At 34.2% G+C, this 72,089-nt stretch overlaps 5 protein-coding genes across 8 annotated transcripts; 3 read left to right on the top strand and 2 right to left on the bottom strand.

The window, feature by feature from the left end:
• Window positions 1-2,673: 2,673 nt before the first annotated feature.
• On the top strand, window positions 2,674-4,100 carry LOC147558225 (uncharacterized). The gene has a single exon (XM_086664598.1). The coding sequence runs from the start codon at window positions 2,717-2,719 to the stop codon at window positions 3,734-3,736; it is 1,020 nt and encodes a 339-aa protein (XP_086520724.1). The 5' UTR covers window positions 2,674-2,716; the 3' UTR covers window positions 3,737-4,100.
• Window positions 4,101-28,367: 24,267 nt separating this feature from the next.
• Window positions 28,368-29,947, top strand: LOC147558226 (uncharacterized). 2 transcript variants are annotated; one of them, XM_086659785.1, is made up of 3 exons: window positions 28,368-28,673; window positions 28,815-28,944; window positions 29,087-29,947. In XM_086659785.1, exons 1-3 carry the CDS (start codon window positions 28,538-28,540, stop codon window positions 29,757-29,759), a joined length of 939 nt encoding a protein of 312 aa, XP_086515911.1. In that variant the 5' UTR covers window positions 28,368-28,537; the 3' UTR covers window positions 29,760-29,947. The 2 variants fall into 2 exon arrangements, with proteins under 2 accessions (XP_086515911.1, XP_086515912.1); XM_086659786.1 differs by having other exon boundaries at window positions 28,430-28,640.
• SVR1 (pseudouridine synthase family protein) lies at window positions 28,955-36,142 on the bottom strand. Of its 3 annotated transcripts, XR_015234311.1 has the most exons (12): window positions 35,482-35,943; window positions 34,079-35,395; window positions 33,833-33,912; window positions 33,595-33,695; window positions 33,386-33,458; window positions 33,151-33,244; window positions 33,010-33,058; window positions 32,690-32,840; window positions 31,805-31,861; window positions 31,652-31,707; window positions 31,246-31,442; window positions 28,955-29,214 (listed from the first exon to the last, which is right to left on the bottom strand). XR_015234311.1 is itself a non-coding variant. In XM_086659784.1 (10 exons), the coding sequence occupies exons 1-10, from the start codon at window positions 34,578-34,580 to the stop codon at window positions 31,382-31,384; spliced, it is 1,224 nt and encodes a 407-aa protein (XP_086515910.1). In that variant the 5' UTR covers window positions 34,581-36,136; the 3' UTR covers window positions 31,075-31,381. The 3 variants fall into 3 exon arrangements, 1 of the variants encoding a protein (XP_086515910.1); XR_015234310.1 differs by having other exon boundaries at window positions 34,079-36,142; XM_086659784.1 differs by lacking the exon at window positions 28,955-29,214 and having other exon boundaries at window positions 31,075-31,442; window positions 34,079-36,136.
• A 3,826-nt stretch (window positions 36,143-39,968) lies between these two features.
• On the top strand, window positions 39,969-42,770 carry LOC147558228 (uncharacterized). Its single transcript, XM_086659787.1, has 5 exons — window positions 39,969-40,100; window positions 40,224-40,389; window positions 40,504-40,805; window positions 41,610-41,697; window positions 41,826-42,770. The coding sequence occupies exons 1-5, from the start codon at window positions 40,092-40,094 to the stop codon at window positions 42,518-42,520; spliced, it is 1,260 nt and encodes a 419-aa protein (XP_086515913.1). The 5' UTR covers window positions 39,969-40,091; the 3' UTR covers window positions 42,521-42,770.
• Window positions 42,771-49,133: 6,363 nt separating this feature from the next.
• LOC147558229 (uncharacterized) lies at window positions 49,134-51,132 on the bottom strand. Its single transcript, XM_086664599.1, has 2 exons — window positions 49,682-51,132; window positions 49,134-49,382 (listed from the first exon to the last, which is right to left on the bottom strand). The coding sequence occupies exons 1-2, from the start codon at window positions 50,742-50,744 to the stop codon at window positions 49,348-49,350; spliced, it is 1,098 nt and encodes a 365-aa protein (XP_086520725.1). The 5' UTR covers window positions 50,745-51,132; the 3' UTR covers window positions 49,134-49,347.
• Window positions 51,133-72,089: the final 20,957 nt, after the last annotated feature.

Below are 72,089 nucleotides of genomic sequence, written 5' to 3' on the forward strand. Positions count from 1 at the left end.
CGGTTTTTTTGCCATCTCTAAAAGCAATATTACTTCTTTTTTTGTTGCAATACGTTTTGTAGTGTCCCTAGGATTTGCTAGGATTTTTCAAACCCAATTTTTTTTTTTTTTTGTAAAAATCCGTACTTTTTCAAAATATTCTTTTTTTTAATTGTTTTTTTTTTGACAAAAAACCATTTATAGAGAACTCCTTTTTCCCAAAACCCATGTTTCTCAACAAACTGTTTTTTCTAAAATTATTTTTTGGAAAAATGGTTTTCGAAGAAAACGATATTCGAAAACAAATAATTCTTGGATTTTTTTAAAATACATTTTTTAGAAAAAAAAGAAACACCTTTTCTGAAGATGGGTTTAAAAAAATTCAAATAATTACAAATCCTATGATCATATCAATTACCAAACAAAAATAATCATTTAGACTGAAGAATCCTATGGTCTCGTGAACCATAGTCCATGATTTCCGTCTTTCAAACTCACCATAAGTGTTAACTGACTTATTGTTTAGGACGCTCAAAGAACCGTTAAATAAAGAAGAATGTATTTACACGTGGAAAGTCACGTAAAGTCAGATAGTTTTGAATTAAAGCTCATACTTTTTATATAAGCTTAAGCTCATAAAATCAGGCCTTTTAATTTTTCAAGATTGCAATGTCTCCAAATAGATGTATCTAGGCCCCACTTTAGGAGTGAGAGAAAAGTCCGAAAGCCCAATATCCAACATGATGCCCGAGCTTGCAAGACTTAGCCACACCTGCACCTGAAGACGGGCAGAAATAACCCTTTGCCCAACGGCCCCAACCCCACAGTCTTCATCGATGGGTGCCTTTAGGTACTTAGCCCGTTCGGATGCCCATTATATTCCACCACAGAGCTGAATATATAAATACCACCCTTAACCACACATTATGATCATGAATCGTGGGATAGAGGATATCGGTAAAATTTAGGGTTAATAACTCTAACCCCACCGATCTATATGCTCCCATTCCCTTCTCTACTTTCTCCATTACATTTTTCAGGAGTGTTTGACATGTTAGAGATATCTCCTTTCTCTCTCATTGTATGGTTCGATTTCTCCTTTTTCTATGTCCACTTGAATAATTTGTAATATATACAAGGGGAATTCAGCGATGCCCCCTCACCTTTAATGTCTAATTAGCAGTACCCTCTTCTTTTATTGGATTAAAATTCCTTTTTTACACTTAGAAGTAGAAAAAATATCCTTATTCTTCTTGTTTTATCTGTCTTTTTTCTTCGATCTCTTTACCTCTTCGATGTTATGCTTGACGACGTACCTTCATTTCTCATACCTATTTCTTTTCTCTCTTATCCATCTTTTTCTAATTTACCAACAACATTTATCGAAAATTTTAAAACTAATAAACCACAACAATTCGAAATAAAAATCCTAAATTTTAAGGAAAAAAAATCAACTTCTCATTTTTTCTTTGTTTTACGTTAAAATTAATGTTTCCAAGTGTAACCAATTTGATAGTGACTTATTGATATCTGTTGTTCTTTCTATTAATTACAACTCGTATACATTTAAAATATACAAATGGAAATTGAAATTATGAATTGAACGAAAAATTAAAACTTTAGAATGAAATTACTAATTGAACTTGCAAATTAGATAGAAAACTTCATAGAAAGACCGAAATTAGAGTGTTATGTCAATCGTGAACTTACAAATTATATAGAAAAATTCATAGGAAAACCGAAGTTAAAGTGTTATGTCGGCCGTAATGATATGAGAGGGAACAAAAATATAATGTTTTCGTACTTTTAAATGCAAAAGAAGAGACTTCACTAATATCCAATTAAAAAAGGGGTAATTGTGACATTAGTGGTGAGGGGGTATTGTGGAATTCCCCTATATACAATGAACATGAACAAATGAAGAAAGAGAATATGAAAAGAAAGACTAAATAGAGTATAAGAAACTGCAAGTTTATTTGATACAAAGAAACTTTAGAGAATGACCTGAAGTTAGTGATTAGAAATATTAGTTTAATTTAATAGGTAGATGTTTAACTTAAAACAAAATTTGGATGAATTTTCAAAAAAAAGAGTTATTTAAAATTTGTTTTTAAAAATTTAGATAAATAACTAGAAGCCCTATTGATTGGTACCTAGTTTACCCGGCTTCTTAAATGGGCGAGGGTGAGATTTGAGCATCAGTCATGCATCTGAGCCCACCGGTACGGGCAGTACCTAATAGCCATACAGTGAAGTTGCGCGCAACCCGTACTACTCCATGAGCCATGTCCATGGGTGCTCGTACCCGCTTGATTTCTAGCTCACTTCCACCTCCATTTGAATTGATTTCAAGTGATTGCAAATGAGATAGAGATCTTTAATGATTCATAACATAAATGTAAATACTAACTGAAAGTGCATCTAAGCTAACAGTCATAGTGTTTTCTTTTAAAAGATTCATTACTTTTTGCACTGTAAAATTGGCAGCTCTTTGTCAATTACCAAATGCACATTAAACATTATATTCTATTGACTAATTCCCAAACATGTCACCACGTCTACTACCCAGGATTTTACTAAGACGTGCCAAGTATGGTATCTCCATTATCTTCCTCCCCATTCAAAGAATCTAAGTATAAACAAATGTGATGTGTTTTTCTATAAATAGGGGTTTAGAAATCACTTAATACTCATAATAAACCACAACCAACCAATTCTTTTCATCTCACTGTCCAAAATGGCACGGCTTATGCATTGTCTGGTTCGTGCCTTGGCTATCTGCTTGGTAGCTACAGTTGTCTTGGCCGACAACCCTTACACTTACTCCGAAACTCCAAAGAAACCGGTTCTAGATGTAGAAGCGACCCTCCACACAGACGCTTACAGTTCACCACCACCACCTCCTGCGTACCATTACACTTCACCTCCACCACCACCAAAGTACACTCCCTCTGGTCAAGAACACAAACCTCTACCCGCACCGGCAAAGTCACATCATTATGCTAGTTATGACTACAAGTCTCCTCCACCACCACCAGCATACTACTACAAGTCGCCACCACCTCCTTCACCTGTTGTTGCTCCCAAATATGTATACAACTCTCCACCACCCCCAACATACTACTACAAATCTCCACCTCCACCAACATACTATTACAAATCCCCACCACCACCTTCGCCTGTTATTGCTCCCAAATATGTATACAATTCTCCACCACCACCAACATACTACTACAAATCGCCACCACCTCCTTCACCTGTTGTTGCTCCCAAATATGTATACAACTCTCCACCACCTGCATACTACTACAAATCGCCACCACCTCCTTCACCTGTTGTTGCTCCCAAATATGTATACAACTCTCCACCACCACCTGCATACTACTACAAATCGCCACCACCTCCTTCACCTGTTGTCGCTCCCAAATACGTATACAATTCTCCGCCACCACCAACATACTACTACAAATCTCCACCTCCACCAGCATACTACTACAAATCTCCACCACCTCCTTCACCTGTTGTTGCTCCAAAATACGTATACAATTCTCCACCACCACCAACATACTACTCTCCACCTCCACCAACATACTACTACAAATCCCCACCTCCACCTTCACCGATTGTTGCTCCGAAATATGAATACAACTCTCCGCCACCACCCTCACCATACTACTACAATTCTCCACCACCTCCTTCACCAGCAGTTGCTCCTAAATATGTATACAACTCTCCACCACCACCAGCATACTACTAGAAATTACTGCCGGTGGCTCATAGTAGCTCCCAAATATGAATATCATTCTCCATCACAGCCCTACTATTATTATTTATCACCCCCTCCTAAGTCCTAACTAGTCCAATAACTACAATTTATCCGCCACGTTACAATTGCTCTACCAGAGGGTGTTTTTACCTAAAAGTGTCCGTTGTTCCCAGAGGCTACAAGATTTCTCCTTTCTTGATTCCCATTCCAGTGCTACTAAGCTTATAAAGTATGATGTGTCTGTTTGTTCTAATGAAAAATTGCATATTGCTTTCCTTCCTAATGGGAGTAATTAATTTTTCATTTTATGTCATGAGTATGTTCCAATTTTTCTCAATAAACATTTTTTCAATTATTGCAATTGTCCTTACTGGTTCCTTTGATTTGTTTTTCATATTATTATATCTGTTAAGATAGACTTGTTTCCTTCAATAACAACCCTAACTTATTATTCATGAACATCTTTGTTACGTAATAAATCCTCAGAAACAACTGATAATCATGCCACCCCTATGTGACTTACTTCAGGATGTAATATAAATATAAGTTTCAAAAGATCGGTATCAGTATATGTAGTGGTCCGTTAATAGCAACTATATATGTATCTTCAATGACACTATTTTTTTTTTTGAATACATCGATACAATGTGATAAGCACGATAAATTTAGGTCACACGAAATTAAATGGCCTAAAGCCTACGGAAACTACGTTATTTATAATCAAGTTCAATATTCCTAAATTTGCGCTTCCATGTGATCGAAGGCCTCCACATTGCGAAATATATGCACTAACCAACTCGGCTACCAGTTGTTGGCTTGGCGTCCTATATGTAGTTGTGTGTCTTTTGTTTTTCATTATTATGTATGTCAATATAAACTGCTCTAATTAAATAACAAGCCCAACTTTTTTTTTTCTATTGTTGCAAGAACAAGCCCAACTTGTAAGAGAATAAAGATGATGCTGGTAATTGAAGGGTAAGAAAATAAGTCATCTCAAATATGTGGTGCCTGCAGAAAATCTAAGAGAGGTGCCTATAGAGTTCGTAACAGAGTTTTTTTTTTGAAAGTTGATTCCATTACTCTTATTAAAGCTAATGAATAGCTCGGAATCTCGGATCATCTATAAACGTTTGATTGATAAAATTGAATAAAATGAACTTTTTTTCGCTTGAGTCCAGTTTCTAACATGGTATCAGAGCGAAGGCGATACTAGTTTCTTTTGTATCTTCATCTTCTTTCTCTTTCTATTAACTGTGATTTTCTTCCTGTCAATGGCGTCGTCCTCTCAATCTTCTTCATCTAGAGGAAGATACTGAAAGTTGATAGTTTTGTCAAATCCTGTATGAAATCAACTTTCACTAGATCAGTATCTTCGGACCTATTGGGCTTAACCATATCAATATAGAAATACGGAAATTTCTTGAGATAATCTATGTCGAAGAATATGAAGCAAAGATTTCGTATCCTAGTGAACAAATTTAGAGCATAAAAAGAGGTGATTCTTAGGTGACTAACTATCTTCAAAGAATTAAGGTATTAGCTAGTTATTTGATTGTTGTTAATAAGAAAATATCTTATAAAGTGTTAAATCCAATTGTTTTAAAACGATTAGGAAAATATTATCTTCCTTTCGTTATTACAATTCATAACAGACAACCAAAGATTTCCTTCACTTTATTGAAAATCAAAATCATTCATCATGAGCAACAACTGAATGCTCAAAGTTTAGATAGTGATGGAAGAGAAATTCGGTATTTTGGAACTTGGGTTCCATCTGTTTGTGGATTTAAGTTGTTGTTGTTCGTTATGGTTGCTAAGATTAGTAGAAATAAAAACAGGGTAATGTTGGTGATATCTTTGTTATTTTTGTTGCCATTGACTTTCCAAGATCGAACCATTATAACAAGGCAGAAGTTTGAAGTTCAAAAGTTCTTTAATCGTTTAAGGAAAACCTTCTTTCAAGAGCATCAACATTTCATTTACCTTTATTATCTCCTTAACCCTTTTCTGCTTGTTTTTCTTGTTTTCTTCAGTAATTTTAAAAAGGGTTATTTCTCGAAAGACCCCTTACTTTGTGACCAGCTTCCCACAAAACCCCCTACTTTATCAAAAATACTCAGAAGGTTCCCTTTTTTCTGTTACCGTTAAATGTATGTTACTTTCTCTCCTCCATCTCATCACCTCTCTCTGCCATGTCATCTATCATGATGTGGTAGTGTTGAAGATGGTTGAATAGGAGATGGTAGGTGTGTTGGTATTGGAGATGGTTGAATAGGGGAAGATGAAGGCTGTGTTTGAGTTGGTAAAGAATGCAGTATAGGTGGAGAATGTAAGGAAGGGCAAGGTAGAGAAGCGGGAGAGATGGCTGAATGAGGAAAATGTGATTCATTAAACATAACATCTCTTGATATATACACTCGACCAATAGAGATATCTAAACATTTATACCCTTTATGATCAAATGCATAACCAAGGATAGCAGGAACATCCAAAGACTTTGAGAAAATCATAATCGGGAGACTCACGGTAAAGCAATTGGATGGGATTTTGAAAGTTTATAGACTTAGTAGATAGTCTAATTATAAGAAAATTGGCAGTGTATAAGGACTCCAACCAGTAATTTCGAGGGAGATGTGATTGAATTAAGAGGGTTCTGGCCACTTCAAGCAGATGTTTGTGCTTTGATTCAGCCACCCCATTTTGCTCAGGGGTGTGTGGGCAAGACATTTGATGTGTGATGCCTGCAATTTGGAGCATCTCTCTAAATGAGGAATGAAGGAATTCTCCACCTCCATCAATCCTCAAAGTCTTAATTTTACAGAATCTAGGTTTCATAGAAGCATTATTAGGAAACATAAAAGATTTGAGTCTCTGAAGTGACTGGAATGAAGGATGCCCAAGTCTTCAATGCCACAGATACACATCTATACTCTGAGCAGAAAGGACATGAGTAGTGGGAGGAAATGAGATAGGATATAGACCAACTTTAGTTGGCCCTTGGAAAAGAATCTTGGTCGAGTGAAGGTCCTTCACATAATATCCAAAATGATCAAAGGTTAAGGAGCAGTTATTATCAGTGGTAAATTCACGAACAGAAAGTAAGTTTTGAGATGCTTGAGGAACTCTAAGGACATTCTGTAATATAAATTTTCTATTATTCTTAATAAAAGATGTATGACCAGAGTGAGTTGATGAGACATGAAAATGTCCCATCTGAATCTCTTAACTCGGGTTATTTAGTCCATTTCGAGCAGTTACTCTGATGAATTACTTGTTTTTTTTCTTTCTCTGGTGTCTTTACAGGGTTCAGTGTGAAAAACAACCGAAATCGGGAGAAATTGATGTTAGGGGCATTTTGGTCATTTGGTGACAAGGGTAGCATGGTAATTTGGGATAATGCTTATGCTCGGATGAGAAGACTAGTCCAAGACGAACTCGTGGGTGAAAACAGAAGTCAAATCGGAGTCCCGATTGGAGGATTATAACTGGTCAAAGTTTTGGTCAAATGTTGTTGACTAGTGGGATCATTTCGGGACGTCTTCTTGCACGCGGGATATAGCAGGCTCACGTGGCGTCTTCTGAACTACGTTGCAACTTAATATTAGGTGCCGCGATGTATCCAGTCGAGAGAGCGTCAACATCAACACGCGTCCTTAATCTGATGGTCATGGACGTGAGCTAAGTTGTACTTTGTCTGGCCACGCTTCACAATACCTCGTGTTTGTCAAGGCTTCAATTCAATGCACTGCCCCACATTTAATTCATGTAGTCCCGAGCTGACCTACCATCCAGATCCTTATTTTGGGACATCCAACGGCCTTCTTTCATGTGACAGGAAACAACCATAAAGCATGTAATATCTCTTAAGTTGCGTCGTGAAGTACGTGGTCATTCCACAACCAGCAAATCTCACGTAGATTGAACCCAAATTCTTGGGAATTCCATTTTAAATCTTATCAAAATAGAATACCCAAATTCTTAATAAAAGATGTATGACCAGAGTGAGTTGATGAGACATGAAAATGTCCCATCTGAATCTCTTAACTCGGGTTAGTTAGTCATATCGAGCAGTTACTCTGATGAATTACTTGTTTTTTTCTTTCTCTGGTGTCTTTACAAGGTTCAGTGTGAAAAACAGTTGAAATCGGGAGAAATTGATGTTAGGGGCATTTTGGTCATTTGGTGACAAGGGTAGCATGGTAATTTTGGATAATGTTTATGCTCGGATGGGAAGACGAGTCCAAGACGAACTCGTGGGTGAAAACAGAAGTCAAATCAGAGTCCCGATTGGAGGATTATAACTGGTCAAAGTTTTAGTCAAATGTTGTTGACTAGTGGGATCATTTCGAGACGTCTTCTTGCACGCGGGATATAGCAGGCTCACGTGGCGTCTTCTGAACTACGTTGCAACTTAATATTAGGTGCCGCGATGTATCCAGTCGAGAGAGCGTCAACATCAACACGCGTCCTTAATCTGATGGTCATGGACGTGAGCTAAGCTGTACTTTGTCTGGCCACGCTTCACAATAGGGGTGGGAAACGGGCCGGGCTCGGGCACCCGTGGGTACCTCTAGTCCGGGCTCGGGCGTTTCGGGTACCATATCTCAATGATCAATTGACTTATCGGGCGGGCTCGGGCCGGGCATAAACAATATTTTCTTGCACAGAGCCCGCCATGGGTACTAGCCCACGACGGGCATATCGGGTTACGGGCGGGCCGGGTATCGGGTTGCCCATCTTTGGAGAGATTTTTTTTGTAAAAAAAAAAAACTAACCCTAGATAGATCTAACCATTCGTAGATTAATATCGAAATTAGTAGAGAAGTCATAGATTAACACCAAAATTATTAAAAAAAAGTTACACATGAGACATGAGGATACACATTTCATCTTCTGAATTATCATTTTCAAGAGAGAAAGATAAATAGATCCATATACACATGAAATTCTATCTTACAGATCTACATCAAGACTGAAAAGTTAATATATTGTTTCTACTTTACATGAAAAGAAATTTAAGGCTCTTAGAAAAGAAATATTTACTGAAAATAAGAAAGGAGAGTAGAGAGAATATTACGAAAAATAGATGAAAAGAGATAAAGATCTATTAAAGATTGCCTCATTTGGGGTTTTCATGATCTGAGAGTTTCATACTTATGCACAATCAAAGTTGAAGGTTAGTGCTTTGAAACAATGGTCTACTTATTCATGATTTGTCATCTTCATTGTTGGATTACTATTTCTTGCATATTTTCAAAGATGTTTTATCTTGATGAAATTTTTGGTTTGATGCTAGTCAGGAAAACTTTTCCCTCATATTTCATTTACTATTCTCAAGTGGCTTGAAGCTCTTCGGACTGCAGATCCTGAATCCTCTCTCTCTCCCTCTCTCTGTCTCCAACTTCTCTCTAGATTTGTCTGCCATGTAAAAATTTAGGGTAAAAATTGTAACCCTTTATAGAGAAACCCTAAAAATAGTCTCATAATCTAACGGTTGGGACATGATATCATGATCTAACGTCTTAGGTAATTCGGGTTATCTCAAACGGGCTTAATGGTCGGGCTTGTAACTCGGGTAACGCTTTTTTAAGGAGAGCCCAAGCCCGCCCACCAAATTCAAACGGGCTGGGCGGGTAGTGCCCATCTCGGGCTTCGGGCAGTCCGTTTCTCTTTCGGACTCGGGCGTTCCGGATCGGGTTTCGGGCTCCCGGGCTAAATTCCCACCCTTACTTCACAATACCTCGTGTTTGTCAAGGCTTCAATTCAATGCACTGGCCCACATTTAATTCATGTACTCCCGAGCTGACCTACCATCCAGATCCTTATTTTGGGACATCCAACGGCCTTCTTTCATGTGACAGGAAACAACCATAAAGCATGTAATATCTCTTAAGTTGCGTCGTGAAGTACGTGGTCATTCCACAACCAGCAAATCTCACGTGGATTGAACCCAAATTCTTGGGAATTCCATTTTAAATCTTATCAACAGGAACATTGGAGACAGCAAGTTAATGGGTATTTGGAAATATATCATAGAAATGGAAGGCAACAGTGGATCTCTTTCTTTCTCTTCTTTATTCTTTATATGCAAGAGAAAACATATATTGTAGGCAAGAAAGATTGATCGAGAGAGAAGTTTTAAAAGGAAACTAGAGAAAAATTGATTGGGAATCAATGACCTAGGTATTTTCTTGAAGACAGAGATGGTAAGAAGATATCCGAGAGCTTGAGATAAAGATTTTAGTGAGAGAAAAATCTCTCGGTTGTGGAAAGAGATTTGAAGAGAATATTTTTGGACAGAGGAAACTGCTTTCTTCTTCCTCTACTATTATAAAACAGAACAAAGAGCAAGAGAGGGGATATCTCATCTTTGGGGGTCAAATCTTCTTTGGAGCTCAATTAAACAGATATATTAGAGAGAGAAGGGGAGAGAGAGTTCCTAAGTGTATTTTTATCTCCTCTTTTATAAATCAGAGAATCATCTATCTTGTTTTCTTCTTCTTGTGTAGTTCTTTTTGTGAGAGAGAGTACTAACAGAGTAGAAATTGAGAAACGCAAACAGAGAGTGAGAGTGATTTGTATAGAGAGAGAGAGAGGATTGTAATTTAATTCTTTATATAATACAATCTTCAATTTCAATTTCTTGGTGTTAGCTGATTCATATTGAAATAGAAAAAGAGAGAAACAATAGAGAGAGAGATTTTGTTGGAGAAGAAGACCGTGTTTGGTTAAGAAGTGTTGCTGGAATATAATTTTCCATTGACGTTGGAAAATTATTTTCTCCAGGGAAGCGTTTGGCTGCCAGACAGGAAATCAGCAAAAAGAAGTTTAGTTGTTCTTCCCTTTCCTCTCTTATTTGTCATATTTGTTTTAATCTCGTTGATCATGGATTGCTAATTCTCTCTGACTAAGGTTATGATGAAGTTCTAATTATGCATATTTCTTAGACGATTATTTTGATAGATTAAGTGCTTCATGTATTGATTTCTTTTAGACTTTGTTCATGATTTCTTCATCGGCTAATACTCTTAAGTTGATTTATCATATTTAGAATGACACCTTTAATGATTAATACTTCTTAGTTGTTAGTTGATAATTGAATCGTGACTTGTCTTTCATTACTTATGCTTCTTGAAGCTTGATCCACCATGTTTAGGTTAGATTCTTTAATGGTGGATACTTGCTAGTTGATAGGTAATAGTTAGAGTTGATAAGAACTTAATATTTTGATTCATAAAAGACATGAAATTTAAGTCGATGTTTATCCATGATTAGAATGGATTCGAAATCCTAGGTCCTCTCCCCCCATTTGAGTTCATTTTGATTTCCGTTATTTTATTTTAATATTTTATCACCAAAACCAAATCAAAACCAAAAACCGTACTAATTCTGAGTTTAGGAACATATTTGACTAATCTCTGTGGATCGACCCCGGTCTTACCGGGAAATTATCACTTGGTGGCCGTAAAAAAAAACAGTAGAAGTAATCCCAATGAGCTATTTCGTGTTTCAGTTTTAAAATAATATTCCCATTCTAGAAAATCTTATAATACAATTCTCCTATAAACACTATTCAAAACTTTAACTCTGTTTACAACCCCAAATGTTTGGGCCTCCCTCTCGCCGGAGATGGAGAGGAGAAAAAAAAAATTATCGCCAGAAATGGTGGTTCGTCGGAGGGTCGCCGGAGATGGTGGTAGTAGGTGAAAGGAAGAAGAAGCTGAAAAGTATTAGGTTTTGGTTGTTTGGGAGAAACAAAAAGTTGTAATTTTGTTTGTTTCCACCCAAAACTTCACATCCTGGAAAATTTCTTTATTTTCCCGTGACACCGGCCTTTTCTTTACCTTGATACCTTATAATTTCTGATTTCTGTCTCTTAATTAAGTATACTGATAAATCGGTTCTGGAGTGAATCTGATTTTTTATTTATGTGTGTTTAAAGCATCTTAACTGAACCACCTATTCAACACAATTGTGAATTAGATCGATAAAGTGAACAAAATGCTTATGAAGCAAATAATCTAATATAACTCTGTCTCTTGATTAATTTTATTTCGTTTCTTTTGAATTTCGCTTCTGTATTATGTCTATTTTCGATAGGTCTTATTCAAGGTAGATGAAGTGTATAAAAAATTAAAAAGCGATACCTAAATTAAAAAATTGTCAAAATTAACTGAAACAAAACTGATAACTAAATAATAAAAATGTAATCAAACTCTAATACAATTTTTTCAAATATAATAAAAATGTAAAAACAAAATTGATATCTAAATACTAAAAATACAATTAACTTAAACAAAATTGATACCGACATAATAGAGTTGTGTCTCAAAGAATTATAAACGGAATGAAACTGAGCAATCTTATTAAGATTATAGAAACCGTACTGAATCCTTTTCATTAAATAATTTTTTAATAAATCTTTATTAAGATGAATAAATTAAATAAATCTTAATTAGTTAATCTTTATTAATAATTGTCTTGGAAGTCGAGGCACGTTGGCTGGAAGCAAATTGTTACTCTACGACTTTCCCCAACCATTGACAAATGACAAGTACCTGTGTCGTCTAAAGGTGGCTATGGCTTACGCCACCGACATGGACGACGACAACACCGGAAGCCTTATTCGAGGTATATTCTCTCATTCATGCCTCAGTTTTGTTCTACATCTAAGAGATCTAAGGTTTGTTCTTCATTTAAGGGTGTGTTTGATATGGTACGAAGTATAATTCCATGACTTTAATTCCTTAGAGAACCTATTTCCATGAAATAGTTTACTTTTAGGTTGTTACTATTGCATAGTATTAATCATCCCAATTTAATAAAGTTTTATCAAAAAAACCTTTATTTGAATTAAGATAATAAATATTTATCAAAAAAATAGTTTAGTAAAATTTATTACAAATATAAATATAAGATGATTAGAGCACTCTTTTTCTTTTTTGTGAAAACGTTTCTTGGTATACCTTATAGAGTAATAAATTTTATTAAAATAATTTTTTTATATAAATATTAATTATCTTTATTAAAATACTTTATTAAAATAAAAGTATTTTAATAAAGCTTTATTAAAAATATCCAAACAAATATAACTTTATCAACATTAGTTTGTGAGTCAATAATTAGTAAGGGGACTACGTTTATAGGAGTGCTTACGAACGAAGCTTTATACATGTCGCACGATGGATTCGACGGGTATGGAAATCATGTTGTTCCCAATGCCAAGTGGAGAGTTATTTGCGTCTTCCAAATGGAGTTTACTGTCTTAATCAAGGCAACTTTTAAGCAATGCTATATTTTTTGTGATGCATTGTATTACACGCAAGACTCTACAGGCAAAAACATGGAACAAATCCCTCTATGAAAATAATGGCTGAATATTACTGGTACTTACTTCAAAATTCATATTATAGTCATGCCGATATAATTATTGGGGGAAGAGGTATTATTAAAAACGGTAAACAGAGCATCTATGTCATAAGGGGTATTATTGAAAACAGTAATTCGAATAAAACAGTTTAATAAAGTTTTATTAAAAAAAACCTTTATTTGAATTAAGATAATAAATATTTATTAAAAAAATAATTTAGTAAAATATAAATATAAGATGATTAGAGCTCTCTTTCTTTTTTATGAAAACGTTTTTTAATATGATGATAAAATTTAAATATTTATTAAAAAAAAGTGAAGGAGCACTTATGATAAAATCAAAGACTCATACATGGAAACTACCTTTGTTTCAACATAACTCTTGCCAACGAGGCGACGATCATTAATTAAAAATTCTATGAGATTTATAAAGCAGACTGAATTAGGGTTTTAAACTATTATTGCAAAGAAAAATTAAGACAAAAAAGAACCCAAATGATAAACAAACAAAAATGAGTCATGAATAATCATCCCATTATATAAATAGACTAACAAAATTACATGAAAATGAACGCAAAAATAAGTTAAGAGAAGGCAAACAAAGTTTCAATATAAAGCGGAATTCATTCTTTCACTACTGCAGTAATATCAGAGGGCATTGAGATTTTTAACGGACAAAAGACCTTTGCAAAAAGTAGTTAAAAAAGTGCAAGGGCATAGTTGTGGAACTGAGGACTAACATAGATCATAGTCGATTTCTCAAAAAAAAAAAAATAAGGGAAGAGATTTAACAAAAAGAATAAGAAAAAAAAAACAATTTTCTGTTCACCTTTTCTTTTGTATGGGAAAAGCAATATAACTGAGCACAGAATTAAGGTAAACGATATTGGACATTAGTGTGTAGGTTTAAAATTCCATTAAGGTGATGGTTTCACCTATTTGGACCAAGTAACTCTAAAGGCACCCCAAGTAGGTATACTTTGACTTGTTTGTCTGTATTGGTTGTGTCTTTGTTTTTCAATTTCATGATGTAATTCTCATTAGCCTTTTGGCCTTTAAATGAAGTTTGATTCTAAAAAAAAAGACGGTGCCACTTACTAAGCTTTAGAGTACGCTTATAGTCTACGTTCCAAACACTCTCGCGAGCGGTGTTAGACTATCACATTTAAGAGTTTGAAACAAATCCGTCTAACATGTGGGAGGTGCTAATGGAAAATCTAGTTGGTGCCCCTATACACTTCCCACACCAAGGGCTTTCCGACTTACCCATCCCTTATAAAACCTCCCCAGCCCTACACAAATTCTCCCTCTCCATTTCTATTCCTCCTTGTCGTCCTCCGACAAGAACTCCAGTGGGTTGTTGTTCCAGAAAAGGTGAGTCAATGATATTGTCATATACTTCTTTTTGTCCTTAATATAATCCATCCATTATTAGGGTTTTATTCAATGGGTTTTAATATTATACTAGGTTATAGCCCGTGCTTCCGGCACGGAACTATCTTGAAACACTTAACGCATTTGAACATATATAAACGGCGAACATGAGGTTGGGATTTATTTCAGAGGAAGAGGTAAAATATGAAATGTTTTAAAAATGACGTAAATTTTCAAGTAATATAAAGAAGATGACTTTTTGTTGTTGTTGTTTTTTAATTTTCAGTGTCGATATAATGTTGTGGAAATTAAAATGTATCATACGAAAATAATATTTCTTCACTTCTAAAATATTTCAATTAGCATGATCAAAAAATTAATTACATTATTATTAATTAAAAATTTGGCTCGAACACGTTCACCAAACGCACGCCTTAGTGATTGAACCGACGGAAAGAAATAAAAGTTAACTCTTTAATGACAGGGTACTCCCTCCCACTAACCAGTAAATACTCATCTTGGGAAATGGCTACTATCCACATATGTAAGCCAGAGAAGATGATGTTATCCAACCAAAAGTGGCATTCACATTGTCGCAAATGTTGATAACTATAAACATTAAAGTTAAGTGTCAATATACAGAACCACTTGAGAGGATGGAAGTAAACAAACATAGATATTATAATTTCATTTCCAGAACAGAAAACTTATGTTTAAATTAAAGCCCTTTGGCAGTGTATCATACCAGGAATCTTCAGGACCAAACAACTCGGAATATAGATTCTCTGGCTTCATGGGCCATTTTAAAGGTATTGGCTCTGATCCGAGCGCAAACTCGTCATTTTCTGGGACGCCTTCATCTACTATATTCTCTGGTGTTGGGAAGTTATCCCAGCTTCAGATACTATGCAACAGGAGAAAATGTAAGATAAATAAGTAGACATAACCAAGTGGTCCAACTGGAATAAAAATTAATATTTGTCCATTTATTAGACCAACTAAATACCTAGAACACTAATTTTCCAGCATTGTTGAGTTCAGATTCACCGAAAGCAAAAGATTCTGCTGCCTCCATCAGACCAACAACACATGCCTCTGCTGATGTAAAATGTACGAAATTCTCAACTTGTTTTGGAGTTGAACTACCTGGGCGTTCAGCATTTTCTGCCCCATCTCATGTCTAATAGTTAGTAATAAAGAACCTGGAATAAACAGTAGCGAGACTGTAGCTTAGATTTTTAAATCGTTAACAACTCACACTGAAAATAAGGAATATCCGAAACTGATATACATTATACTTTCTAACCGTTCCACAATGAAATTGGGGGGAACTCTGTAAGTAATAAACATTTAAACGTAGATGACTAAAGATTAAAAAAAAAAAAAAAAAACGAATGTACCTTCGAGATGGCAACCTAACTGGTGAGACTAAAAATAAGCGGAATAATGATATATTTGCAACCAATAAGAGAAGGTTAGTAGCAAGTTGGGTTTTAGATTCTCTTACTCTTTCCATTCCATCTTTATAAACAGGTGGACTGCAGTTCAGATTTCTAAATCGCTGACAACTCACACCCAAAAGAAGGAAAATCCGAAACCGATATACATTACACTTTGTAAGAAAGATAAAACCATTTCAGTTTTACATTGACATTGAATCAAACACTATGCAAACAAGAGAAAGATCAGTACGAAACTTTTTAATCAAAGTTTAAAGTTCTTAAACAATTCAACAATGAAATTGGAGGAACTCTATAAGTAATAAACATTTAAATGTAGACGATTAAAGATAAAAAAAAAAAACGAATGTACCTTCGAGATGGCAACCTAACTGGTGAGACTAAAAATAAGCGGAATAATGATATATCTGCAGCCAATTAGAGAAGGTTAGTAGCAAGTTGGGTTTTAGCTTCTCTTACTCTTACTCTTACCATTCCATCTTTATAAACAGTTGGACATATATAAGCGATTGGATGTTCTTTCACCAAGAGTTATCATTTCCAGGCAATTCCAGCATGAACTAATATCATTAATCAAACACACAGTAGTGGGACTGCAATTCAAATTTCTAAATCGTTAACAACTCACACCCAAAAGAACGAAAAACCGAAATTGATCTACATTACACTTTCTAAGCAACACAAAACCATTTCAGTTTCACATTGATATTTAATGAAACACTATCTAAGCAAGAGAAACATCAGTACGAAACTTTTTAAGCAAAGATTAAAGTTCATTTTTTACTTGAGTGAAACTATAGCTATCCCCCAAGAGAAGCAAGTACCAAAAAGAAGCAGGGGACTTGTTTTGGAAACCCGCTCGCTAACTTCTCATTCGGAGAGCGGTGTTTGTAGTTCCCCTCATATGACTAGGTTAAATTTGAAGCTACCTCTCCCCCTGAAATATTAGAATAGACAATTTTAATTTGAGTGATAACAATCTAATATCACTGCACTTTGAGATAGTTGGAAGTTACATATAATACATCAAAGAAATAATTTTGCATTAGAGGTCGCGAATAATCAAAGAGAATTCATCTGTAGGTTAGATGAATGAGGAATTATAAATAGTGCATCTTCTTAATATCAATGAAAACCTAGATGCATAGGGAGTTGATCGTTATTCACGACGTGTGTATCTGCGGAGGCATTTCCAAGAAATTCCAAAAGCAAGATGTAATAGAAAGTACAAAGTTCAATATTAGTAAACATTGCCTTTAACAACAATTATGGATAGTGGTCGAAGATGCATGGCAACGAAATGCATTCTGTAATTCATCAAAAACTTCTGAATCAGTCCTCAGCAAGATGAAACACGGATTTTCTACTCTCTAGTAAAGAGGGAAAGTTTAATATTTAATATTATTACCTAATGATGTTAAAGGTGAAGTAAAAAATTATTTTGTAATACATAATATAATTATAATAAAACTTCACTGTAAACAACATTAGTTGTACTAAAGAAAGGAGATTGTTAAGGCAATAATATATAAACCCTCTTGTTGTTAGTGCACCTAGACAGAGCTACATATAACTGTCCGTGACTAAATACTGGAGACCGCAGATCAATTCCCACATGTGTGACTGACTGGCCCTGAGACTTGTTTATTGTCATTGCATAAGCTAATCAAACAGGAAACTGACGCCTTGTGAAGTGAATGTTCAATTCAGAAGAACTTGGCGATAAAGAGATTCTAGGAATAAATACTGTGTTACCACGTTTATCACCAGTTAGGATTTTAGCTTCAAAAATTCGCATCGCACAGTTGACAACCATCAATCTAGTTCCATTGCATAGTCCATCTTTAGGAGAAGGATTCTTTAGCAACATAATTGGACAACCGACTTTTATTTGCAACTTGAATGGTGGCAATCCTGAAGGATTAAGCGAGTTGAGTAAGTCGGTTGAGTAGCTAACATTAAAAGAGTAGTTGTTATCTTCAGTTTCATCCAATTTGTCAGCAGCTAGGTAAGTGATCATTTCACCTGGAGTTAGGCTTAAAGCTGATATATTTATAGATGAGACATCTTCGTTCCGTGCAGACAAAATAATTTGTTCTGTAAGATAATCGATCGTAAGATTTTGAACCAAATTTAACTCAAGATAAATTTCATTTATGAGTTCTTCTAGAGTAAGACATCTATGAAGGTAAGAAGGTAACAGAAATTTTCTGACTCATTTGTTCCTACCTACAAAAGAAAGTAAAATATGCGATATATAAAATATTACTTGCATGTAAACATGTGTAAAATTAAAAAGGAAATGGCAACAAACACATTATGAAAATGAGGTAAAGAACATACTTGTTGAAGGAAAGTTCGAAACATGTGATTATCGGCATCATCCGATTGGAGACGCATGTTTTGTGATAGAGTGAACACCTTAATGTTGATCCAAAGAAATGATCTCCTTAATGAGGCTCCTACTATCTGCTCGCGGACTCCCTTTGGTATAACGGGAAGTATTTGACGGAAGTCGCTACCAAGTACAACAGTTAATCCACCAAAGGGCTTATTGTTGTTACGAATATCTTGGAGGGAACGATCAACAGCCTCAACGCAATATTTGTGTTGCATTGGGACCTCATCCCATATAATCAATTTTGAAGCTCGGAATAAATCAGCAAGCGATGTTTGCTTACCAATGTTACAAACAGAGTCTTCATGCACATCTAGAGGAATACGAAAAGTTGAATGAGTTGTTCTCCCTCCAACCAATAGTAATGAGGCAATACCAGATGAAGCGACAGTAATAACAATATTGCCATTTTTTCGACATGTTGCTGCAATTGTATTGTATAAAAAAGTTTTTCCTGGTCCAGCACCACCGTTGAGAAAAAATAGTAATCCTTCATTGTTACTTACAGATTGAATAATAGACTCAAAAGCGTGTCTTTGTTCACTATTGAGAAGATTAACTTTTGAAGTCAATTCAATTTCATTAATTGATGTTTGTAGTTGCATTAGCTCCCACATAAAATGATTGCCTGAAATTCGATGTCATTGTAGATGCGGTTGAGGCATAGATGGGAAATCGTCTTTTAGAGTCTTACCATACTCTAATAGGATTTCGTTAAGGAGGTGTAATCCGAAATCTCGTATTTGAGAGTTTGTCCGTTCTGTAATACCTCGTGTAGTACGAAGTTGATGTGCAAGATCATCACAAATGTTAAGTGCAAACCTATCCCATAAAGAAGATGGATTTAGCGGGGTACATTCTAACAAAATGATAGAAAACAGTCTCCGTAATTGATAACCTGTATTAATAAAACTCCTTTGCCAAACTAAATATATTAGTATTAGGGCAGGGGCGAGCCCACATAGGGGCCCATGGGGGCACATGCCCCCACAGGCCCAAATGTAAGCTCTTTTAATTTTTAATGGTGCCTTTAGTCTACCCCAGTAAGTATCCAAATTAATCCTAACCAGTCCATTATTAACACAGCCCACCTATTCAATAACCCAACCCAATTAATAAATGCCAATCCATTCATTAATGACTGCCCATTTTATGTACAACTCAATTAATTACCGTCTAAGTAACACACCAAGTCACCATCTACTTTTTGGTTCTATAAAAACAAAAAAAACCCTAATTCACCACAGTAACCAATAAAGTTACTTTAAATTCTTAATTATTTATGTTTAATTCAAAATTAACTTCTCTTACCACCTCCATACACTTGTTCCAACTCTAATCAGTGGCGAAGCCAGAAACTTTTATGAGTGGGGGCACCTCTTTGTTATAGGTAATGAAAGAATTCCACTGTACACGATCAAGCTAGAAGCGAAAAGCAAATTCTTAACAAAATTTTATTTATAGTTTAGATATTTCGTGGTAATTTTGATGTATAACAATCAATCTCTAATTTTCTCAATATCAGGGGCGTGGGTGAGGAGGTGCCAGAGGTGCGACCGCACCGGGCCTCCTCACCCCTAGGGGCCCCTATTTGGTAATGATAAAGCTATGAGACGTCATATATTAAAGAATGTTGTACTAAAACAAGTTACAAGCGTGGTCAACCTGGTAGGAAGTGCGTTGAAAGCACGTAACACCCGGGTTCAAATCCCTCCGCCCACTTATATTGTTTAACTTTTTCTCATATTTTATCCTTGCACACTCCATGCTGTTGGGCCAGGTACTAGACTAACTTAGTGTATAGGCAACTCTTCCACATCAAAGCTACTATAACAATGGATAGACATCCAATTTCAACAAAAAAAAAAAATTTGATAGACAATTATTGCACCCAAATTTTTCTTGATATCTTATAGATTTATTATTTTTCTTTTTGAAATATATATTTATATATATTTTTTTGTTTCTTTGTTTATTTGTAACTTTTTGAATCCCATATTTATCTTTTTTTCAATTAAACTATTCCGACTGTCCATTGTAGTAGTCTAGCAAGAAATTGTATTTTTGATACATTATTGCGTTATAAATTTTCGAAGTTTTTTAAAAACAAATTAGTTATAAAAATAATATGTTTATGCATAAATTCTTGCATAATACCTTTTTGTATAATGTCGTTAAACATATTATGGTCAAACTCAAAATTTAAATGTCATTTGTTTCTATTTTTTTTCATACTTATTATTTTGTTAAGGGCCCCGATCAAAATTTCGCACCGGGCCCCCAAAATCTCAGCCACGCCACTGCTCAATATGGATCAAGGATCTTTCCTCCAACTAGATTCCCAAAATATACTGAAATAAAAAACAAAGGAGGGGATGAAGAGATAATGGTGAAGATTAAGCAGAACGATGCTAGATGATGAAGAGGAAGTGATCGTAATTGAAGAAAATATGAAGATTAAGTTTTCTTTCTAATAACATGTTTACTAGAGCAAAAGTCTAAAAAAGATCATTTTGAAATTCAAAATACAAGTCACCAAAAAATCAGACAAAATCATAATTAAGGGGGACGTTTAGAAATTTCATCATCTCTACGAGGTCATTTTATTTAGTTGGTCACTTTGAGGAGGTCAAAATTGAGTTATTCAATTAATAAGAACCAATTTTAAGCCAAGCATGACCTTTATAATGTATTTTTAATAAGTAGTCATCTTAAACCAAAGAATAATTTCAACTATAGTACATATTTTAGAAAAAAAAGTGTAAGTAGTAGAAATTTTCTAGAAAAAAAGAATGTTGTGTGTTGGACTCGATCCCTTGACCTCAAGGTTGAAACATAATCGCTTCACCAACTAAGCTAGGGAAGAACTAAGTTTGAAAAACGGAAATATTGTATATATATATATAAATATATATATATATATATATATATATGTATATAATATAGCGACAAATGCGCATAACATTAACGAGCCACGTTAGGGTCGTGGGGGCCTGCGCCCCCACGGGCCCCTATGTGGGCTCGCCCCTGACTCTAATCCCAACTGAATAGGAAACAAACAAAATAAAAATATTATACTAAATTTTAGTAGTCTACGCAATATTTTTTTCGAAGTCGTCACACTCTCATCTTTTTCTTAGTTGTGACATCAAAATAACACAAAATATGATTTTTCTTTTTCTAGTCTCATCTTATTTAACATAATTAAAGGTACGCGACATATTGAACAGAAATATTTTCTTTAAATTCTTCATAAACTAAGAGATATTTTCTTAAATTCTTCATAAACTAGTTATACTATATACGAGGTCCCAAAACTGTGATGGGGAGATATTTTAAGCGAAAAGCAACGGATTAATTTGTTATTTTTTCCACTTAAATGTGCCCCCACAACAAAAAAATCCTGGCCTCGCCACTGTATTAGGGCATAAAGTATGGTATCTTTCGATTTGAACCATACCTTAGTGTAAGTGCACAAAGTTTTATCGAAATCTCAGGTAGCTTGTAGCTTTAAACCAGTTATTCCTTGTGGTAAAACCGGTAATACCACACACACAATACATTTGTTCTTTTGCTCCACACTTTTCTCGCTTAGCACTTATATGGCCATGTTTAAACCAGTTATTCCTTGGGGTAAAACCGGTAACACCACACACACAATACATTTGTTCTTTTGCTCCACACTTTTCTCGCTTAGAACTTATATGGCCATGTACTTCTTGGTTTCATGAACTATCCTTAGATAAACTCTAAATCTAATGAGAGGCGGCACCACCTCTAAGTTCACATAGTTGAAGTTCTTCCAGTATCTTTGCTACTTTAGAGATACTTGTCCTTGACTGAACTTCATTAAGAGTTTTAAACTCAACCTCAAATCGTAACAACCAACACTTATCATCCTAGATAGGGTTAGATATAAAATTTAAGTGTTGAAACTAGCCACTTATCAATGACTTGTTGTTACCCATTGAACCTAAGACTAGTCATTTCCTAGTGTTAGGTTGGGTTGCCGTCAATGGTGACTTTTATGTGAAGAGTTTCAACCCCCTCTCTCTAGATGTTAAAGTTTAAGCATATTTCTCGTCAGAGATTTGATAAATGATGTTTACATTTTGCAAATGTAACACTATTAATTCCATCTTGAATTATGTATTTCACATTGACGTCTACATTTTTATTTGATTTACCATATATACATATTCAAGTGACTTGTCACTATTATAAACTTTTCTCAAAAAATTTCTCATATTTTCAAATTGATATTGGATTCCAAAATAAAAAAAAAACTAATTATATTCAACAAATTTTGAATATATTATTTTTTTTTTTCAAAATCTCGTTTAGAATCGAAAAATATTGATCTTCTTTTAACATGTAACAACAATCCTCTTGATATTAGATTGGCCACTCTAATGTCAAGATTGTTACCAATTTGTTGATAATGATTTTCTAAATCTCATAAAAATCATAATCTCAATATATGAATATATTATCTCTTTCAAGTATCTCATGAAAATGAATTACCCCCACAATTTTGAATTTATAAGTTAGTATATATGTAATCCTCCTTGATTAACAAATATATTAACCCCCACTATTTCAAGTTTTGTGTCAAACATTAGAGATTAGACACCCTCACTATTTTAGTTTCGTGTTGAATAATAAGAGAACAACACAAATAAACCCAATTTATAACTTAACTTATGAAAATGAATTACCCCCACAATTTTGAATTTATTATCTCTTTCAAGTATCTCATGAAAATGAATTACCCCCACAATTTTGAATTTATTATCTCTTTCAAGTATCTCATGAAAATGAATTACCCCCACAATTTTGAATTTATAAGTTAGTATATATGTAATCCTCCTTGATTAACAAATATATTAACCCCCACTATTTCAAGTTTTGTGTCAAACATTAGAGATTAGACACCCTCACTATTTTAGTTTCGTGTTGAATAATAAGAGAACAACACAAATAAACCCAATTTATAACTTAACTTATGTAGAATCATTGAGAGTTTGAGAATTCACTAAAATCAATTCTCAAATACTCACATTCCTTGGTTCATTTTACACTAGATTCCAAATCTAACTATTTGACATTGGGTATTATATTTTAAATATCCCAAGATAATTAGGTGCACAACATTGTAAAGTTGATGGAAGATTTTCAATCTAATGATCTTCACAATGATTGAGTCAAGTTTATGCAGGAACATGCTTCACACTATGTAGTATTACATGTGACTAAAATTTACTCGTAGACATATGTTGACATGCCTCTTATAACAATTACAAATATATCAAACATAAGATACGTTTGCTCTTGCACCTAAATCTATGTCAAAGAGATTATAATCTATTTTCCATTGATACACTATAACTCCAAATATTAATCAGTAGTACTCTAACACATATAGTGCATAGCCAAAACATTGATTAATCGAAATACACCCGCACCTAATTTTATGCAACTTATAAAATGTCAGTAACATATGATGTTGATTAATTGGTTCATGGATTTTATGTACCATAATCTCAAAAACATTACCATATAAAATAACGAATAAGTGTTGAGATTCATGATATACGAATGACTTAACCGGGCATTCTATAACACAATGTATGTAGATTGTCCAAGTGGGGGATTGTTGGAATTTTGGACAAGTTATTAAATAATCTATTTTATAAAATCAAAAATTAATTTTTATAATATTTGAATTTGAAATTTATGTCTAATAGTTTTATCTTTTGATAAATTATATGGAGAGATATCTCTTGTTGTGAAAAGATTTTCTACTTGAAAAATGTCTCTTTGTTTTCTATAAATAAAGTTTTCTCTAAACAAACTAGAAGTTGATGAAACAATATGTAGAAACAATATCGAAAAACCTTTGCCATCCTCATTATGTTCTAATGCTCCTTAAGTGAAATCTCCACAAGTTATTTGGTGTAGTTTCACAAAGGCTTGTCATATCTTGGAAAGCAATTTGCCTTGTAACCTTCAATTAATCTCGAGTGAGAGGGGGCAAATAATGCTTTAAGGAAAGTGTACCTAGTACACGTTTCAAGCCTCTTATCTCCATCCCTTTTCTTTTCATCTTCTTTGTGTATTCGAAGACAATTTTTTCTAACAGCTAATCTTGTGATAGGCAATCATTTGGTTGCCTTTACCTCTTCCACCATGACATCAACACAACCACCTCACGAAGCACCACCTTTTTTTTCCACGATCTACCAATACTCGTTCTCCCACTCAGCCAAAGTGTTATTCGCACCCAGGAGAGAAGATTGACGTTAGTCAATCCCCTTTGTCCCCAAACACCTACTGACGCCATGGTCAGAGTGGGTATAAATAATTGGTTTTGTCAACCTATATTTGTTATCTTCTTCTCCCTTATCCATCCAAAATCTAGATTTCCAATCTTCTTTCATCCATGTCCATAGATCTCCCTGACCACATCGTAATCCTCCGACACTGACGAACGTCGCTAGATCGTCACCTGACCACCACTGACATCATCCTCCTCTTTGTTGGTTTAGATCATCTTAAAAGTAGAAAAAACCATGGATGAAAAAGGAAGATCCAAAATTTGGGTATACATATATATGTAGTGAGACTTTCATACCGATTTCTAAGCACGGATTAGTCGACAAAAAAGTATATAAGCCTTTGATGACCCATTTACTCAATTTAAATTGAGTTTTGTTCATCCATATGACCCATTTACTCGATTTAAATGAAGTTATGTGCATCAATTTCATTTCAAAATAAGCTAGGTTTGTTCGAATTGGACCAGTCCAATTTATGTTACAACGACACGGATCGAGCCTCCGAAACCTAATACCTGTCTGATTCGTATGCTCTTTGAATAGTCGATCCAATGGTTTTATTTATTGTGAACCATAAAAGGTTTCCTTTTCCCCTATTTTTGATATATCTTTGATTTAAATGAAAGTCTATTTCTTCACCATTTTCTTTAGATCCTTGGGACTTTGGAGGTCCCATTGGGAGGATGCGTGGCGTGTCGAAGTATAGGTTACATTCCCGTTTTTTCAATGAGGGCTCCTCTCACTGTAGCGAAGAGAAAATGCGTCACCCGAATATTTCAAATGTCAATGTAGATTCAAGTGAGGGGCAAAGAGTTATATTGATGTTAGTAAGCATTTTGTGACTGAAGATATGTTCGAATCTCGAGGCAAGTCAGAGCTTAGAAAAAGTGGCAATAAACTAGTATTACAACTAATTTTTGAAAGAAGTGATTAGTACCGGCACACATGAGAAATGATTTGGTTCCAAAACCAAATCCACACTGGAAGAAGAAAAAGGAAAAGTAGCACAAAAAAGTGCAATGGTCCCTTCCATCTCAAAGGAATACCAAGGGAAAGTGATACGTGGAAGGTGGTAGTTGTGTTTGGAATATATAACCACGAGTTAATAGAAACTCTTCTTGGTCATGCAGATTTTAATAAGTTGAGTTGTGAAGAGAAAGATGTAGTTCAAGTAGTTTCAACCAACCGATGGAAGAATTTGTGCACAATATCATAACCAAACACGCCCAAGACTTTCTCGATCGAGAGGGTGGAGCTTGTCTTCTTCAGAATACGGCTAAGCACATCCATGCCAATTAGGACAGACCCATCAGTAAATACTTTAGGCCAGTGATATTTATAAAGGAGTAGTGGCTTTTTGCAAAGCAAATTATTTTTGGATTTTGATCCTTATCTCCACACAAAATTTAGTATTTACAGATCACGTTAGGTACTAAAACAAAAGAAATGAAGAGACCAAACTGAAAATGTTTTTTCTCATTCATCTTCAAACTTCACCACCAATACGGCAATACCCTAGAAGCACCACCCCCAACAATCACCAACCGGCCACCACAAACACCACCGAAGATAAATCACTACGGAAGAGGTTCATTTTCTTTATGTTTCAAATGAGGATGTTGATATTCATGAAGCAACTTCATTGGAAGAGGTTGATAGTGAAGAAACTTCACTAATGGAGGAGGTTTACTTCCATGATTCTAACTACCAAGAATCCTTTGACCCAAGTAACAAAATTTTTTAGCGAAGATATGTTTCTAAATGTAAGACAAACACCACCGAAGATAAATCACTATGGAAGAGGTTCATTTTCTTCATTTTTCAAACGAGGATGTTGATATTCATGAAGCAGCTTTATTGGAAGAGGTTGATATATAGGAAAGAAACTTCACTAATGGAGGAGGTTTACATTCATGAGTCTAACTACCAAGAATCCTTTGACCCGAGATACAAAAATTTTGAGCGAAGATATGTTTCTAAATGTAAGATAAACTTTATATTGTTATTTTGAAGAAGAAAAAATTCATTAGTCAAAATCGTTTTCTGTGTTGTTATCACAAACATAGAATTTCGGCAAACATGTTTTTGACGATGAAGTGTTTCGGCTACTTCTTTTATCCTAAATTTTAGATCAATAATGTATTTTTTCACAAAAGTTTTTGGTGATAGCACCGTTTTCTTTTTGCGAATATTTACACCAGAAGATCTTAAATTTTGGAAGAGAATATGAACTCATATGTGTATAACCTACAAATTCTTGCACTTACAAGACGTCTAAAAATGGAAGGATTGCTTGATGTTGGTTTAGAAAGAAGTAAAAAACTCGATCACAAACGACAAACGTAAACAATATACGGCAAAAAAGTAAACAATATCCAGCAATACGGACCGAAATTTTTCATCTTATACAATATTTATCGACAATAAAATATCTTCTTCTTTAGTCGATTTATCTTTTTTTTTAATTGTTCAGCGTGTGCCTCGAACCCTACTTTAGTCGATTTTATCATCCACTGCACGGGATAAAGTCCATATATTGAAAAACTCCTAGCCAAAACTAGCAAATTCTAACTATATAGAAACCTTAATTTCAGTACTATTGAATGACACAAATTTTCTCGAGAGAAACAAACAAAAAAACCTATATGAAATCATCATGATCATCTTCGAAATCCACAGTGACAACCATAAACCTATATCTATAACTCAATGAATGATACAATGTTTCTTAGATTTTATAGGCTTTAAGATGTTTTAGGATTTTGGGAGTAGGCAGGTTATTTTGTGATGAATAAAAAGTGAAGTCATCAACGGTAAACCGATTATACTTTAGGATGTGTTTTAACATACTTTTTTAGTATAAAAAAGAATGCTCTCTAAATAACTAGCTTCGTACGAAGCTCTATAAATACCAGCGGCCATACTTTACTTGGTCAGAGTGATAAACCATGAGAGATAAATATACATAGTTTTGATAATGTCCCGTCTTCGTAACTAGAGTTTGTCATTTCCATGGCACAAATAAAGGATTAATAGTGATGGAACCACATAATATGTGGGCAGATTTGGTAGGTAATCCATAACCAATGGCACAAATCAAGAGGAAGTTGGCTTATCAATCTCACCCATGAGCTGGGTCTGGGTGAGTTTTTAACTTGTTCTATTATTGATGAAAATGGTTTAATAATAAAGAAAATTAGAACGGAGATGGCTATAATTGAGAGAGAAAAAGTGTCAAATTATTGATGGAAAAGGTGTTTAATTATAAGAAAAAACAGAGTATAGAGAAAGAGAGGAATGGTACTGTATTTGCTTGTACCAGACTTGACACTGGATAAAAGTATATTCGACCATGTGATTAAAAAATTAGCAAGAGAGTACCTCTATCTATTAGTTAATCGAATTAATGAATTAATTAATATGGTTATAACTTTTAGCATTAATTATTTCTTCATTGTTAAATTGGATCTTCTGCCTAATTTTTGTTTGGATTTTCGAATTCATATGTAGATGAATTTGACAAAATAGAATAGGAACATCACTACTAGTATGCTTGGAAAATGGAAATACAGAGTGTATGATAGAGATTAGAATTGACAAGTTTCTTTTACCTAAAAAAAGTATCAACAAAAAAATGTTAAAAAAAGCTCTAGGAGGCCTCTCCTTTGACTTCTTTCTACCCCATCCCCCTTCTCAGTAAATCAAGTCCTTCTATTTCATGGCGGCTTATGTCTCTAGAAAACATGTATGAGACAGCTGCCCCCATTATCACTAGAGAGGAATATTTGCATTCTCAAAAGGGACTAAAAGAACTCCACAGAAGGAAACCAAAACTATCAAGAGAGAGAGAGAGATGGGGAGAGCTCCTTGTTGTGATAAGGCAAATGTTAAAAGAGGGCCATGGTCACCAGATGAAGATATGAAGCTCAAGGAGTTCATAAAGAAACATGGGACTGGTGGGAATTGGATTGCTCTACCACAAAAAGCTGGTATAAGTTATAATCTTCTAAAAAAAAGACCGTTTTCTCATGCAAATCAATATATTGTTGTTCAATCTCTGCTTCTTGTGTGTCTCCTCTTACAAGCTTTTTCGAGTGATTTTGTGCTTTTATGTACTCTGGTGTTTGTAGGTCTGAAAAGATGCGGTAAGAGTTGCAGACTGAGATGGCTAAACTATCTCAGACCCAATATTAAACATGGCGAATTCTCTGATCATGAAGATAGGATTATTTGCTCTCTCTTTGCTAGCATTGGAACCAAGTATGACCAATTTCTTTTTAATCTTGATCCTTTTTGCATCCATGAAATGTTCAAAAGAACGGAAAAACTAGATATATGGAGAGAATTATGTAATTGTTTCTTCTTATGGGAACTTATAATACAAATCTCTCTTCATTTGCAGGTGGTCAATAATAGCTGCACAATTACCAGGACGGACCGACAATGATATCAAGAACTACTGGAACACCAAGCTCAAGAAGAAACTCATGTCATCATCAACAATGCCAATTCCTTCTTCTCATCATCAAACTGCATCATCATCACCACAATCAACATATTACTACACAGATCCAATCAAACCCAATTTAGTAGTCCCTTCAAATCTTTTAAACGACAATATTAGCAAACCAACCACTACCGAGACCATGATTACTTCTCCTCTGAATGTTATTCAAGAAAGAATAACAGATCTTACCCACCATTACACTCCTCAAATGCTTGGAAATGATCATACTAGTTGCAGTAACTCTCCAGATGGGAGTTCTACAAATCAGTTCATTTTTAATGGTGATCATCATCATCAACAAATGGGTAACTACTTCAACAGTGAACCAGTTCATGAAGACCATCGTCAAGAATTAAGATTTGGGGATGATAATCACAGACTTAATTCAAATCATAATCATCAATGGAGTTCTCATGATCATGAACATCACAATGGGTTGTGGGAAGAAATCAACACTCCAAATACTTCATCATATCTTCATCATTATACTCTTGAGGAAATTAAACAACTTATTACTAGTAATAGTAGTAACAGTGACACAAGTGATGACTTCCTCTTGTACTATTAAACACTGACTTGTAAAGTAAATTAGAAGATGAAGAGGTCAAGTCTCATGATCATTCAGATTAGACATCCCATTTTTTTGGAGTTCTAATCTAAACTTTGATCAACTACTTCTCTCAGTACTTAGGTAAGTAAAGTTTCTCTATTGTGCTGCATTTCTTTTTGGTGAATGATAGATGCAATCTTTTTAAAGCTTTTACAGGAATGATTTCTGCACAGACAACCAATTCATAACCCCTTACATGAGAGATGTGTCATGGGTTTTAGCAGAAACCCAGATATGAAAAATACCTATATACCTCATGTCCTCATGTGAGAAGTTTGTAAGTACAAAATTTCTAACGACCAAAAGGATCTAGTAAAGAACATAAGTCATTCAAACTAAGGAACCACATATTAGCATAGCTATATCATTACCCAAATTATTTTATTTTGTATTTGTTATTATTTTAATTTATTTATTAAATTTGTAATGTGACTAGGTCAAGATAATGGCTGGAAGATTTTGGATTATCTTGCAATTTGATGAGTTTAAAATGTGACTTACTGCTAAAAATCTATCCCAAAGTCATCTTAATTATAGACCACTCACTTCAATATTAAAATCCTAAATATGTTGTTAACTTCTAAACAAACATATTGTTATTCAATCCGTCCGCTATCTAATACGACAAAAACATGATTAGTTAATTTATCAAATGGAGTATATAATATAACTTGGGTGTAAGAAGTGATAATGGGTTTAATACGAATAGTTGATAATCTAATCCCACCACTAGGCTTCTAGGGTTTCAATTCAATTGAAAAAAGAAAATCTACTTTTTGACAATCACCTCCAATAATGAATTTGAAAAAAGAGAAGTCATCTCAAATAACACTAAACCTCATTGGAGCAGCATATCTAGGACTCAAAAATTCATGAATTTTGGGAATTTGATGTCCTGGAGGATTTTGTAGTTACAAAAGTATTAATAGTCAAACTTACTATTTGCATTTCTTGTGACATTGATAAAATATCAAATGAGATAGGTTAACGAAAGGATAATGATGCACTAATCGTGAGTATGAAGATAAACTATTATCGCTTATCGGCCATTAAAAAGTCTTGCAGACTAATTTGATAATGAGTAGCGTTCAAAGACCACCACCAATTTAGACTTATGGACAATGATGACAAAGACAGCCTCTAGTAGGAAATATAGTAACCCTAATCTTAGATTAATAAATAATTCGAGTAGCAATTGTACAAAATAATTTATTTCATCTAAAATTTAATTATGAAACGCTTACATAAACATAATAGTAGAGTAATTTTCATATTAGAAAACAAAAATATGATTTATATAATTAAGTTTGTCTTGTTTGACAATAGAACATTTGTAATCTTCTTGTGTTACTGAAAACTATGTTACACCGTATAAAAAAAGATAGAACGATGGAGTTTATAACAATATGACCCAACTGAAGATGACCAAATACAGATAAGTTACCTAACAGCAGTCTCTCCGAGATCCCAAATGAAAATTTTGAAGCTGTAGGTGATGAATGTTGAATCGAGGTCACAGTCGAAAGTCAAAACGTAGAACTGAAACTCCTGACATCTTTAAAGCTGCAGCCTGCAGTTGTTTAGTTCCCACCACCCAACGATTTGAGATCCCCTGGTTTTAGTTCAATATGTTTCCCAAGTCTGAAACAACAAGACAATCAGAAGTCTTTGAATCATCAAGTAAAGAAGAGTAAATGATAAACTTCTACTGCCTCGTACACGTCTAGACAAATAGTGTGATTTTGAAATTTATGCATAGGAATTATATATAACATCTATGTTTCTCAGTATATAAGTGAATGTACTTATCCGCATACAATGTTATTACAGAATTGTAGTACAATGATTACCCAAGATCAGAGGGGAGCCTGAAACCACCTATGCGCATACGCTTTAGAGAATAGATCTGAAACAAAGTGAAGTAGAATTAGTTAACATTTCAAGAACTAAATAAACTCAAAGCAAGAATATTATCTCATGTATAAACACTAACAGAAATTGACCTCAAGTCCGGCATTTTTCACAAGTTCCCGAACTTCATGGTTTCTTCCCTCATGAACCTGTACAGCAACAAGGTATCCAGTTCTCTCAAATTGTATCTTTAAGTTCCAAGAAAGGATAAAGAATCATCGCGTCCAAAAGAGTTAACCAGGTCTCAAAGATGACAGCATTAACATGTTAAAATGTAATTGAGAATTTGACATCCAACCGCGGGAATATGAAAGGCAATCAGCTTATCAAACTTATGATTAAGGAATCAACAGAAGGAAAAAAAAAATGCAAATATTGAGGTCGCTGTGAGGAGGTTTTCTGCCATAAGATATTGACACTTGGAGTAATAAAATGAGTTTGATAGACAATTTGGTCACCGAGTATGACAGACTCATTTTGCGCTTAAAAAAAATATATATCATGGTATAAGGGAACGATTTCTGTCCACATGCATTATCATCCAGATGATGTTAACTATACCATAGGAAAATATGCACCCTATAACTAGTTAAGATATAAATTGAACTTCAACATTAGAGTACCCAGTTCAAGTTTCAAGTGAGTCGTGCAGTCTTGCTTTATTTTTGTTTTCTTTACCAAGTTTACTTAACAGAGAAATTCATAGGATTTGTCCAATATTGATTAATAAGATTGCTTCTTCAATTCCATCTCAATGTCTTATTGGGAAATTGAGAATTGGAATATTTCGATAAACCTGCCGACACCAATACCAGGAAGTACACTTCTAACATCATATATCTAGAGTAGATTCACAGAAAATGACTTCATCTATGAGACGGCTAACGTGAACAGAAAAAAATCAAACTTAATCCAAGAACAAGGAAAAGAGCAAATGGAAAAAAAGGATGATGTTGAAGGATCTGAAGATTATTTACCACTATGCGAAGCCGCGACCTTGATATGCCTGGTTGTTGCGGTAGCAACTCCACAGAATCTGGTTTACAGTGAACACCTTCGATACGCGTGCCTTCGGAGATGGCTACCATGTGCCGTTTATTAACAACACCCTCTACGGCTGCAATATATCTATAAATGTAAAATATAATTGTTTTTACTTCTTAGTCCACAGTCAACCACAGAAAAGGGATTATCCTAAGAAAATAGTAGAAGCACCTTTTTGACACAGGTCATGCAGAACTCATGAACATAAAGATTACAAACAATGAGGAGTGAGATAAGATTTTTGAAGCCTTACTCTTTCGTTAAGTTAGAAGAAGGATGTGAAACCTTTTGAGCAAAGTCTCCTGAAAAGTACAAAGTTCTGTAATTGGCATCAGCACCTTCATTACATAAAGGATTTCACATTAAAGAACACCATTCAGAAAGCTATAACTACCGTCATTAGTAATAATAATAAGCCCTGTTGTGGCAACATCAAGTCGACCAACAGTGAATAGTCGTGGTTTTGGTACTCCTGAATTTCGTTTATCCTGAAAAAGTAACCAACTATTTATACTTTTTGTACACACATTAAGGAATTATTAAATGCAATCTCAAGGTTCTCCTTTAACCAATACATTTTGTGATACTTAACAAAATAAATAAAAGGTTAAAGCCATATCGGCACATACCCAAGTGTTCATATAATCATCAACAAGTGACAAGACAGATTTGGATTCCTTTTCCCCACTGGAGCAAATATACCTATCATATTTAACATAATTAAGATTTGATCGAAACAAAGCTCTGAGAAGACTGGCAAGTAAATAGTAACATTGCAAGAGAATACACGGTAAGAATCAAGTAGATATACTATATTGTGAAAAGAATTATAACCAACCCTTTTGGCTTGTTCAGAGCTAAATACACCTTTGGAGGGAGTTTCTTCGAAATCCGCCTTCCATTAACATATATTGAATCTCTGGCAAGATCTACTTTCGTCTACAATCAGGGCAAGGAAAATTAAAATTCCAATTTGGCCACTACCAGTAGAAAAATGATTTCTTTCACTTCTAAATTTCACATAACTCTTTACATAAAGTAAAAAAAAAAACTAACAAAACTAGGGCACGCCATACCTGAGGAGTATTACATATAGAACCATTAACAGTCACTTTTCCTTCGAAAATAAGCTCTTCACAACTTCTTCTAGATGCCACTGAGAAAAAATTACTTACTGAACTTAAAAACTCGTAAATTTTCAAAGCCATAATACAATTGAGTTTCAAATTTGGGTTTACCTTATCAGAAATCAGAGGTAAATCAAAACAAAACTTGCAGAAATTTCATTTGGTTCAATTTTCAACTAGGGTTTAACAAATTACCTCCAGCAGCAGCAAGAACCTTGCTTATCCGTTGAGGAGGGTCTCTAAAATTCTCATTATAAAACCTCCTAGCTGCCTTGGAAAACTTGGGTTCTGATGTCAAAATTGCTTTAGTAGGAGTACTTTTTTTCTTCTTCTTAGTTGTCGTCGATGTAGTTTTTGAGTTCGCCATTTCATGAAGAAGACTAACCGGAGGAGTTGATTGGAGTTGAAGTTTACCATCTTCACCACGAACAATCCACGGTATGACAAATGGAGCTGATGAAGATTGGGTATTTGATAATTTTGCTTCTTCTTTTTCTGAGGATGGTTTAGATTTTAGGGTATCAGAACCGAAGGAGATGTTGAATTCGGTGGTGGAGGAAGATGAAACAGCAGACCTAATGAAGGGGAAATTTCGAACGTTTCTGTAACTAAGATTAGGTTTTCTAAAGAAAGTCGAAGAGATATGTAATGATGAAGAGAATGCCATTGATGCAGCTGCTACTGCTGCTACCGCCATTGAGACGTTCCCTTTGATCTTCTTTGAGCCTTCACTGTTCGAGTGCTATTTCGCTTCTTCTTCAGCTGGTAAGGAAAGAGTATCCGCGAACTGAAACTGTTATCATTTGGAATTTTGGATGATAAACAGAATTACAGAAAGAAGGTGCGTGTATAGGCGCCCTTCCATTTTACTGTTGGGCCTCCCTCACTCTTGGGCCGTAACCGTGCTGGGCTTTAAGATCATGGACTGACACCAGTCCAAAGTCCTCGAACTGTTGTAACCCGTAGATCTTAGACTGCTCAGTCCGAAGCCCACGGAGAGTACCAAGAGAGGGATGATGGACTAAGAGGAAAAGAACGAGGCGCCTTAAAAGTACCCATAAAAATTACTTTCTTCATAAACACCCAAATTCTATGGTAACAAATCTCTTGCACCTTCCTTTTTTAGAAAGTTTATAGGGAAGCCCTAAAGCCCCCTCCATTACTTCTATATAGTAGCCAAATTTTGAAGTAGGTAGATCATAGGGTGTGCGATGGTCAGCCTAGCGGACCAGGCACCGACCCGTCCGAACTAAACCAAATAGTTTTTCGGTTGAACCCAAAAATGTTCTGTTCAGTTTGGTTGAAAATTCGACAAACCAAACAAGATATGCTATGAGCTTAGGTTTGACTAAGTCAAAAAGTCAATAAATTGATTAGAATGCAAGAGACGTCACCCTCGCCAAAGTCATCAAGGAAGTAGATCCGAAAGAACCTTGCCACTTGAGCCCTGGCATAGGAGGCCGGCTTGAGTTTTCTAGGCACTTTGAACCTTGCACTGGCTCAGAAGTAATCCTAGAAGAAAGACCAAGCCAACTTTCGTAAGAGCTCTACTCCGTGTATCAAATTTGTAAAGGAAGTTTGTGAAATTAGCTCGGCACCTTGAGTATCATTTTGCCTCGAGCCACAGGAAGTAGACCTGAGACAAGATTTACCTAACCTGAGCTCAACTTGCTCTAGATCCAAAAAGTGCTTGAACAAAGCTATGTGACGTGGAATGCCAAAAACCAACTATTTATACACGAACAATTAACTATGAAAAGATCTGTCTGTGGCGGAAGATAAGCAATCATCAGATATTATCTTCCAAGCGGTCGTCGAAATGTGGTTATCATCCAAGGCGATTTCTTACCGCCGCATCATCGACGCTAAGCATCACAATAAATCAGCCGAACTTATATAAGCATATCACGTTTGCCCTAGTAAAAATGAGAGAGGTCAAAATCTAAACTCGGACTTTGAATTCATTCCACTAAGCCGCAAGCATACTTTACTGACTTGAGTGCGAAAGTGTCTACTGTGTGTTTTAGCAGGCTTTGTTTCATCAATCAAACGATATCCCCATCAAGAAAATAACTGAGATAACAACTTTTCGACATCATCAGACTCCAACCCACCTTCGGTCTTGGTTTAAGGCGGACCAAGACTGAAGGTGTCGAGCTACTTTTTCTAGACCTCCCTCCGTTGTCCCGAGATAAAAGTAGGGCTCTTATTAAAGTTGGTTTGGATTTACCTTTATGCTTGCCTCTGGGCGCAGGGTTCAAGATGTTTATCTGACTCATTGATACTTAAATTTGAACGAATATAAATCAAGTCCTTATTTTTTTCAAAATAACTAATTATCTATTATATAAAACAGAAAGGAAAATGATGACTGGGACAAACATCCTTTTTTAATAAAGGATATTGTCTAGAAGCCCTTCTCAAAGTTTAAAATATAGTCCTTCGTAGAAATAAAGTTACCTATTAAAAAAACAATAATCTTTTCCTTCTTAGAAAAAAAATATCTAATTTAAGAAAAAAAAAAAAAAAATTCAAGGGCTAAAACCTATTTAAAAAACAATAGTCCTTTCCTTCTTAAAAATAAAAATTCTAATTTAAGAAAAAAAGAAACAAAATAAATTTCAAGTGTAATTTAACAATAAATTACACTTGAAATTTAACCATAAATTTCGTAACATGTAATTTATACAAGTGTCCGTGCCCTAGGGCACGAGATATACCCTAGTTCTTTTACAAAAATAAACAAACCCATTAAGTAAATAAAACAAATTTAGACTTTAGCGTGGAAGACACAAAAGAATTGAAGACTCTATTTTACACCACATACGAGTCAGAAACTCAATTGAAACTTGACATGTAAGACTAATAGAGACTTTTTGTAGTGCTGCATGAGAGATGTCCTTAAGATTTTCTTTTCCAAGTGTCAAAGTTGTGACACTTTAAATTTCTTTTCTTCCAAATAAAAATTTGTAAAATAACTTTATTTAATGCACGTGTCATTCTTAAATTCAATAGAACAAAGTAAAATTTTGTATCGATGTACATTTTACAGTGACGCTTGGAGGAACTCAATAAGAGAATCTAATTTTGTTGGGTGGTTTTGGCTTCTCTCACCCCAAAAGCTAGCTCAAGAGGTAAGACTTATCTCACACTTATAAACTCACCACATGCCCCTTCCACAACCAATGTAGGATTCTCCCAACAATCTTCCTTTCACACATTGGATCTTAACTTCAATAGTTATTGGGTCGAGAATTGTTATACCTGTACTCTGATACAAGTATTGGGTCTCTCGTCCCAAAAACTAGCTCAAGAGTTAAGAATTCGCTCACATTTATAAATTCACTCAATGTCCCTTTCACAATCAACTTGGGATTATTGCAACAAATTTTAGAGTATCTCTCATGAGATTCTCTATAATAAAACATTGAAAGTCTAGTAAAATGTCCTGTTGGAGGCGAATTTTTACAAAAACACTAAAAAGGGCCGGTAATTATAAGGCCCAAAATGGGAAAGTTAAAGAGAATTAGGCCCAATACTAAATAATAATGAGGAAAAAACCCATTAGGTAAAAATACAATTTTACCCTCCAAAATGAAATTTTCCGCTCAAATCAACGTCAAAAAACAATTTTGAACATTTCTGAACAATTCTTGGTTTGCTCTCGACAATTTTGTAAATTTCTGAACAAATCATAGTTTGTCTCAACAATTTATAAATTTTTGAACAAATTCGTTCTTGCTTAGACATTGTTTTGCCAAAATATTTCGCATTTTTTTCTTTTGCATTTTACATAGACAAACTAACACAAACATTTTGGCTACAACATTTTTCGATTTGTCTTGTGAAAAAATAAATGGTTTTGGCATTTTTTTGTTTTGCTTTCGACATAAATATAAAGACTAAAGCATTTTTTTGTTTGTCCTTTACAAAAATTAAAATGTTATGCGTATTATCCTTTGTATTTAACAAATCCGTTAACGAACAAATAATATATTGACTAATACATTATATATGTTGTTAAGAACACAATTATATATGACACCAACATTTTATAATAAGTCGGGACATTATTATAGATATTGTCAACATTTTATAACAACACAATGATATATGTTGTCAACATATAAGGGTAAAAATGGAATTATGAAAAATGTTCAAAAAATGGATTTTTTTGACATTATTATTTTTGAGTGGGTTTTTTTCTTATTAGGGTCTAGATTTTTGGGTTTTTCACTCATTTTTTCCACTAAAAATCTTAGGGGGGTAGTGGTTGGGGATTTGGAGGGACATGGCAATGTCCCTCAAAGTCTGTGTTATTGGTTGGGGACATTTTAAATGTCCCCAAATGTCTGTGTTATTGGTTGGGGACATTTAAAATGTCTCTAAATGTCTGTGTTATTCGTTTGAGACATTTCAAATGTCTTGAAATGTCTGTGGTATTCGTTAGAGACACGAAATTAAGGACATTTCAAGACAAATTGGTTTTGGAGACATATGAAGACATTTTAGTGTAAATTTGGAGAGCTTTTGGAGAGAAAATGTCTCTCAAAATATGGAAGACACTTGTGGACATTTCATTAAGAAAGATAAAAATTATTATTATCAAATTAGATTAAATAATTTATAATAAATAATATATAAAATACTATATTATATTATATTATATTATATTATATTATATTATATTATATTATATTATATTATATTATAGTAATTATGATATTATTATCATATTACTATATTATATTATTATATTAATATATTAATATATTAGTATACTATATACAATAATACATATTTACCAAATGTCCATCAATGTTCACAGATATCTACGGATGGCTACCAAAGTCGAAAAATATATTTTCGAAATAATGGTACAATTATTTTTATTTCATATGATTAGACGATTATGGTAATATTAAAATAATGAATGTCCACCAATTGTTGATCAATGTCCACAGATATATATATACGAATGTCTACGAAAAGCCGAAAAATATATTTTTGAAATAGTGGTACAAATATATTATTTCATATGATTAAACGATAATGATAAAATTAAATAAATAAATGTCCACCAATTGTCCATAAATGTTCTCAAATATCCACAGATGTCCACAAAACTCGAAAAATATATTTTTAAAATATGAGTACAAATATATTATTTTGTTTGGTTAGAAAATAATGATAATACTAAAATAATAACTGCCTACCAATTGTCATCCATGATGAAATAATAATAATAATAATAATAATAATAATAATAATAATAATAATAATAATAATAATAATAATAATAATAATAATCATAATTATATAGTAACAATAATAATATCTACTACACATTTTGTCCATGGATTCAATATGTTGAAATGTCTCCAAAACATTTAGTCTATAAACCAAATGTCTTGAAATGTCCATAAATACATTTTGTCCATGAATCAAATGTCTTGAAATGTCTATAAAGACATTTTGTCTACAGACAAATGTCTCGAAATGTCTTAAAATGTCTCGAAATGTCTACGAGACATTTTGTCCACGAATGTCTTTCTAAATCCCTATCCACTACCCCCCTTAATGACACTCTAAATTTTTCAGCTCTAGCTCGTGGCAAATCTCTGTGAAGGTGAAACAATTGAACTTGGACTTGGACTCAGACTCAAATTGCTACTGACCTGTGTGTAGTGTGACCTATGCTACACGGCCACTTGACAAAGTTTCCTGGAAGTGAGGAACCGGCAAAATTTGACAAACACGGTCACATAGGTTCTGAATAATACTATTGTCATTTCAATAGTACTAGATCATCTACAAAAAGATCGTACGGTTGGTTTTTCATTTCCAGGAACCACCACCTAGTTACGCCAACGCAAACGTCAAATATAAGTCCAAAAAGATGTCTCTCTAGTCAAAATGGTCCATCCGAGGCGGCACCATCCATCATCATCATGCATCAAATTTTTAATTCCTCTTTACGCATTCATACATTTAATAAAGATACAACATCATCCATTACACCCATCATCATCATCATCCAACTAACCTGACCACATCTACAGCTCATAAACCTCCCTCTATAAAGTCCAAACTCCATTTCCCATTTTTACTCTCTAACCAAAATCAAGACTTCTCTTCAAACTCAATTCTTAGTAGAATTCTGTCAAAGAAGAGCCCTAAATATTCATTCCTCAATCAATTAACAAACATGGGTGAGGTTAGTATTAAACTTACCTAATACCCATTTTCCATAATCTTCAATTTTAATTCTCTGAGTTCTTTCTTAATTTCATATTAAATCAGTAATATAATCAACAAGTTTTGTTTTTTGAATTTGCAGAAACTTGAAAATAATCAGAACAAACAAGAAGAAGAAGAAGTAAAGAAGAATAAGGGAGAAAAAGATGAAAAGAAAGAAGATAGAATTGTTACTGTTGTTTTGAAACTTGATTTACATTGTGATGGTTGTGCCAAAAAAGTAACTCGAACAATCAAGACTTGTGAAGGTATATAATTTAATAAATTAGGGTTTTTAATTTATGTTTCTTGAGAATTAGAATTGGGTTTTTGTTCTTTGTTTTCTATCTCTTCTGATTTAAGTGCTGTGATTGATTATGAAGGAGTGGAGAAATGTAAAGCAGATAGTGCGAGTGGAATAATTACTGTGACTGGGAAAGTTGATCCAATTATGATCAAAGAGAAAGTTGAAGCAAGAACGAAGAGGAAGGTTGCAATTATCTCTCCCTTACCCAAGAAAGACGACGGAAAAAAAGAAAGTGGTGGTGGTGGTGGAGGAGAGGCTGAGAATAAGAAAAAGGAAGAGAAAATAGAAGAGAAGAAAACAGAGGAGAAGAAACAAGTGGAGAAGAAAACAGAGGAGAAGAAACCAGAGGAGAAGAAGATAGAGGAGAAGAAAAAGGAGGTAAAGTTCACCTAACTATCTTCTATTTTACACCCTCACTAATTTGGGGAGATTGCATATGGTGCATGTTAGTTCATAATGTTTTTTAGGTAAAATAAGATTAAGAGCACGTGTCTCCACCTAACTAGATTGGGCTCCTACATGTTAGCTTACGATCTTTTTTTTCCTTTTTTTTTTTTTGTTTTGTTGAAAGGTTTACGATCTTATTTAGATACAATATACTCAGGTTCCGCATTTGAGTTTCAAATTGTAACAACCAGAGTAAACAAGGGATAATGTCACGAATTTCACCACAGAGTAGGTTATTAGTATCATGCTTTCAAAAATCAGAATACATCTGAAAAATTTGTTATCATATTACCACCCAAAACACTGAGTGCCACATCAATATTTCAATAGCCCAAATCTCATTGACTATTATTCTCTAATGAATTTTTTCTAGGGCTGCCCCTTCTTAGATTTGAAAAATGAAAAGTTCAAAACTGAAAACGTTGCATAAGCAAAACAGACTATGACCTTCCTTCCCATCTGAAAAGTGAAATAGTTAGGAACTAGTCTACCTTATTGTTTGCCATTTTATTCCCACTTTAACTATGGGTGACCAAATCATCCCTTTTCCCACTTCACTTGCCATACAAATTCTTCTCTAACATTATCTTCTTTGTTTCTTTCTCAATTGACCTTGTTTTAAATTATGAAGAAATTAATCAATTATTAGCTAGTTTAGCCTATACTTATCCAATTAGCTAGTCTCAACATAATTTAATCACATGTTTTTTATATTTTTGTTTTGGAATATTGCAGCCTCAGGAGACAACTGTAGTATTGAAAATCCGTTTACATTGTGATGGATGTATTCAAAAAATTAAGAAGAGTATTTTGAAGATTAAAGGTAAGTTTAATTTTAAGTATAATTAGTATTTATTATTTGTCATAATTTAAAAATTTGCAAGTTGGGTTAATTAAAGTTTAAGTTAAGTTTATAGTACTTAATTAACCACTTGTATTAAATAATAACAGGTGTTAACGATGTATCGATAGATCCAAAGAAGGATCTAGTAACTCTCAGAGGAACTATGAATGTTAAAGCTCTTACTCCTTATTTGAAAGAGAAGCTTAGAAGAAGTGTAGAGATTGTTCCTCCACCCAGGAAAGACGATGGCGCTGCAGCTGGTGGTGGTGGGGAAGACAAGAAAAACAAAGATAGTGTCGGGGGTGGTGGTGGCGATGGTGAGAAGAAAGAGAAGGTCGCTGACGATGGAGGTAAAAAGAAATCACAAGACGGAGCCGTCAAGATTGAAGAATCCCCCGTCAGTAGGGCAGTTCATATCGAAATAAACAAGAGGGATCATTCCGGGACCTCAAGCGTATCCGGGTATGGATATGTACCGGAACCTGGTCGGGGTTATATGTACGCTCCTGGACCCAGTCATGGATATGATTACGGACCTGGGCCTAGTCAAGGGTATGGATATGGACCTAGTCAAGGTTATGGACACGGAACTGGGCCTAGTCAAGGGTATGGATACGGACCTGGACCTAGTCAAGATTATGGATACGTATCTGGCCCTAGTCAAGGTTATGGATATGGACCGCCAATTCAAGGGAATGGGTACGGACTCAATAATGGATATGGTTACGGATACGTGCCAGATAATTCACATCCACCTCAGATGTTTAGTGATGAAAATCCAAATGGTTGTACTGTTATGTAAGAACGACGAATGAATCAAATCAAAATATAAATGTAAATATAACTACGAAAGTGAATTTTTCTTAGTGAAAAGGGAATATATATTATATTAGAGAGAGGGAGAGAGAGGGCAGTAGAGAGTTATGGGAAAAAATAATAGTAGAAGATTTATAGGCTAAGGGGGTTAGAGATTAATAGATGAATTAAATCCATTGTTGATTGTGAAATTTGTTGTTCTTCCTACCTAATATTGTCCATGTTGAAGTTTCAAATTTTTTTTTGTCAAGATTCTATTTTATCTAGTTCAAGTCCTTGGCTGTTGCAACAAAAAGAAGGGCTCATTATGTGCCACACTTAATTCTCCCTTGTTATCCCTACTTATTCTTTTCTTTCTTCTTAAGCAAAGGGCAATCGATCAACCCAAATTCATATAGCTTCATGATTAAAGACTACTACTAAGTACACATATGTCACATCTAATTATGTAAGATATCGTTGATACCTTTTCCTGCATTCATTTTCTTTTATTTGAAAGACAATCTTAATGTTGTCTTTTTTTGTTGCTTAATTTTAATGTTGTCTTGATGTTTATCGTATTCTATTTGACCGCATATTTAGCAAGTAGTTCTCAGAACGATCAATAATAAACAACTTATTCTTGGCTACAAAATGCACAATATTATAAAAATTTGGAGTTAATGACTTCAGTTTTGAATTGATAAACTATCATTAGTCAGAATATCCATAAACCAATATTTTAATCGAATAGTATGAACAATTGTATGAAAATGTGACCCTCATTGAAAATGGCTAACAACATTCAATTTTTGAGACCAAGTAAACCCTCAAATTAGATAAATCATCAAATAAAATTGACTATTTATGTAGAAGAATTAGACTTGGTTTCAATAGTCGTGTATGGTAGGCCTCAAATCAACTTAACTTTATTACCTTAATGTTTTTTTTCAACAAACATTACTTAATTTTGAAACATCACAAGAACAAATTCATTGAACTTTTGATCTCAAGTAGAAAGAGAAAGGCAAATTCAAAGGGACCATTGAAAGATTGAAAAGCAAATTTACCACTTTTAGGAGACATAAAGAAAGGTGGAAGGTCAGATTACAGAACAATCAAATATGACCCAAACAAAAAATTCACGATGAGAGAGAAAGAAAGAATTCCACCTACTAATCTTTAATTAATTAATTATACAATTAGTCGTAATCACAAAAAGGGTTAACTCTTTCCCATTTCAAAAGGAAAATAAAATTTTAAAAATTAAGATATTAGAAAGGCAGTTGACCATTAGTAGAAGTATTTTTTTTTGCTAGTTTGATTTACAAATAGTTAATGGTACAGCCAACAGCTAATGGAGCATGTACATAGGTCTCTAATGGTAATGGTAACTTGACATATGACATTAGTGATTTAGTGTCATGGTAAAAATAACATGTAATGAAGCATGGTTTCATAAATCATATTATGATAGACCATCTGAACTTCTAGTCGTAGTATCTTATTGTTTGTCGTTCATTTGACACGCCATGTTACATGTTATCTATTCTTCAATCATACTAAGAAAGATATATTAACAGACGTAGCTCGTATAGTTTATTGATGTGCGTGATGATGTGATGATGTATTTCAGACGGGTAATATAAAATTCACTGAAAGAGTTAGTTGATATTTTCCTCTTATATCTCGACATCTCGTACAAGAAGAGTTAAAACATTGAGGCGAGAAAAATTTCTTAGCTTAATGAAACAATTCCGCCTATTGTGTGTATCTACAAATCAATGGTGTTTCGTCTCTAGATACAACGACTTCATTCGCCTTTAGAGCTACGTTGAAGGAGAACACGGTCAAACTATTGAAATTCAGAAGGACTTATGAGCGATTGAAATTTATAGATGATCTGAAAAACTCTTCTTCAATATTATTGATTTGAAATGCTGGACAAATCGTGCTCCGACTGCTGAAAAAAGTGAGAGTAAGAGTTGGTTCTATTTATAGGAATCGAATTAACACATAATTTACGTCTCTGTTCAATGTAAGGACGCTTTTGTTGACCGTTTCATGAAAAAACATGACGGTTCTGTAGAGGTCACTATCAGTTACAATTTTATCCGTTGATTAGGAGGAAAATAATGGAAAAAACGTTGTCTGCTAGTTCCCTTCGCAAGGGCAAGATAATCTTGAATATGGGTCAATCATGGTTGTTGTATTGCACATTGGGGACCTTCAAGAAGGTTGCCCGGAGTGCACCCAACAAATCAAACGCGAGTAGTCAAATGCATTGACCGCAGATTGGGTGTATGTTTTGACTGCAAATTTGCTCCCCAAACTAATTGTTCTAGTTTGCAATTTGATCTCTAACTTAATAAATAGGGTTAATTTTAACTAATTAACTTTCGTCTGAACTGCAAAAGAAAATATCTCATTAGTCCCGAATTAGATGTGAGAGACTATTTGCTCTATATTAAGAGCTCGACTATGTGCATCTATCTCTTGAGTTTGTTGAGTTGAGCCAAACCAAAATTGGATCAGACTCCAACACCTAATGGTTGCCGTATAGACATATTTTGTACATTATTTATTTGGATGAATATAATTGAGAGAAAGGTGGCACCTTGATGATATGAGCTAAAGAGATTTGATCTTAGTGGATTCTGACTGATTGGATTTGGTGGTTAGTCTCTAATTGTTTGTTTTCATTAGATGTCATAGTTACACTAACTCATAAATTAATCTTTCAAATATATTATATATAGAAGTGATTTGCTTTTCCAAAGTTCGTGATCAAGATAATTGGAGTAGGTTCGGAACAATTGGGAGCTTACTCATCAACAAGAATTGAGGTAAGATTTGAGGACTAATCAATAAAAAAAATGGCCTATAATGGCCTACTCAACTAATAATTTTAAGTTGTAAGTGGCTTATATAATTATGTCTTAAGCCCTTAAGTATTTAGGTTTACTTCTATACGATCACGTATCCATGCCATTTAAATTCTTTAGGATTACAAATAAACGTCGAATGATTTGGCAAATACATGATATTTAGATTGAGAGTCTGATTAATGAGAGAAAAAAGTCAAATACTTTGAACGATCTGATATGTATTATATAGACAAAGATAATCTAATACTAGTTTAAAACCTTTTTTCGCCTACGTCTCCGGATAAATAATTCCTAATTAGGTGCACAAATTTAATATAAGTGTATCTAAATTTAATCCAAGTCTTCCAAAATCTGGTCATGCAATATTGATTAGTGGCAAATCATTCTATTAAAAGTTGGGTTAGTTGGTGGAAAAAAATAGACCATTTTTGTTTGGACCAGAAAGTGTGAAGTGGATTAACCCACTTTGATTATGATAGAACCGAGAGTCCGAGAGGAATGGAGAGAGAGAGAGAGTAGTTCGGTCGACAGAGAGAGATAGAGGGAGAGAAAGTGAAACCAAAGTAAATGAGTAAACTCAATGATATTTCTCTGTAAGTTATTAGGGTTACAATTGAAACTATATATAGGTTAACAAAGATAAGTACAACTAAGGATACAAAAGATATTTACCAAGATACAAAAGATATTTACCAAATCTAAGTTGGTTAAGATCATGGAGGAGATCTTGTTTGCATGGGTTGCATGGGTCGGCTCCTTGATATCGCCGGTTTGGTGCTTGTGTCGGGTATGTGGGTGAGAGACCCATAATACTCCCCCTCAAGTTGGAGCGGAAATAGAAAGGACGCCCAACTTGCCAATAATCTTCGAAAACGCATCAGCTCCTAAAGGTTTGGTGAATATATCTGCAAGTTGATCCGTTGTCGGTGTAAACTTTGTTACAATAAGGTTGGTTTTGAGCTTTTCCCGTACCAGATGACAATCTATTTCAATGTGCTTCGTTCGTTCGTGGAATACTGGATTGTCGGCTATGTGAAGGGCTGCTCGATTGTCACAGTGGACCGTCATAGGAGAAGGATGATCGACTCCGAGGTCTTTAAGAAGATATTTGAGCCATTGTAGCTCACAAGTAAGAGTTGCCAAAGCACGGTATTCTGCTTCTGCGGAGGAGCGTGCTATAGTATGTTGTTTCTTTGATTTCCACGATAATGGACTTGATCCAAGCATCGTGAAGTAACCTGTCGTTGAACGACGAGAGGAAGGGCAACCAGCCCAATCTGAATCACAATAGCCAGAAACATGGAGTGAGCTGGTTGCGGAGAGAAAAATACCGTGATCCAAAGTTCCTTTAATGTAACGTAGGACTCGGTTAGCAGCTTCTAAGTGAGCAGTGGTTGGTTGCTGCATAAATTGGCTTAAGTTATTGACCGCAAATGAAATATCAGGTCGTGTAACTGTAAGATAAATTAAGCGACCCATTAGTCTTCTAAATGGAGTCGGATCTGGAATATTGATTCCATCCGTTGATTTGAGACGGAGTTTTTGTTCCATGGGAAATGAAGAAGGCCGGGCTGCAGTCAGACCCGAATCCTGAAGAATGTCAAGGGCATATTTTCTCTGACAAAGAAAAATGCCTGAAGAAGAGCGGGAAACTTCTATTCCTAAGAAATACTTAAGAAAACCAAGATTTTTAAGGGAAAATGTATCCCCAAGAAAGGATTTAAGCTTGGAAATGGCCATTTCATTATTACCTGTGATAATAATGTCGTCCACATAGACCAGTACATGAATAATTATGTCTGCTTTGAAGTAAGAGAAAAGGGAATAGTCTGATAGGGACTGTTTAAATCCTTTTTGTAAAAGAACTGAAGAAAATTTAGAGAACCATTGCCTAGACGCTTGTTTGAGGCCGTATATTGATTTATTCAGGCGACAAACACGTGTCTCCCCCTTGTTGGAATAACCCGGAGGTAATTTCATGTATACTTCCTCATTTAAGTCGCCTTGAAGAAAGGCGTTATTAACATCTAGTTGATGAAGAGACCAATTTTTGATGGCTGCAATGGAGAGGAGAACACGAACTGTTACTAATTTAGCAACCGGAGCGAATGTGTCATGATAATCTAGCCCTTCTATTTGCGTATAGCCTTTGGCGACTAGCCTGGCTTTGTAACGTTCGATCGAGCCATCGGGTTTAAATTTTATCTTGTAAACCCATTTACAACCTATGGGACGTTTGTTCATAGGGAGAGGGACAAGTGACCATGTATTGTTTGATTCCAAGGCCTCAATTTCTCTGGTCATAGCCTCTTTCCAATGTGGGAATTTCATGGCCTGAGAAAATGATGAGGGTTCATTTTCCGAAAGGACTGAGGCAAGGAAGATTTTGTGATCCGAAGATAAGAATTTATCGGAAAGAGAATGTGATAAAGGATAAGGAATATCAGAGTTTGAATTGGAGAATGGGAAAGTCGGAGTGACACATACATAATCGTCCAAATGAGGAGGTGGACGCCGGATTCTAGAGGGACGAGTTGTGTCCACTTCCTCGGTGACTGGAATTGGGTCAGTGGTGACCAAAGATTCGTCGGAAATAGGAATCACAGAGAGATTCTCGATCGGTTGGGAAGCACGATTCGAAGAACTGGCCGAGGTGCCTATAGAATCAGTGGGAAGTGATGGGAGGACCGGGCTTGCGGTGTCTGCAGAACGATCGTCTGAGTCAGCTAAAATGGCTGAGGGCACCACAGGTGATGACGGCCCTGAGGTCTGGTCAGTTCTTATCGGCACTCCAGTGAGTGGTCGTGTCAAAGAGGAACTCTCTGTGGGCACCCCAGTGACTGGTAAGGCCGAAGGATGGACTGTTGGGAAGTTGAATGTGCCATCATCTTCTATAGAAAGGAAGGGACGTTGTAGTTCTTGTGTGTTACAAGGATTAGATGACATTGGAAACGTGGATTCGTGAAAGACCACATCACGAGAGATGACCATACGGCGGGATCGTAAGTCAAACAATTTGAACCCTTTTTGTCCATGTGGGTAACCTAAAAAAATTGCCGGATTGGCACGAGGATCCATTTTGGTAGCGGGTTTTGGTGTTCGTACAAAGCACAGACAACCAAATACCCGAAAGTTAGAGAAGGTAGGTGGTGATCCAAGTAATTTCTCATGTGGAGAAAGACCATTAAGAACCAGTGTTGGTAATTTATTAATTAAATAGATGGCCGTTAAGACGCATTCACCCCAAAAGGATAATGGAAGACTTGCTTGAAGTCGGAGGGATCTTGCAACTTCTAAAATGTGTCGGTGCTTACGCTCAACGACACCATTTTGTTGCGGAGTGTAAGTGCAACTACGTTGGTGTAATATTCCTTGAGTGGAAAACCAATTTTGTAGTTCCTTGTTCATAAATTCCGTTCCATTATCGGAACGAAATATTTGAATTTGAGGAAATAGAGTATTACCATTCCCCGAAGAAATAGAATGGATTCTTTTATTGAATTGGGTCGTTACGTAATTAAAAAAATGTGTGATCCAATTTGTAGTGTCCGATTTATTATGCATTAAATATATCCATGTACACCTAGAAAAATCATCGATTAAGGTGAGGAAATAGCGACACCCGGACGTGGAAGGAGTCGAAAATGGTCCCCACACGTCCGCGTGGATAAGTTGAAATGGGTGAGTGGATTTAGATGTGCTAAGTGGGAAGGGTAATCGTGTTTGTTTGGATTGTGGACAAATTACACACGGAACTTTATTATTATTCATAATAGTAGAACGCATACAAGGAATACGGGAAATAAAATACTTATAACGAGAAACCGAAGGGTGACCTAACCTCCAATGCCATAAATCAAAAGAACTAATATTATTACTACTAATAGAACTAGAAATTGAAAAGATCCTAGGTTCCGTGCGAAGTAAGTATAGTCCTTCGTGACATTCACCAAGTCCAATCGTCCTTGTCCTCCGTAGGTCCTGAAAGACACAATGAGAAGATCGAAAAATTACTTCACAATTAAGTGATTTAGTAGTTTCGGAAACGGAGATGAGGTTAAATTTAAAAGAGGGTATATGAAGAACATTACGGAGAAACAATGTAGGAGTGAATTTAATTGAACCTATATTGTGAACTCTTACTCGAGTACCATCGGGTAGTCGAACAAAATAATTGTCGGGAGCCAATGAGTAGGATGAAAAATAAGAAAGATCGGAACAAATGTTTTTAGCCGCCCCCGAGTCAACAACCCAAGTAGCGAACAAAGGAGAAGACGTACCTGTCATGTTGACCGCCGGGTCTTGCATAGTGGAGGTGCCTGTAGACAGTGACATTTGAGTATTTCTTTGCTGGTCCAGGAGTGTCAATAGGTATTTGTATTGATCAAGTGACATGGTTGTTGCTGCAGGCACCCCTGCGTCAGGAGCAATGGAGGAAACCGTGGCTGCCAATGGACCGGTTTTGGTCTTTGGTGGGTAACCATGTAACTTGTAACAAGTCTGTTGAAGGTGACCATGAAGTTTGCAAAAATCACAGAATGGACGAGGTCGTTTCGGACGAGGTTTATCAAAGGAGTCCACACGGTTTCCAAACCGAGAGTTGTTATGACCGACGGCTAAAGAAGCCGATTCAACATCAATGACGGAAGAGTTCACGATGTTTTGTTGAATCTCTTCTTGTTTAACAAGAGAGTGGATCTTCAAAAGTGATGGAAAAGGATCCATAAGCAATACCTGACTTCGAATAGCCGAGAACCGGTCGTGAAGACCTTGGAGGAATTCCATGGCACGATCCTGGTTAGTTCGATCGAGGATCGATTTGCCATGACCACAAATACACGGATCAATAGCCATTAAAGACAATAACTCGTCTTGAAGAGACTTAAGACGAGTAAAATAGGAAGAGACATCGGAAGTTTCTTGTTTAAGTGACGAAATCGCTCTTTTAAGTTGAAACACTTTTGGAGCGTTCGTTTGATAAAACCTATCGTATAAATTTTTCCATATGTCTGAGGCAACATCATCATAAAGGACAGATTGGCGGAGATCGGGAGCAATGGAATTTGTGATCCAACTAACCACCAAATCGTTACAACGTTCCCACGAGTGGAGGTCGTTTGGATTGGTTGGTTTTGGAATGGTTCCATTGACAAAGCCGAGCTTGTCTTTAGCTCGTAAAGCTTTGGTCATACCTCGAGACCAAGACGGATAGTTATCTCCACTAAGTAGAGGCGTTATCATCACCGTAGTTGGTGAGTCGGAAGGATGAACATCATAAGGAGATAGAACTCGGTTAGGAGCTTGCATAATTGATTCAGAGGTGATATCTTCTGGAGTTGTCATTGAAAAAAAAAATGAGAGAAATGGCTCTTATACCATGTGAAGTGGATTAACCCACTTTGATTATGATAGAACCGAGAGGAATGGAGAGAGAGAGAGAGTAGTTCGGTCGACAGAGAGAGATAGAGGGAGAGAAAGTGAAACCAAAGTAAATGAGTAAACTCAATGATATTTCTCTGTAAGTTATTAGGGTTACAATTGAAACTATATATAGGTTAACAAAGATAAGTACAACTAAGGATACAAAAGATATTTACCAAGATACAAAAGATATTTACCAAATCTAAGTTGGTTAAGATCATGGAGGAGATCTTGTTTGCATGGGTTGCATGGGTCGGCTCCTTGATATCGCCGGTTTGGTGCTTGTGTCGGGTATGTGGGTGAGAGACCCATAATAGAAAGCTATCCCATTAACAGAGTAAAGAAGCCTTTAGAGGGCTTTACATGTCAAGCCAAAAATTATAACAAAGCTAGTGGGAAAAATAAATTGAAAAGACCGACTAATGACAATATTGATTCCGTAAGAAGAATTATGACAAGTATCTATAAGAAGAATTTTGTGACAAAACTCGAAATATTAGTCTAAATCGCTTTAATATGTGTATGTATTTATTATTTAAGAGAAATTATGATTTGGGCTAAAATAATTGGGTCTAAAGGCAAAAATATTGGATTATTAACAAGGGCGGAGTCAGGATTTGAAATCGCACCTGGCTAGCCTAATTTTTTCATTAAAAAAACGGCAGAAAAAAAAGTTTGTTCCATACGGCTATTGTTAGGAAGACGCAATTTTTAATGTACTTACAAGTTACAAAGTTACAATTAGTTAACTATGTTAACCAACCAACATCTACCCTAATATTTTTTCTGCAAATGCCAGTCGATAATGCATTTCTTAACGATGATTTGAATTTGCAGAGATTATCGCTAATGTAACTTTGTCATCCTTATGATTCCATGGTAATTGTATTACAACTTTATTTGATAAGGTTCCTATAGTTTTAATTAAGGCGTAAAAGAATCAGTATGGCGAGAACAAATAAAACCAAACTTTACGATAAAACTAAAATTGAATGTGCACATAGTTGATCTCCACACATCTTTCTACGGGATTTACTACGACTATTTAATAGTCTTGATAGATCTTAGTAAATCTTATGAATGTCAATATGTACGAGTAATTAGTAATCATATTCATTTAAAATCAAAGAAGAAAAAACCTCAAAGAGTATAGAATTAGTTAGAAATTTTAAGGAAAAAACCTCAAAAAGTTAACTAAAAGTAAAAAGTTACATGCCCTTATGAAGAAATTGAAATTGTGACTCCATGAGTACATGTACATGGTCAAGAGAATTCAAGAGAACTAATATGAGTGCGGTGAAGAGAAGGAAAAAAATAGCCAGAAAAAGTGCATGGAGGGGGATTTGAAGCAGGGACTTATGTGTGTGGGGTGTAAGGCTTACCACTAAGCTACCTCTCCCTCGTGCTTAGACTTGGCAAGGTATTTTATAAAACCGTATGCCTGGCTACCAATAAGCTATCTTCCTAGTGTCTATACCTATTGAGGTATTTAACAAAATCTATCCCTGGCTGCAGCCAGGGATAGTCCACACATAGGTCCGCCCTTGATTATTAATACACGAAAGTGGGTATTCAATTTTAATATTATTTAAGTTTAGAAGACAAATTATATTTTATTTAGTTAAAAACTCAACATCCAGTATTTTTTGTAACTTTCTTTCAAGTTGTTGCAAGCTTTTGAAATTGTTACAAATTTTTTTCAAGTTGTTCCAAATTACAAAACTATCTGGAGAGATGAAGCTTAGAAAAAAATTGAATGGTACTTCTCAATTTTATCTCAATGGGTTGAGATTATATCTCTCAAATTTACCTTCAAACTCTTTTCAACGGTTAAGATTACATTTTAAAATTTATCTCAAAAGGTTGACATTATATCCCCAATCATATATTAAACCATTTTCAACTGTTAAAATTACACCTTCCAAACTCATCTCCCAAATTGAAAATACATATTTGATGTATTAATTCCATTGTATTAAATTAATAAGTTATATAATTCTACTTTAATTACTTTTTTATTCAGACCAATAGCAAGGTGTCCAAATTATATCACTAAATTTATTATATTTATAAGTGTTTTTGGTTTTTATTAGGTATAAAAGTGAAGACAACTCAAAAGATGAGTAAACCTTCACGAGATATGTAGTTTTTTCGTTTTTTTTCATCATGCATGTCGCATGCGTTATTAATATCGATTAATTTAAAACGAGATTCCTTAAAATCTAATTATTTTAATTAATTGTTTTGTTTTCATAGTATATTTTCAGGTCTTTCGACCATCAAACACTAGACATGAGAACATTTCCACTGTAGTACTCATAATTAAAAAATCATCGTTCTTAAATGGCGAAATAGAGATTTTCAACTCTTTTGTCTCTCTGATACAAATCATTAATGTTATTTTGTATACTTACGATTGTGGCATGGTTCTTTTTGTGAAAAAAATAATACCTGAAACATGGTCAATATATGTATTACACTACAAAAAAAGAACACTTTTAGACATAGGAAAAAGTATAAAGAAAAAAATCCTACCTAAATCAGTTGTGAGAAAGGGTTGCGGATTTAGAGATTTGATTGGAGAAAGATAGAACGTGGAAGAGAGCGAGAAAGAGAAACAGATAAAGAAAGAGCGAGAATAAAAGGGTAGTGGGCGTTAAGCCCTTTGATGCCGAAAAAAACCCGGAAAATCTTGAATTTACGTTAAATTCGCTACGAACTGATCTTTTCGCTAACGAATTATTGTAAAACCGTCAGTATATATTAATAATACCGACGCAATCGTATTAATCGTCAGCAATTATATTTAAATATACCGTCACTAATACGGCACAAGAAATTGATTGTCCTCTTCGAATATCTCCATTTAACTATTTTCAAATCATCATAGAGATCTAAACTGAGTTGTATTGAGGACAATATTGGAGGGATTTTTCTATTGCAAACTTAAACTCAATTTAGATGTCTAAGATGACGTGGGATATCTCAAGAGGAGACTCTAGAAATAAATTGTCATCTAGAGATATCTCTGATTATCCTGCTCATCATTTTTTTTTTAAATTTAGACCAATAAAAATGAAGTCTTTCGTGTATCTTCAAAATAACTGAATATGCCTTTACAAATATTACAATGCCACATAAGTAAATAAAACAACTTTAGAGTTGCATGGGAGACACAAAATTTGAGAATCTTTATTTTGCCGCATAGAAATAAGCGAGCAAACTTAATTGAGACTTGACACATGTGACGAATAGAACTTGTTTAGTTTTGCATAGGAGATTCTCTAAGAGCACATTCAATGCACCACTCAATTTTAAAAACTGTGAATGTCACAAATCACATATAATTTCGAGAATTTTCTTAGAACAGCCCACTTCAATTTTGGACATTTAATTTGAAGCGTCAGTTGTTAATCTTAAAGATCTAGATGACACTCAACATTTTCGATATTTAAACTAATGAAATTATTTTTCTCTAAATCTTGAAATTAACTAATTATATTTTCTATGTAAACAATCATGCAAACCAATAAACCAAGTAATTTCAGAAGTTAGTTCAAGCTATTGCCAATGTTGTTCAACAAAAAAAAAAAACTACTGTCAATGGAAAATCATGACCGTCGTTAGTTCCATAGTTCAAAACACTGCTCGTCCATGACAAATGCTGTGTCCTTATCACTTCCCACGTCAGTGCTGATGTCATTTAACATTTATGGTAATGTCTTATTCTTAATCTCTTTCACAAAATTAAAGTCACTTTCAATGAATGGTTATGTCTTCTCTATCAACTTTATACACGATATAGGGTTCGGCTTTATATTGTACTGGGGTATAGCTCGTGTTCGTAGTGTACATAGTTTTCTATAAGCATTTTAAGTCGAATTATTGACTTATATTTTGATCATTTAAAAATCTTCAAGTAGACAAAATGATAATTGTAGTGAAATTTAAAGAGAGAAGAGAAAAGATAGAGAGAGAATTGAGTGAATTTAAAGAGAGAGAAGATAGGGGGAGCGAGAGGAAAGTAGTGTGAGAACTAATAGGAATTATTCTGACTTTTACACATTTCTATTATAAAAACTCTTTAAAAAAGAAGAGTCGTGATTCAAAAAAAAAAAAAACTCCAAATTTATATGAGTAAAAAAGTAACTCACTTAAGAAGGAGATAGAACGTAAATAGTAAATCTGAGGCCATTCTTTAAGGTATTTATGAGGGCTAATTTTGAAACATCGGTCATCTTATTATTTGTAGATACATATTGGCAGTCCAAGAATACAGTCTAGAAAATTCAAAGTTTTGCGGGAAATGTTCACCTCTACGTTTTTTTGTTAAATGTATTTGTAATAAACCGACAGACATATTAGATTGTGTTTCAAGAAGATATTATTCTGAGTACAAGAAATTTTAACAAGCTAATTTTATGCTTTTCTTTTTGCAATATAATGATGTAATTTTCATTTTTTATATTTTATCTTGCATTTATGATATTATGCTCGGCCAAAACCCTGGTCGAATTCTGGTTGGGGTACGTGGTAGGGTCAGATCTAGTGGGACAAAGTTAAATACTTTCTCTCACTAGATATGGCCCGATCACATACTCTAGCCGGGATTCAACCATAGAGTCATTAATCTCTATCTATTTGGTATGCCAATCTTCTCTCCCATTTTGTGATAATTACTACTTAGTATTGATTTATTCGTACAATGTGCTTTCTAGCAAATGCTCGCATTAATCAAGTCTAGCTAGACAACGCGTATGTGCATCCCGATCTAGTGAGCCTTGGAATATTGAGTATATTCGATCTCAGTCTCCTATTACATCTTAAGCAAATGGATGCTGAAGAATTGCAAGACTATTTTTTCTCTTTAGTAGCAAGATTGGAGTTAAGGTGACAATGTGTACCCATTTACCAAATCAAACTAGAACTAGAACTATTTATGTTGGTTCTAGATTCTCATTTCATACTCGATAAAGATTTGGTACCCGAAAAATATTTCCTGATTAGGACTGATAAGATTTAAATACTAGTTGGGAATATCTGATAAAAATCCAATAGGTACTCGATAACAGACTTTGTTAATTGATACTTTGCAAATCTTTAAGTCTGAATTACTTGTTCCATGTTCATTATATTCTAATTACGTCTTTTAAGTTTCTCACTTAGTGAAACATTCTTAATTGATAACCAAAATATATTTTATAACAAAAATTTTTGCAACTTTGAACATATAATACAAAAATTTGTTGTAAGTTTTAATAGTTTGATCATTTATCTCCTATAACTAAATGAAAATAAAAATAATTAGATTTTTAAATGAAGAATAATCTTCTTAATGACTATAGTAAAAAAAACATAATGATAACGGCGTGAAGCCGTACAGATACTACAATTTTATTTATAATGGCATCAAGCTGTCATAAATGATCTAGTATAACGACCAAAGCCGTCACAAGACATATTAGCGACAGAAGTTTTGTGATGGCCTAGTTTATTTCGTCAGGGTTCTGACTGTCACAGCAACACTTTTGTGACGGTTCATTACTGGTGAGGTCTTCATGTCGTTACAAAAACTCTGTATTTTTGTATTGCTTGTTTCAATATGAATTCACTAGAGTTATTCTCTTCTCTCTTCCTGTTTGGTTTTTTAGTCTATATCACTGTTAATACAGTGATGGATCTTACTTTGCTCCGTTATGAAATAGAAAAGAATTGTGTGCGCATTTACTACTTCGCTAGCAAAGGTGGATCAGCTGAAGAATAGTGTAAAGCAATATTAATAATGTGAAACCAAAACCTATAACCAACCATGGAATTTGGCCCAATGTCCATTTTCATGTAAGATGAGGAGAGCAACTTGGACGACTGAAAATTAGGGCTCAACCTCGTGCTGATTTTATTAAAATCAATTAAGATATTTCTTTCAAAAATGTTGAAACTAAAGGTGAAATTGGTCTAAATACGAGGGATGGTCGATTCTTTCAACAAAAAAAATAAGAGATCGTCGAGGAACGTTTATTGTAGGACAATCAATCTCGATGTTCCATATGACAGTAACAGAAGGAAAATCCATGGGAATACTGCAAGCTGTATCTTTTGTCATGACGAGAAATTTCAATAAGTGATAGTTGAAGGAGACTTAAAAAGAATAATTGAATGAGAAGTAAACTCAAACTCACTACATTCCAGTGAACATTTCAAGTATTTTAAATTGTTTATAGTTTATTTTTGACAATTTATCTTTTGTGTTGTAAATAGTCGGATAGGAATCTCAATTATGGGGCTGATAAATTCCAAAAGAGAGTCCCTACTCTCTTTACTAAGTATCTGTGACACAGTGGCATGGTTACGTTCATGATTTTCTCTACACGCGCGAGGAGAATAATTAATAAAAATTATTTTTATAAAATTAAAACTTACTTTTTAAGGTTTGAACTTGAATTTTGTCTCCAACAGTTGTGTCTTTGATAAAAATATATGCAGAGATATATCTTTTTGTAAAAATATTTTACTTGAGAAGTGTTTTCTTGTTTTCTATAAATTAGATTATCTCTAAAACAGATTTTAGGTATTTTGTAAAAACTATGTAGAAACTATGCCGGAAATTTTTTGCCATCTTCAAATGTTCTAATGCTCCTAAGTGGAATCGCCACAAATTTTAGTGTAATTTCACAAAAGCTTGTCATATCTTGAGAAGCAATTTGCCTTGTAACCTTCAAGTAATTTCGATCGAGAGGGGGCAAATAATGTATTAAGAGAAGTTTACTGAGATTAGTTTTTCCAGCAGATTTTATTAAAATCAATTAAGATGTTTCTTTCAAAAATGTTGAAACTAAAGCTGAAATTGGTTTTAATACAAGAGATGGTCAATTCTTTCAACAAAAAAAAATAAGAGATAATTGAGGAACGTTTATTGTCAGACAATCAATCTCGATCTTCCATATGCCAATAAAAGAAGGGAAACCCACGGGGATACTGCAAGTTTTATCTTTTGTATGACGAGAAATTTCAAAAAGTGATACGTGAAGGAGACGTAAAAAGAATAATTGAATGAGAAGTAAACTCAAACTCACTACGTTCCAATGAACATTTCAAGTGTTTTAAATCGTTTATAGTTACTTTTGATAATTTATCTTTTGTGTTGTAAATAGTCGAATAGAAATCTCAATTATGCGGCTGCTAAATTCCCAAAGAGAGTCTCTACTCTCTTTAATAAGTATCCAGTGGCGGATCTATGTGTGGCCTAGGGGGGTCTATAGACCCGCCTCAACTTTTATGAAGAAGTGTATGACATTTCATTTTAAAAAAAAAATTATTATTATTATTTCAACATATAAGTAGTTTTATGATACTATTCTAACCATTAGTTGTTGGTGGCTCGATGGATGGATGGTTTTGTAAGTGACCTTGCAGTCGAGAGTTCGACACCCTTACACGTGTTTTCTTTTATATTTTGTAACATTCCAGAGAACATAGTTAATTCCGTCTATTCCATAAACAAGACTTGGTTGTGAGTGATTGGTTAGATCTTAGGCCAAATTTGAGATGGACTGTGTAGGTTAGGGATTCAATCCATGCTTTTGTAGTGTTCTTTAATTTTTTTTTGAGATGGACTGTGTAGGTTAGGGATTCAATCCCAGCTTTCGTAGTGTTCTTTAATTTTTTTTGAGATTTTGTTTTTGTGATATTAGTTAGGTATTTAGAGTTTCTTAAAAAAATTGGTTGAATTTTCCTCGGATTTTCTAATATACTTTCAACTGAATTTATAAATATTAATTTTTTCGATAAAATATTTATTATTTAGCTAAGTTTTTGTGATCGTAGTTTTTCAAAAGGACGTACTAATTTTTTAGACCTCCTGAAAGTAAATTCTGGATATGCCACTGTAAGTATTTGTGGCATGGTCATCGCAATGGTTTTTTTTTCGAAAATTTCTTTTCAGTTTTGTCAATTACCTAAGCCTTTTTTAGTGAAGGGACCAAAAAGTGATACCCTATTATGGGGAAGGTCCAGGGCAGACATGAAAAACGGATCAGGTCCAAGGCGTCAGGGAGTGGTGGGTCCGACTGAAAAGGTGCAACAAAAGATGTGTCATTTTTTTACAAATACCCTCATTACCCTCCTTCCCCTAACTCCACAAATATATTCCCTTTCTCTTTCTCACTCTAAAAGCTTCCAACTTTTAAATATCTCCTGCAATTTTTTTTTCTCTCTAACGAGTAAAGTTTCCTTTCCATTCTCTCTGTGTTACTCTCTAATCAAAGAGATTTAGGGTTCATAATCCATACTCTTTTAGATATGGAGTTATCAAATACATAAATTATTTCTATAGATTTTATCTCTTTTGAAAACTCAGATCTGCCCTCATTTTTTCTAAGAACCAAGAGAAAAACAAGATCAGAAGACACTAGAAGATTCAGAAATTTGTAGAAATCACAGATCTATAAAGAATTGAGTACGATGGTGTATATTGTTCAGAAAATCAAGAAATCAGATTTGCCCCTTTTAGTACAAAAAAAATTGGTGACAGTGGTGTTAGGTTGGTTTCTTTAATATATTCTTGTTAATCTTTGGAGCTGGTGTTTACTGTTTAGAAAATTACGAAATCACTAGGACGGTACAAAAAAATTGGTTGTATTTTTGTTGGTCTTTGGAGTTGGTTTGATAAACCCTAATTCTATACAATAATATACGAGTTTTGTAAGATTCTTTACCTTTTACTATGAAGATTTGATAAACATTGAATGGTAAAGAAATCAAATATGGAGTTATCCTTAACTTGATGTGCTTTTACTATTTTTGCTTTTTTAGTTCACATATTTGTTCCGAAAATATTAAAATGTTGAGTGCATAGAATGACGCATTGAACATCTCCTGGTATTCTTAGATATTGTACCAATTTTTGTTAAATTTAACGTCATAGATATACCTTTACGTGTTGAAATGTAGTGTACATTTCTCAGTTCCCGCTACATGTTACCGTTCCCAATCCGTTCCCACATTTCTTTGTCATGTGGAAGTTCATTGTACATTTTTTAGTTTCATTCGCCTCATATTTCTATCTTTGTCCTTATTTTGTCAAGGTTGCAACGTGAAATCTTTACCTTTTACTATGAAGATTTGATAAACATTGAATGGTAAAGAAATCAAATCTGGAGTTATCCTTAACTTGATGTGCTTTTACTATTTTTGCTTTTTTAGTTCACATATTTGTTCCGAAAATATTAAAATGTTGAGTGCATAGAATGACGCATTGAACATCTCCTGGTATTCTTAGATATTGTACCAATTTTTGTTAAATTTAACGTCATAGATATACCTTTACGTGTTGAAATGTAGTGTACATTTCTCAGTTCCCGCTACATGTTACCGTTCCCAATCCGTTCCCACATTTCTTTGTCATGTGGAAGTTCATTGTACATTTTTTAGTTTCATTCGCCTCATATTTCTATCTTTGTCCTTATTTTGTCAAGGTTGCAACGTGAAATCTTTACCTTTTACTATGAAGATTTGATAAACATTGAATGGTAAAGAAATCAAATATGGAGTTATCCTTAACTTGATGTGCTTTTACTATTTTTGCTTTTTTAGTTCACATATTTGTTCCAAAAATATTAAAATGTTGAGTGCATAGAATGACGCATTGAACATCTCCTGGTATTCTTAGATATTGTACCAATTTTTGTTAAATTTAACGTCATAGATATACCTTTACGTGTTGAAATGTAGTGTACATTTCTCAGTTCCCGCTTCATGTTACCGTTCCCAATCCGTTCCCACATTTCTTTGTCATGTGGAAGTTCATTGTACATTTTTTAGTTTCATTCGCCTCATATTTCTATCTTTGTCCTTATTTTGTCAAGGTTGCAACGTGAAATCTTTACCTTTTACTATGAAGATTTGATAAACATTGAATAGTAAAGAAATCAAATCTGGAGTTATCCTTAACTTGATGTGCTTTTACTATTTTTGCTTTTTTAGTTCACATATTTGTTCCGAAAATATTAAAATGTTGAGTGCATAGAATGATGCATTGAACATCTCCTGGTTCTCTTAGATATTGTACCAATTTTTGTTAAATTTAACGTCATAGATATACCTTTACGTGTTGAAATGTAGTGTACATTTCTCAGTTCCTGATACATTTTACCGTTCCCAATCCGTTCCCACATTTCTTTATCATGTGGAAGTTCATTGTACATTTTTTAGTTTCATTAGCCTCATATTTTCTATCTTTGTCCTTATTTTGTCAAGGTTGCAACGTGAAATCTTTTTCTTGAAACAGAGAGTCAGAGATTAATAGATTTTGGAGAAATTTCTAAAAAATTTTATAAAAGGGGAAAACACCGTGGAATCATTTGGAGACTGATCAAAGATTTTATACCCATTTTGATCTATCTAACCTTAGAATGCATATATAAACAGAGAGAGATAGAGAGAGATTTCAGCAGGTAATCTTGTAAAATTGATTTGGGGAGGAGAGAAATGGTTAGGTCGGTGGATGTTTTAGAGATGGGGTTGGGCGAGATTGATGGATCGAGTTAGGAGATTATAACTGTGGGTGTGTGGGTTTATACATTTATAGAGAGAGATGGGAAAAGGAAGTTTGGACATTGAAGAGAAAAAGAGGGAGACTATGTACATACAAAAATTCCAATATAAAAGTGTCACGTACATAACCAAAGGGCCAGTACATAAAATAATTCCCGGTACACGAGATAATTGCTAATACAAAAGTGACCTAGAAATAAAAAAAAATGTATAGTTAATAAAACAATTCCCGGTACACAAGAAAATTCCCAGTGAAAAATGTTTAGTAAGTAACCAAATGTCCTGTACATTTCAAAATTCCCGGTTCATGTGAAAGTTCCCACGTTTCTTTGTCACGTGGAAGTTCACTGTACATTTTTTAGTTTCATTTGTTTCATATTTCTATCTTTTACCTCATTTTGTCAAGGTTGCAACTGTGAATTTTTTTTCTTAAACGTTTAAATTTTTCAATTTAGGAGTTATCCTTAACTTGATCTGCGTTGACTATTTTATTTTCTATACTAAAAAATTTCCAGTACACAAGACAATTCCCGGTACACAAGAAAATTCTCAGTACAAAAGTGTTTAGTAAATAACCAAATGGCTAGTAAATAAAACAATTCCCGGTACACGAGATAATTCCCAGTACAAAAGTGACCTAGAAATATAAAAAATTGTATAATACATAAAACAATTCCCGGTACACAAGAAAACTCCAGTAAAAAAATGTTTAGTAAATAACCAAATGACCAGTACATAAAACAGTTTTCGGTACACAAGAAAATTTCCAGTACAAAGGTGTGTAGTACATAACCAAAGGCTAGTAAATAAAACAATTCCTGATACACAAGATAAATCTCAATACAAAAGTATCCTGTAAATAAATAATTTCTGATACACAATAAATTATCATATATCGTACAGTTACAATGTTTTGTAAATAAATAATTTCCGATACAAGATAAATCTTAATGTAGGTTACAGACTTGTACATGGTACATTTCCTAATTTACAGTACATTTCCTAATTTACTGTATATTCCAAAATGTGAGTACATTAGATTATGCACATTTCTAAATGTAGGTTGCAAACTTCTATACGGAGTACATTAGACAATGTACTGCACATTTCAAAACGCCATGAACTTACGGTTGAAATATCACCAAAACATAATTTTTCAACATATACATTCGTGTGCAATACACATGTCTATTAGTAAATAAGCAAAAATACAGTAAATGTTACAAAATACGGTAAATTGTTTCACTAAAATTATTTATGTTTTGGAAGAAATGTATATGACATTTGATTATAAATGGAATGAAACCTGAAAAGAAAAATATAAATTTGAAACTTGAAAGACTAATATAAATAGAATGAAATATTTGACAAAAAATAATGCAACATCTATCCAAAAAAGAAAAGAACTTTAAGATTTTAAGAAAATATCATACCTAAAATAAAAGAAAAAAATTACAAAGAGAGAAAGTATTTAAAAGAAAAAGTAGAGAGAGAAACGTAAAAACCCAGATTTTTTATATGGCATTTCCGTAATTTATGTGGTAATTTATGTAAATAAGAGCAAAAGTTTCCTTAATAATGTAATTTCTCACAGTTACTTGCTTTTGGAACTACACGTGTCACACTTGAAGGAAACTAACTTGATTTTGTACGGGATTTGTGTGAGGGCACTTTTTGTAATTTGCTAAAAAATGAAGCCTAAAATTACACACCCACCCACTCCTGACACGTTTGGGCCTACTTCCCATTTCTTTCCTGCAGTGGAGTGGGCCCTTATTTTGAGAAAGGGATTGGGGCTTTTGCCCAACCCCTCATTACCTAATGGGTTAATTCCGTTTTAGCCCTCGATTTGTGACCAACTGGCCGTTTTGGCCCCTAATTGTGTCCAGCAGTTCGTTTTGGCCCCAAAAAATTCCTAAATGGCCCCAAATTTTTTCAACCTCCCAATTCTACCCCATGGCATTTCTGTAATTATTTTTTTTTTTCTTTTTCTTTGGCCCCTTCGCCGGAGTTATAGAGAGAGAGATAGAGGGGTTAGAGAGAGAGAGAGAGGAGATGAAGAAGAGAGAGAAAAAAGGAGATGAAGAAGAGAGAGAAAGAAGGAGATGAAGAAGAGAGAGAAAGAAGGAGTTGAAGAAGAGAGAGAAAGAAGGAGATGAAGAAGAGAGAGAAAGAAGGAGTTGAAGAAGAGAGAGAAATGAAAAAAAAAAAATTTGGTAAAGGTGGCCGGCCGGAATTTTTTATTCCGGCCGGCAACCTTTCGCCGGAGAAGAAGGGTGAGGTGGACAGAGTGATGTGTCAATTGTTAGATGAGGTGGACAAAGAAAAAGAAAAAAAAATAATTACAAAAATGCCATGGGGGTAGAATTGGGAGGTTGAAAAAGTTTGGGGTTATTTAGGAATTTTTTGGGGCCAAAACGAACTGCCGGACACAATTAGGGGCAAAACGGCCAGTTGATCACAAATCGGGGGCTAAAAGGGATCTAACCCTTACCTAATATCATCACGGGCCAAGAGAAGAAGTGGCGCTAATCCAAGTCAGCTGCACGAGAGTCCGCTTTCTCCACTACATCATAATGTATGGTACATATTTGATGATGGCAATGTATGGTGAAACCTCATGAGGCATACTTTACATCCATACATACATAGAGATGTGAGAGAGATTATGTTAAGGAGACAGTAGTTGGACCTAGCAAGTCGGGACGAAATTGAGAGAAAGACGTGGGGCCCGTGTCCACGTCAATCCGCCATGGCGATGTTGATGGGTTTTGACGACGCAACACTGGCGTGCTTCATCACCTTCCAGATTACCAAATAACCTAAGAATTAAATTATATTTTTTAAATTCTAAGGAAAGGGTTAATTTTACTTTGACCTCTAGCTATGACCTTTGGATGAAAATTGCCACCAAAAGATGGCCAAGCTTCCGATACTGCTTTTATATTACTTTGTCGCTCAAATTTGGGCCGGTAATTATAAGGCCCAAAATGGGGAAGTTAAAGAGAATCAGGCCCAATACTAAATAATAATGAGGAAAAAACCCAGTAGATAAAAATACAATTTTACCCTCCAAAATGAAATTTTCCGTCCAAATCAGCGTTCTGAACAATTCTTGGTTTGCTCTCGACAATTTTGTAAATTTCTGAACAAATCTTAGTTTGTCTCAACAATTTGTACATTTTTTAACAAATTCGTTTTTGCTTAGACATTGTTTTGCCAAAATATTTCGCATTTTTTTCTTTTGCATTTTACATAGACAAACAAACACAAACATTTTGGCTACAACATTTTTCGATTTGTCTTGTGAAAAAATAAATAGTTTTCGCATTTTCTGTTTTGCTTTCGACATAAATATAAAGACTAAAGCATTTTTTATTTGTCCTTTACAAAAATTAAAATGTTATGCATATTATCCTTTGTATTTAACAAATCCGTTAACGAACAAATAATATTTTGACTAATACATTATAGGGTTATTTCCCTAATGGCCCCCTACTTTGTGACCAGCTTCCCGCCTGGCCCCCTACTTTACGAGAAATACCCATATGGCCCCCTAAAACCGTTAACTTTAACTTTCCGTCACTCTCTCTCCTCCATCTCTTTTTCTCTCTCTGCCATGTCACGCCACCTCATCTATTAGGCCACCTCATCACCTTCTCCGGCAGAGGTCGCCGGCAGGCCAAATTTCCGGCCGGCGACCTTCAAACTAAAAAAAAAAAATTTTTTTTTTTTTTTTTAGTTTGAAGGTCGCCGGCCGGAAATTTGGCCGGCCGGCGACCTCTGCCGGAGAAGGTGATGAGGTGGCCTAATAGATGAGGTGGCGTGACATGGCAGAGAGAGAAAAAGAGATGGAGGAGAGAGAGTGACGGAAAGTTAAAATTAACGGTTTTAGGGGGCCATATGAGTATTTCTCGTAAAGTAGGGGGTCAGGCGGGAAGCTGGTCACAAAGTAGGGGGCCATTAGGGAAATAACCCTACATTATATATGTTGTTAAGAACATAATTATATATGACGCCAACATTTTATAATAAGTCGGGACATTATTATAGATATTGTCAACATTTTATAACAACACAATGATATATGTTGTCAACATATAAGGGTAAAAATGGAATTATGAAAAAAATATGTTGCCTTGTTAACAACATAATTACATACGTTGTGAACATTTTGAAAAATGTTAAAAAAATGGGTTTTTTTGACATTATTATTTTTGAGTGGGTTTTTTTCTTATTAGGGTCTAGAATTTTGGGTTTTTCACTCATTTTTTCCTCAAATTTAAGAGTTGATATTTTTCTCGTCTTTTACCGTACTTCTTTTTCTTTTTTGTTGAAAATTATGTTTTTTTACTTTCAAAGTACTTCTCTTTTTTCCTCTTTGCAAAAATATTATCAATCGACCACCTGACAACTAAACTGTTAGAAAAAAATGTTAGTTCTCAATTGACTCCTAAAGTATGGTAAGCTTTTCACGTTGTCCCCTAGATTAAGTAACAAAAATACTAATAGAGTTTTTTCATAAAGAGAGTCAAGAGTCAAACTTAAATTTTTCGTAACTACGTTCTTTTGTATTTTTTTTCTTTATCTTTTTTTTCTGTCTCCTTACCTTCATCTTCATCATCGCCTTCTGTTTTTCTCTCAAGGAGGACTACCTGAACTACGCTCCAAACTTAAACGAAAAATTTATTTCTAAATATGTAGGTCCTAAGAATTTGAAAAGAATAAGCAATGGAAAAAATAGTTCTGAAGATAAAGTAAACCAGATTGGCTGAACATAAAGTTTCAGATCTTACTGCAATTCATAGGGTTACAATCATTCTCATCTTCTTCCTTTGAAGTCCACTCGTATAAAGTTTTCCCAACAACAAATATCTTTGATTTTAGTGTTTGATTATATTTTTGAAATTTATGCAGGAAATTTGTGGTTCTTGTTAAGCTTTCAGTAGTACCACAACGGTTGAATGAACTAATTTCATTACAATTGAGAAGCTTATAGTATAAGAGAATAACAACTTGGTGATTGTGAAAATCAGGTTAGTTATCTCTTACTTTTTTACATACAAAGACGTAAGAACTAACTATTGGTGGTTTTTGGACAGTCTAATACCATTAGCAGATTTTCTGATCTCTCACGTCTAGCATAAACTGATTAGGATTGTGTGAACAAGTCTAATATGACACAACTTAGAGGTTGTAAACACATAAATCTTGAACATTTTTCTTAATATGTAACTAGAATGAGAATCTCAAGCTCCTTATTGTTCTGATAACTTTAAAAAAGATCAGATAACTCCAATTGTAGCTCATCTGGTTGAAACACAAGACCTCGACCACGATCACCACCAATTAGTTAGCTAGAACTTCAAGTGAGTCAAACTCCTCCTTTAGTAACAATGATCTCAATTTTAAATAATATTTGAGATCCAGAGTGATTTCCCTAATCCCTAGAGTGTTCTAAAACAATCGGAAAATAAAAAAGAGAGTTATCTCGACATTTCTCCTAACTTAAGGGGCCAAGTGGGAAAGCGGCGAGACTTTAGAAGGCTGATAAAAAAATAGGTAGCCAATACATGGACAACTAGTTTTTTTATGTGGACAAATGGGTATGAGGGTGGAAAAATATTACCCACTTTTATAGGAGGACAACCAAAAACTTCTCCTAGTTTCCTTCTCTCCATCTCACCCGCCCTCACTCTCCTCTTTCTTCGTCTCTTCTATCTCTTTCTCTCTCTTCTTCTCACCTGCCGTCACTTTCCTGTTTCTTCATTTCTTCTCTCAAAAATCAAAGTTAACTTAATTTGTTAAGTTATTTTATCCCTTTTCTCTATTTTCATCTTTTACCCCAAGACTACAAAAGGTATTAATTGTTCTTCATCTACTTTCTCTCTCTAAAAAAGAAGGCAAGAGGAGATGGTGATGGTGGATTGATTCTAGAGACCATGAAGTTGGTGAGAAACGGTGATATCCAAATGAAATTTGGGGGTGGTTGTTTATTTATATTGAGCCTCAAGTAATAGAAGATAAAGCCAAAAAAAACCCTAAAGTTAAAAGACTGAGGATCTGAGATCTTGAAAATATTTCTTTAGATCTTGTAAAGCTAAACCTTCATCAACTTTCTTTCAAAACCAAGAATTTTCTTTAGACGATTCACATAAGAACCCTAACTTAAGTAAACAATTGTTAAATCACCATGACAACTTAATTGATCAAGAAACCATATCAAATTCTTCCTTAGAAAAAACGTCTCTTTCTTCTTTTTTTCAGGTTTGTAATTTAGACGGGTGATGGTGGAAGAAGGTGACTGACTATTTGGAGAACCGGTGGTGGTTGTTTGGAGAAGTTGGTGGTGAAGATTAGGAGACAATGAAATTTCTTTTGTCCCCTTAATATAAATATGTAGTTATTTTTACATCCAAAATTGTTGTCCATTTAAGAATTTTGTTTGTCCATATATTGGCAACCAAAAAATAACCCTAAAAATAAATCATTTTTTTTTTCTTGGTTCTCTTTTGTTCTTTTCTCTATCCCTCGCTCTTTCTTGTTCTCTTTATCTTCCTTTTTCCCTCTCTCCCTCCCTCCCTCTCTCTCTCTCTCTCTCCCTCACTCCCTCACTCCCTTTGTCTTCCACACCCCCTTTATTCTTCTCTATGTAGATGTCTGTTATATTTTTTCAGAGAAGCTAAAGATGGGGACTGAAGATTTGAGCAATCTCTTAGTGACAACAATAGAAGATAAGACCTAAAAGCGTAATACCCCTTTATAAAAGGTCCGCATTTCTATAGTGTGGGCGAATGAAGATGGTGGTAGAAGGAGGCGAGAGAGAAGAAATAAAAAATATTGTTTTTTACTAGGGATCGTCGGTAGATGGTGGTGGTAGAAGGAGGAGAGAAAGAAGAAGATTTTTTTTTAACGACAGAGTGTCCGCAGATGGGCGAACTGTGGTAGTCTAAAAGAACGGAGACAAAAGAAAGGAAGAAGCAAAAATTCAAACTAGAAAACTTGTTTTACAAAGTGTCATCAATAGGTGGCTGGCTGATACCGTCGTATCACCGACAAAAAGAAAAGAGGAAAATGATATTAAGGGGCTATACATATGAAAGTAAGGGTACGAATAGAAAGAAAAAACTAGTTCAACGAAAAAAAAAAACTCAAATAACAAAAATAGCCAAGTAAATAACAAAATGACTATTTTGGAAATTGGTCATCTTCAGAGAGTCATTTTGGCGAATCATCCATTCTTTAGGGGGCCTGAATGGAATCAACCCTAAAATAAAACCAAAATGTCAATATATGTTAGCCTCAGGATGGAATACTGTATTTGTTTCTTGTGGACTTTGCTACTGATTAGGATAATGTTTGATAATAACAAGAAGTACGTGCATTTACGTCATACACCAGACTATATATTAGAATTGTTGTTTCTTTTCTTGAAAATTTTGTGGATAAGAAAAAAAAGTAATTATTAAAATTATTATATCAGTCTAGTAGCCACAAAAATAAATTAAAATAAAATTTGAACTGAATTAACATTGACAATGATGATTAAACAAAGTTGTCATCCTCTCATAGAGTTATTTAAATGGCTCAGTACTCTTCTCTTGGAGGAGAAATAAAATATAGAAAAGATCTATGATTTTTAAAGCAGTTTATGTTACTTAGGTCATATTCATACCCTACATATAATTAATTTGATAAAATATTATTTACGTAATACTCATAATCTCATTTGTTCTATTCAATTTTGAAAAGACATGTTAATATTATTCATTTAGGTAATACTATTTGATTAATTATTAAAGTATACACATAAAATACAGTACACAAACCATTTAAAATTAAAAGATAAGTAATTGGGTCACCAACCTAAGATCATCTGACATAAAAAAATGAATACACTTTTAGTGTTTATCATTTGATTCTTGAATATATAATTGGAGCAAATTGAAATATTTATAATATTAATACTTATTTTGCGTGACACTATTGAACAAAATGCCCATTCACGTTTTCACCCATAGTCTACTAATGCTCCACAATAAAATTCTTTAGTTTGACTTTAATATATTTAAATTTCATACAATCTTGCGGTAACTCATATCAACGGTCTGAGATCACGAAGAAGAGCGTAATAAATTGTTTTCTGTAGTATTTCTAATGACAAATATTTCTAGATGTATCTTGAAAGTTATAATTCCCTATTTGTGTTTTTCTGCTATGGATTATAACGATGTTTAGCACTCTTGGCTTCTAATGATTTCGTAAAGGCACGAAGATATTAGGTTGCTTGAGAGCCTATAAATGACAATATATATATATATATATATATATATATATATATATATATTTCATTCATTAGTTTTTTTTTGTTGAAGCTCATTCATCATAAGTTTGGGTAGCTATTGGTGTACACGAAATGTTATACGACTTATCTTGTTAGGACAAGGTTAACTAGAGTCTAGAGGCAGTTTTTGTCAGGTCCATATAAAATTTTCTTCTCTAAAAAATGGTCGTCGTGAAGTTCTTGTCCTTAGTCCTTACCATGATTTTCTTAAAGAATTGGAACCACTATAGATTGGAGTTTTTAGTTACATACAAAACATTTATTTGTTTTATTTCATCCTGGTCCCAGTTTTAGCAAAAACAATAATACAGTCAATTCAATTTTTTTAATAAAATACAAAAGCCTAAAGTTTTTAGTTAAGATATTCACTTGATGGATATTCGAATCCTCTAAAGATGTGCTGAATAGCTAATTTTAATCAATCAAAGTTTACGTATTTTTGAACCGTCAAAAAAAAGGCAATTTTGAACCGTCAACGTGACTTTTTTTGAAATTTTGAGTTTAAGATCCAAAAGGATAAAAGGCAATTTGTCATACATGCACTCATAAACCAATAAAGACTATTAGCCAAAAAAAAAAGGGATTAAGTCGAAAAGTATACTTTGTGGTGGGCCACAAATGTGAAACTGTTTATTTCCTCCCATATTGCTCCTCATAAATTTACTCTAACCCGTTAGAAATTCAAAAACTTCTTAGAAATGAGTTAACCAATATATAGTTCCCAAGAAATCATAGTGTCCAAAACCATCAAAATACGACGTTCCTCCTCTCCAAAATTGCCAAAAGAGCAATGTTAGAGAACAAGAGATACTAGACAGATGTTGGGAATAAATCTTGTGTGACTTGTCGTGATTCGTAATTGAGTAAAAGTTGACTAAATTCATCAGAAGCACGAATTACAACAAGCCACATAATATTTATGTCTAGAGAGTCTGCCTGGTTTTTCTTGTTCCCTACATTTTTCTTGCCAAAAACATCATTCTTCTTCTATTTATGTTCATAAAACAACATGTTTGATATTCATTAAGGTTCATCCATATTAAATTCCTTTCGATCAAGGTTTAACCATTGTTATTCACTAATAGCGCCTCTGGTTGCAAGATTCCTAAGTAGATTTGCTACAAAAAATGAGATTTGTTAGGATTCAATATTTCTTGGTCTGTTTGGCAACCTAAAATCTTAAGACTCTTGAATCCTAATAGGTCCTAAATCCAAAATTTGTGGACCAAAATATTTAAAATAATAAAAAAAAATAATTCCTTACGAACATATTCTTCAACAAAACAATAACTTAAAGATATTTTTTTTCAAATATCGTTTTTTTCTAAAAATTGTTTTTCTCGAAAATCATTTTTCTTGGAAAAATGATTTTTGAAAGGCATTTTTTTTTCGAAAATATTTTTTTCCAAAATCTGTTTTTTCCGACAACTGTTTTTCCCCTAAACAATTTCTTTTCCGGAAAATAGTTTATCCTGAAAACTTTTTTTTCTCGAAAACCGTTGTGTAATACTGAAAAAATTAATTTTCTTAAAAAAATATATCGAAAAAATCAGTTTATTTCTCGTAAACCTTTATTCCCGAAAATCATTTTTTTTTTCTTTAACCAAAATTTTCTAAAAGCTGTTTTTTCATGAAAACGGTTTTTTTCCTCGAAAACCGTTTTCTTGATATTCGAAATTTTCTTAAAACTTTTTGTTTCATGAAGACCATTTTTCGGTACACCTTTTTAAAGGGAAAATGGTTTCAGGAAAAAGAAAAAAAAGTGATTTCGTGAAAAAACAGTATTCGGAAAGAAAATGCTTTCGGGAAAAAAGTTTTCGGGAATAAAAATATATTTACGGGAAAATGGTTTTCGGGAAAAATCAATTTTTGAGGACAAACGATATTCAGGAAAAAAGAAATAATTTTCGAAAAAGATTGGAATTAATGTAGAAAACGATTTTTTTTTTTAACTTTTGACAAAACGAGGTAAAAAAAAAAGATTTCTTCAAGAAAATAATTTAAATAAGCGTTTAAAAAACTCAAACAATAATAAATCCTAGGATTCTTATTAGTTACCAAATGAACCAAAAAAATTTACTTGGACTCATGAATACGTGGACTGATGAATCCACAAATTCATGATTCCGTCATCCAAACGCACCATAAATATATTTTTGTATCATATTATATTTTTCTTTTTCAACGATGAATTCTTGCACCGTGCATGGTTTTATTATTCCTCTTGAGGCTAGGATATCAATCGTTTTCCTAGATAAATCCTTCACAAATCTTGTACATAGGTTTCACTCTTTACAATCATGTTTTCTTCAGAAAATTTGCATGCAATAATATATATTTTGTCAAATTTTTGTGTATTCTCATAGTTTCCT

The sequence above is a fragment of the Eschscholzia californica genome, unplaced genomic scaffold (genome assembly GCF_041429995.1).
Source record: "Eschscholzia californica isolate CP2 unplaced genomic scaffold, dmEscCali1.0.p SCAF_2, whole genome shotgun sequence".
NCBI lineage: Eukaryota > Viridiplantae > Streptophyta > Magnoliopsida > Ranunculales > Papaveraceae > Eschscholzia > Eschscholzia californica.

Excerpts from the sequence above, each read along its gene's own strand:
- SVR1 (XM_086659784.1), bottom strand. The coding sequence starts at position 34,580 with ATGGCGGTAGCAGCAGTAGCAGCTGCATCAATGGCATTCTCTTCATCA. Across the intron at positions 33,696-33,832 it reads CTATATGTAATACTCCTCAG|ACGAAAGTAGATCTTGCCAG; the intron begins GTATGGCGTGCC and ends CCCTGATTGTAG. Across the intron at positions 33,059-33,150 it reads TATTATTATTACTAATGACG|GAGACTTTGCTCAAAAGGTT; the intron begins GTAGTTATAGCT and ends TGTACTTTTCAG.
- LOC147558226 (XM_086659785.1), top strand. The coding sequence starts at position 28,538 with ATGGGGAGAGCTCCTTGTTGTGATAAGGCAAATGTTAAAAGAGGGCCA. Across the intron at positions 28,674-28,814 it reads TGCTCTACCACAAAAAGCTG|GTCTGAAAAGATGCGGTAAG; the intron begins GTATAAGTTATA and ends TGGTGTTTGTAG. Across the intron at positions 28,945-29,086 it reads TTTGCTAGCATTGGAACCAA|GTGGTCAATAATAGCTGCAC; the intron begins GTATGACCAATT and ends CTTCATTTGCAG.
- LOC147558229 (XM_086664599.1), bottom strand. The coding sequence starts at position 50,744 with ATGACAACTCCAGAAGATATCACCTCTGAATCAATTATGCAAGCTCCT. Across the intron at positions 49,383-49,681 it reads CCCGGCGGTCAACATGACAG|GACCTACGGAGGACAAGGAC; the intron begins GTACGTCTTCTC and ends TGTGTCTTTCAG.
- LOC147558228 (XM_086659787.1), top strand. Across the intron at positions 40,390-40,503 it reads AACAATCAAGACTTGTGAAG|GAGTGGAGAAATGTAAAGCA; the intron begins GTATATAATTTA and ends TTGATTATGAAG. Across the intron at positions 41,698-41,825 it reads GAGTATTTTGAAGATTAAAG|GTGTTAACGATGTATCGATA; the intron begins GTAAGTTTAATT and ends AAATAATAACAG.
- LOC147558225 (XM_086664598.1), top strand. The coding sequence starts at position 2,717 with ATGGCACGGCTTATGCATTGTCTGGTTCGTGCCTTGGCTATCTGCTTG.